Source organism: Schistocerca americana, unplaced genomic scaffold (genome assembly GCF_021461395.2).
Source record: "Schistocerca americana isolate TAMUIC-IGC-003095 unplaced genomic scaffold, iqSchAmer2.1 HiC_scaffold_13, whole genome shotgun sequence".
Lineage (NCBI taxonomy): Eukaryota > Metazoa > Arthropoda > Insecta > Orthoptera > Acrididae > Schistocerca > Schistocerca americana.
Window position 1 is genome coordinate 15,582,944 of NW_025725371.1, and position 72,089 is coordinate 15,655,032.

A 72,089-nucleotide genomic window follows, 5' to 3' on the forward strand; every position below is an offset into this window, starting at 1 on the left:
ACCATTCCTGTGACACTAGGTATAGATTCCGATGCTTCACTTCAGGTTTACTGTATCCCTCTGACTTTCTTATTGACGATGAAACACAGAAATTGCATCGGAATTAAATACAAAAGGCACAATGCCGACTTAAGTACAAGAAACCTGACCCTTCTTACTGTCTATGTTTTGAACCATTCCTGTGACACTAGTATAGATTCCGATGCTTCACTTCAGGTTCACTGTATCCCTCTGACCTTCTTATTGACGATGAAACACTGAAATTGCATCGGAAATTAATACAAAAGGCACAATGCCGACTTAAGTACAAGAAAACTGACTCTTCTTACTGTCTATGTTTTGAACCATTCCTGTGACACTAGATATAGATTCCGATGCTTCACATCAGGTTTACTGTATCCCTCTGACCTTCTTATTGATGATGAAACACGGAAAATTCATCGGAATTAAATACAAAAAGCACAATGCAGACTTAAGTACAAGAAAACTGACTCCTCTTACTGTCTATGTTTTGAGTAATTCCTGTGACACTAGTTATAGATTCCGATGCTTCACTTGTGGTTTACTGTATACCTCCGACCTTCTTATTGACAATGTAACACTGAAATTGCATCGGAATTAATTACAAAAGGCACAATGCCGACTTAAGTACAAGAAAACTGACTCTTTTTACTGTCTATGTTTGAACCATTCATGTGACACTTCTTATAGATTCCGATGCTTCACTTCAGGTTTACTGTATCCCGCTGACCTTCTTATTGTTGATGAAACACAGATATTGCATCGGAATTAAATACAAAAGCCACAATGCCGACTTAAGTACAAGAAAACTGACTCTTCTTCTTGTCTATGTTTTGAACCATTCCTGTGACACTAGTTATAGATTCCGATGCTTCACTTCAGGTTTACTGTATCCCTCTGACCTTCTTATTGACGATGAAATACAGTAATTGCATCTGAATTAAATACAAAAGGCACAATGACGACTTAAGTACAAGAAAACTGACTCTTCTTACTGTCTATGTTTTGGACCATTCATGTGACACTAGTTATTGCATCCGTTGCTTCGCTTCAGGTTTACTGTATCCATCAGACCTTCTTATTGACGATGAAACACAGAAATTGCATCGGAATTAAATGCAAAAGGCACAATGCCGACTTATGTACAAGAAAACTGACTCTTCTTACTGTCTATGTTTGAAACATTCATGTGACACTAGTTATAGATTCCGATGCTTCACTTCATGTTTTCTGTATCCCTCTTACCTTCTTAATAACGATGAAACACGGAAATTGCATCGGAATTTAATACAAAAGGCACAATGCCGACTTAAGTACAAGAAAACTGTCTCTTTTTACTGTCTATGTTTTGAACCATTCATGTGACACTAGTTATAGATTCCGATGCTTGACTCCAGGTTTACTGTATCCCACTGACCTTCTTGTTGACGATGAAACACAGATATTGCTTCGGAATTAAATACAAAAGGAACAATGCCGACTTAAGTACAAGAAAACCGACTCTTCTTATTGTCTATGTTTTGAACCTTTCCTGTGACGCTAGTTATAGATTCCGATGCTTCACTTGATGTTTACTGTATCCCTGTGACCTTCTTATTGACGAAGAAACACAGAAATGGCATCGGAGTTAAATACAAAGGGCACAATGGCGACTTAAGTACAAGGTAACTGACTCTTCTTACTGTCTATGTTTTGAACCATTCCTGTGACACTAGTTATAGATTCCGATGCTTCACTTCATGTTTACTGTATCCCTCTGACCTTCTTATTGACGACGTAACACAGAAATTGCATCGGAATTTAATACAAAAGGCACAATGCCGACTTAAGTACAAGAAAACTGTCTCTTGTTACTGTCTATGCTTTGAACCATTAATGTGACACTAGTTATAGATTCCGATGCTTGGCTCCAGGTTTACTGTATCCCACTGACCTTCTTATTGATGATGAAACACAGATATTGCGTCGGAATTAAATACAAAAGGCACAATGCCGACTTAAGTACAAGAAAACTGACTCTTCTTGCTGTCTATATTTTGAACCATTCCTGTGACACTAGGTATAGATTCCGATGCTTCACTTCAGGTTTACTGTATCCCACTGACCTTCTTATTGACGATGAAACACAGATATTGCATCGGAATTAAATACGAAAGGCACAATGCCGACTTAAGTACAAGACAACTGACTCTTCTTACAATCTATGTTTTGAACCATTTCTGTGACACTAGTTATAGATTCCGATGCTTCACTTCAGGTTTACTGTATCCCTCTGACCTTCTTATTGACGATGAAACACGGAAATTGCATCGGAATTAAATACAAAAGACACAATGCCGACTTAAGTACACGAAAACTGACTCTTCTTACTGTCTATGTTTTGAACCATTCCTGTGACACTAGGTATAGATTCAGATGCCTCACTTCAAGTTTAGTGTATCCCTATGACCTTCTTATTGACGATGAAACACAGAAATTGCATCGGAATTAAGTACAATAGGCACAATGCCGACTTAAGTACAAGAAACCTGACTCTACTTACTGTCTATGTTTTGGACCATTCATGTGACACTAGTTATTGCATCCGTTGCTTCGCTTCAGGTTTACTGTATCCATCAGACCTTCTTATTGACGATGAAACACAGAAATTGCATCGGAATTAAATGCAAAAGGCACAATGCCGACTTATGTACAAGAAAACTGACTCTTCTTACTGTCTATGTTTGAAACATTCATGTGACACTAGTTATAGATTCCGATGCTTCACTTCATGTTTTCTGTATCCCTCTTACCTTCTTAATAACGATGAAACACGGAAATTGCATCGGAATTTAATACAAAAGGCACAATGCCGACTTAAGTACAAGAAAACTGTCTCTTTTTACTGTCTATGTTTTGAACCATTCATGTGACACTAGTTATAGATTCCGATGCTTGACTCCAGGTTTACTGTATCCCACTGACCTTCTTGTTGACGATGAAACACAGATATTGCTTCGGAATTAAATACAAAAGGAACAATGCCGACTTAAGTACAAGAAAACCGACTCTTCTTATTGTCTATGTTTTGAACCTTTCCTGTGACGCTAGTTATAGATTCCGATGCTTCACTTGATGTTTACTGTATCCCTGTGACCTTCTTATTGACGAAGAAACACAGAAATGGCATCGGAGTTAAATACAAAGGGCACAATGGCGACTTAAGTACAAGGTAACTGACTCTTCTTACTGTCTATGTTTTGAACCATTCCTGTGACACTAGTTATAGATTCCGATGCTTCACTTCATGTTTACTGTATCCCTCTGACCTTCTTATTGACGACGTAACACAGAAATTGCATCGGAATTTAATACAAAAGGCACAATGCCGACTTAAGTACAAGAAAACTGTCTCTTGTTACTGTCTATGCTTTGAACCATTAATGTGACACTAGTTATAGATTCCGATGCTTGGCTCCAGGTTTACTGTATCCCACTGACCTTCTTATTGATGATGAAACACAGATATTGCGTCGGAATTAAATACAAAAGGCACAATGCCGACTTAAGTACAAGAAAACTGACTCTTCTTGCTGTCTATATTTTGAACCATTCCTGTGACACTAGGTATAGATTCCGATGCTTCACTTCAGGTTTACTGTATCCCACTGACCTTCTTATTGACGATGAAACACAGATATTGCATCGGAATTAAATACGAAAGGCACAATGCCGACTTAAGTACAAGACAACTGACTCTTCTTACAATCTATGTTTTGAACCATTTCTGTGACACTAGTTATAGATTCCGATGCTTCACTTCAGGTTTACTGTATCCCTCTGACCTTCTTATTGACGATGAAACACGGAAATTGCATCGGAATTAAATACAAAAGACACAATGCCGACTTAAGTACACGAAAACTGACTCTTCTTACTGTCTATGTTTTGAACCATTCCTGTGACACTAGGTATAGATTCAGATGCCTCACTTCAAGTTTAGTGTATCCCTATGACCTTCTTATTGACGATGAAACACAGAAATTGCATCGGAATTAAGTACAATAGGCACAATGCCGACTTAAGTACAAGAAACCTGACTCTACTTACTGTCTATGTTTTGAACCATTCCTGTGACACTAGTATAGATTCCGATGCTTCACTTCAGGTTCACTGTATCCCTCTGACTTTCTTATTGACGATGAAACACTGAAATTGCATCGGAATTAAATACAAAAGGCACAATGCCGACTTAAGTACAGGAAAACTGACTCTTCTTACTGTCTATGCTTTGAACCATTCCTGAGACACTAGTTATAGATTCTGATGCTTCACTTCTGGTTTGCTGTATCCCTCTGACCTTCTTATTGACGATGAAACACAAAAATTGCATCGGAATTAAATACAAAAGGCACAATGCCGACTTAAGTACAAGAAAACTGACTCTTCTTACTGTCTATGTTTTGAACCATTCATGTGACACTAGTTATAGATTCCGATGCTTTACTCCAGTTTTTGTGTATCCCTCTGACCTTCTTATTGACGATGATACACAGAAATTGCTTCGGAATTAAATAAAAAAGGCACAATGCCGACTTAAGTACAAGAAAACTGACTCTTCTTACTGTCTATGTTTTGAACCATTCCTGTGACACTAGATATAGATCGGGTTCTTCACATCAAGTTCACTGTATCCCTCAGACCTTCTTATTGATGATGAAACACAGAAAATGCATCGTAATTAAATACAAAAAGCACAATGCAGACTTAAGTACAAGAAAACTGACTCCTCTTACTGTCTATGTTTTGAGCCATTCCTGTGACACGAGTTACAGATTCCGATGCTTCACTTCAGGTTTACTGTATCCCTTTGACCTTCTTATTGACGATGAACACAGAAATTGCATCGGAATTAAATACAAAAGGCACAATGCCGACTTAAGTACAAGAAAACTGACTCTTCTTACTGTCTATGCCTTGAACCATTCCTGTGACACTAGGTATAGATTCCGATGCTTCACTTCAGGTTTACTGTATCCCTCCGACCTCCTTATAGACGATGAAACACTGAAATTGCATCGGAATTAATTACAAAAGGCACAATGCCGACTTAAGTACAAGAAAACTGTCTCATCTTACTGTCTATGTTTTGACCCATTCCTGTGACAATAGTTTTAGATTCCGATGCTTCACTTCAGGTTCACTGTATCCCTCTGACGTTCTTATTGACGATGAAACACTGATATTGCATTGGAATTAAATACAAAAGGCACAACGCAGACTTTAGTTTTTAGAAAACTGACTCATCTTACTGTCTATGTTTTGAACCATTCCTGTGACACTAGTTATAGATTCCGATGGTTCACATCGAGTTTACTGTATCCCTCTGACCCCCTTTTTGACGATGAAACACAGAAATTGCACCGGATTTAAATACAAAATGCACAATGCCGACTTAAGTACAAGAAAACAGACTCTTTTCACTGTCTATGTTTGGACCATTCCTGTGACACTAGTTATAGATTCCGATGCTTGACTCAAGGTTTACTGTATCCCACTGACCTTCTTATTGATGATGAAACACAGATATTGCGTCGGAATTAAATACAAAAGGCACAATGCCGACTTAAGTACAAGAAAACTGACTCTTCTTGCAGTCTATATTTTGAACCATTCCTGTGGCACTAGGTATAGATTCCGATGCTTCACTTCAGGTTTACTGTATCCCACTGACCTTCTTATTGACGATGAAACACAGATATTGCATCGGAATTAAATACGAAAGGCACAATGCCGACTTAAGTACAAGACAACTGACTCTTCTTACAATCTATGTTTTGAACCATTTCTGTGACACTAGTTATAGATTCCGATGCTTCACTTCAGGTTTACTGTATCCCTCTGACCTTCTTATTGACGATGAAACACGGAAATTGCATCGGAATTAAATACAAAAGACACAATGCCGACTTAAGAACACGAAAACTGACTCTTCTTACTGTCTACGTTTTGAACCATTCCTGTGACACTAGGTATAGATTCAGATGCCTCACTTCAAGTTTAGTGTATCCCTCTGACCTTCTTATTGACGATGAAACACAGAAATTGCATCGGAATTAAATACAAAAGGCACAATGCCGACTTAAGTACAAGAAACCTGACTCTTCTTACTGTCTATGTTTTGAACCATTCCTGTGACACTAGTATAGATTCCGATGCTTCACTTCAGGTTCACCGTATCCCTCGGACCTTCTTATTGACGATGAAACACTGAAATTGCATCGGAATTAAATACAAAAGGCACAATGCCGACTTAAGTACAGGAAAACTGACTCTTCTTACTGTCTATGCTTTGAACCATTCCTGTGACACTAGTTATAGATTCTGATGCTTCACTTCTGGTTTGCTGTATCCCTCTGACCTTCTTATTGACAATGAAACACAAAAATTGCATCGGAATTAAATACAAAAGGCACAATGCCGACTTAAGTACAAGAAAACTGACTCTTCTTGCTGTCTATATTTTGAACCATTCCTGTGACACTAGGTATAGATTCCGATGCTTCACTTCAGGTTTACTGTATCCCACTGACCTTCTTATTGACGATGAAACACAGATATTGCATCGGAATTAAATACAAAAGCCACAATGCCGACTTAAGTACAAGAAAACTGACTCTTCTTCTTGTCTATGTTTTGAACCATTCCTGTGACACTAGTTATAGATTCCGATGCTTCACTTCAGGTTTACTGTATCCCTCTGACCTTCTTATTGACGATGAAATACAGTAATTGCATCTGAATTAAATACAAAAGGCACAATGACGACTTAAGTACAAGAAAACTGACTCTTCTTACTGTCTATGTTTTGGACCATTCATGTGACACTAGTTATTGCATCCGTTGCTTCGCTTCAGGTTTACTGTATCCATCAGACCTTCTTATTGACGATGAAACACAGAAATTGCATCGGAATTAAATGCAAAAGGCACAATGCCGACTTATGTACAAGAAAACTGACTCTTCTTACTGTCTATGTTTGAAACATTCATGTGACACTAGTTATAGATTCCGATGCTTCACTTCATGTTTTCTGTATCCCTCTTACCTTCTTAATAACGATGAAACACGGAAATTGCATCGGAATTTAATACAAAAGGCACAATGCCGACTTAAGTACAAGAAAACTGTCTCTTTTTACTGTCTATGTTTTGAACCATTCATGTGACACTAGTTATAGATTCCGATGCTTGACTCCAGGTTTACTGTATCCCACTGACCTTCTTGTTGACGATGAAACACAGATATTGCTTCGGAATTAAATACAAAAGGAACAATGCCGACTTAAGTACAAGAAAACCGACACTTCTTATTGTCTATGTTTTGAACCTTTCCTGTGACGCTAGTTATAGATTCCGATGCTTCACTTGATGTTTACTGTATCCCTGTGACCTTCTTATTGACGAAGAAACACAGAAATGGCATCGGAGTTAAATACAAAGGGCACAATGGCGACTTAAGTACAAGGTAACTGACTCTTCTTACTGTCTATGTTTTGAACCATTCCTGTGACACTAGTTATAGATTCCGATGCTTCACTTCATGTTTACTGTATCCCTCTGACCTTCTTATTGACGACGTAACACAGAAATTGCATCGGAATTTAATACAAAAGGCACAATGCCGACTTAAGTACAAGAAAACTGTCTCTTGTTACTGTCTATGCTTTGAACCATTAATGTGACACTAGTTATAGATTCCGATGCTTGGCTCCAGGTTTACTGTATCCCACTGACCTTCTTATTGATGATGAAACACAGATATTGCGTCGGAATTAAATACAAAAGGCACAATGCCGACTTAAGTACAAGAAAACTGACTCTTCTTGCTGTCTATATTTTGAACCATTCCTGTGACACTAGGTATAGATTCCGATGCTTCACTTCAGGTTTACTGTATCCCACTGACCTTCTTATTGACGATGAAACACAGATATTGCATCGGAATTAAATACGAAAGGCACAATGCCGACTTAAGTACAAGACAACTGACTCTTCTTACAATCTATGTTTTGAACCATTTCTGTGACACTAGTTATAGATTCCGATGCTTCACTTCAGGTTTACTGTATCCCTCTGACCTTCTTATTGACGATGAAACACGGAAATTGCATCGGAATTAAATACAAAAGACACAATGCCGACTTAAGTACACGAAAACTGACTCTTCTTACTGTCTATGTTTTGAACCATTCCTGTGACACTAGGTATAGATTCAGATGCCTCACTTCAAGTTTAGTGTATCCCTATGACCTTCTTATTGACGATGAAACACAGAAATTGCATCGGAATTAAGTACAATAGGCACAATGCCGACTTAAGTACAAGAAACCTGACTCTACTTACTGTCTATGTTTTGAACCATTCCTGTGACACTAGTATAGATTCCGATGCTTCACTTCAGGTTCACTGTATCCCTCTGACTTTCTTATTGACGATGAAACACTGAAATTGCATCGGAATTAAATACAAAAGGCACAATGCCGACTTAAGTACAGGAAAACTGACTCTTCTTACTGTCTATGCTTTGAACCATTCCTGAGACACTAGTTATAGATTCTGATGCTTCACTTCTGGTTTGCTGTATCCCTCTGACCTTCTTATTGACGATGAAACACAAAAATTGCATCGGAATTAAATACAAAAGGCACAATGCCGACTTAAGTACAAGAAAACTGACTCTTCTTACTGTCTATGTTTTGAACCATTCATGTGACACTAGTTATAGATTCCGATGCTTTACTCCAGTTTTTGTGTATCCCTCTGACCTTCTTATTGACGATGATACACAGAAATTGCTTCGGAATTAAATAAAAAAGGCACAATGCCGACTTAAGTACAAGAAAACTGACTCTTCTTACTGTCTATGTTTTGAACCATTCCTGTGACACTAGATATAGATCGGGTTCTTCACATCAAGTTCACTGTATCCCTCAGACCTTCTTATTGATGATGAAACACAGAAAATGCATCGTAATTAAATACAAAAAGCACAATGCAGACTTAAGTACAAGAAAACTGACTCCTCTTACTGTCTATGTTTTGAGCCATTCCTGTGACACGAGTTACAGATTCCGATGCTTCACTTCAGGTTTACTGTATCCCTTTGACCTTCTTATTGACGATGAACACAGAAATTGCATCGGAATTAAATACAAAAGGCACAATGCCGACTTAAGTACAAGAAAACTGACTCTTCTTACTGTCTATGCCTTGAACCATTCCTGTGACACTAGGTATAGATTCCGATGCTTCACTTCAGGTTTACTGTATCCCTCCGACCTCCTTATAGACGATGAAACACTGAAATTGCATCGGAATTAATTACAAAAGGCACAATGCCGACTTAAGTACAAGAAAACTGTATCATCTTACTGTCTATGTTTTGACCCATTCCTGTGACAATAGTTTTAGATTCCGATGCTTCACTTCAGGTTCACTGTATCCCTCTGACGTTCTTATTGACGATGAAACACTGATATTGCATTGGAATTAAATACAAAAGGCACAACGCAGACTTTAGTTTTTAGAAAACTGACTCATCTTACTGTCTATGTTTTGAACCATTCCTGTGACACTAGTTATAGATTCCGATGGTTCACATCGAGTTTACTGTATCCCTCTGACCCCCTTTTTGACGATGAAACACAGAAATTGCACCGGATTTAAATACAAAATGCACAATGCCGACTTAAGTACAAGAAAACAGACTCTTTTCACTGTCTATGTTTGGACCATTCCTGTGACACTAGTTATAGATTCCGATGCTTGACTCAAGGTTTACTGTATCCCACTGACCTTCTTATTGATGATGAAACACAGATATTGCGTCGGAATTAAATACAAAAGGCACAATGCCGACTTAAGTACAAGAAAACTGACTCTTCTTGCAGTCTATATTTTGAACCATTCCTGTGGCACTAGGTATAGATTCCGATGCTTCACTTCAGGTTTACTGTATCCACTGACCTTCTTATTGACGATGAAACACAGATATTGCATCGGAATTAAATTCGAAAGGCACAATGCCGACTTAAGTACAAGACAACTGACTCTTCTTACAATCTATGTTTTGAACCATTTCTGTGTCACTAGTTATAGATTCCGATGCTTCACTTCAGGTTTACTGTATCCCTCTGACCTTCTTATTGACGATGAAACACGGAAATTGCATCGGAATTAAATACAAAAGACACAATGCCGACTTAAGAACACGAAAACTGACTCTTCTTACTGTCTATGTTTTGAACCATTCCTGTGACACTAGGTATAGATTCAGATGCCTCACTTTAAGTTTAGTGTATCCTCTGACCTTCTTATTGACGATGAAACACAGAAATTGCATCGGAATTAAATACAAAAGGCACATGCCGACTTAAGTACAAGAAACCTGACTCTTCTTACTGTCTATGTTTTGAACCATTCCTGTGACACTAGTATAGATTCCGATGCTTCACTTCAGGTTCACTGTATCCCTCGGACCTTCTTATTGACGATGAAACACTGAAATTGCATCGCAATTAAATACAAAAGGCACAATGCCGACTTAAGTACAGGAAAACTGACTCTTCTTACTGTCTATGCTTTGAACCATTCCTGTGACACTAGTTATAGATTCTGATGCTTCACTTCTGGTTTGCTGTATCCCTCTGACCTTCTTATTGACGATGAAACACAAAAATTGCATCGGAATTAAATACAAAAGGCACAATGCCGACTTAAGTACAAGAAAACTGACTCTTCTTACTGTCTATGTTTATGAACCATTCATGTGACACTAGTTATAGATTCCGATGCTTTACTCCAGTTTTTGTGTATCCCTCTGACCTTCTTATTGACGATGATACACAGAAATTGCTTCGGAATTAAATAAAAAAGGCACAATGCCGACTTAAGTACAAGAAAACTGACTCTTCTTACTGTCTATGTTTTGAACCATTCCTGTGACACTAGATATAGATCGGGTTCTTCACATCAGGTTCACTGTATCCCTCAGACCTTCTCATTGATGATGAAACACAGAAAATGCATCGTAATTAAATACAAAAAGCACAATGCAGACTTAAGTACAAGAAAACTGACTCCTCTTACTGTCTATGTTTTGAGCTATTCCTGTGACACGAGTTACAGATTCCGATGCTTCACTTCAGGTTTACTGTATCCCTTTGACCTTCTTATTGACGATGAACACAGAAATTGCATCGGAATTAAATACAAAAGGCACAATGCCGACTTAAGTACAAGAAAACTGACTCTTCTTACTGTCTATGCCTTGAACCATTCCTGTGACACTAGGTATAGATTCCGATGCTTCACTTCAGGTTTACTGTATCCCTCCAACCTCCTTATAGACGATGAAACACTGAAATTGCATCGGAATTAATTACAAAAGGCACAATGCCGACTTAAGTACAAGAAAACTGTCTCATCTTACTGTCTATGTTTTGACCCATTCCTGTGACAATAGTTTTAGATTCCGATGCTTCACTTCAGGTTCACTGTATCCCTCTGACGTTCTTATTGACGATGAAACACAGAAATTGCATTGGAATTAAATACAAAAGGCACAACGCCGACTTTAGTTTTTAGAAAACTGACTCATCTTACTGTCTATGTTTTGAACCATTCCTGTGACACTAGTTATAGATTCCGATGGTTCACATCAGGTTTACTGTATCACTCTGACCCCCTTTTTGACGATGAAGCACAGAAATTGCACCGGATTTAAATACAAAAATGCACAATGCCGACTTAAGTACAAGAAAACAGACTCTTTTCACTGTCTATGTTTGGACCATTCCTGTGACACTAGTTATAGATTCCGATGCTTCACTTCAGGTTTACTGTATCCCTTTGACCTTCTTATTGTTGATGAATAACAGAAATTGCATCGGAATTAAATACAAAGGGCACAATGCAGACTTAAGTACAAGAAAACTGACTCTTCTTACTGTCTATGTTTTGAACCATTCCTGTGACACTAGTTATAGATTCCGATGCTTCACTTCAGGTTTACTGTATCCCTCTGACCTTCTTGTTGACGATGAAACACAGAAATTGCATCGGAATTAAATACAAAAGGCACAATGCCGACTTAAGTACAAGAAAACTGACTCTTCTTACTGTCTATGATTGAACCATTCCTGTGACACTAGTTATAGATTCCGAGGCTTCACTTCAGGTTTACTGCATCCGCCTGACCTACTTATTGACGATGAAACACAGAAAAGGCATCGGAATTAAATACAAAAGGCACAATGCCGACTGAAGTACAAGAAAACTGACTCCTCTTATTGTCTATGTTTTGAACCATTCCTGTTACACTACTTATAGATTCCGACGCTTCACTTCAGGTTCACTGTATCCCTCTGACCCTCTTATTGACGATGAAACACTGAAATTGCATCGGAATTAATTACAAAAGGCACAATGCCGACTTAAGTACAATAAAACTGACTCTTCTTACTGTCTATGCTTCGAACCATTCCTGTGACACTTGTTATAGATTCCGATGATTCACTTAAGGTTCACTGTATCCCTCTGACCTTCTTATTGACGCTGAAACACGGAAATTGCATCGGAATTAAATACAAAAGGCACAACGCCGACTTAAGTACAAGAAAACTGACTCTTCTTACTGTCTGTGTTTTGAACCATTCCTGTGACACTAGGTACAGATTCCGATGCTTCACTTCAGGTTTACTGTATCCCTCTGACCTTCTTATTGACGATGAAACACAGAAATTGCATTGGAATTTAATACAAAAGGCACAATGCCGACTTAAGTACAAGAAACCTGACTCTTCTTACTGTCTATGTTTTGAACCATCCCTGTGACACTAGTATAGATTCCGATGCTTCACTTCAGGTTCACTGTATCCCTCTGAACTTCTTATTGACGATGAAACACTTAAATTGCATCGGAAATTAATACAAAAGGCACAATGCCGACTTAAGTACAAGAAAACTGACTCTTCTTACTGTCTATGTTTTGGACCATTCCTGTGACACTAGATATAGATTCCGATGCTTCACATCAGGTTTACTGTATCCCTCCGACCTTCTTATTGACGATGAAACACTGAAATTGCATCGGAATTAAATACAAAAGGTACAATGCCGACTTAAGTACAAGAAAACTAACTCTTTTTACTGTCTATGTTTGAACCATTCATTTGACACTTCCTATAGATTCCGATGCTTCACTTCAGGTTTACTGTATCCCGCTGACCTTCTTATTGTTGATGAAACACATAAATTGCATCGGAATTAAATACAAAAGCCACAATGCCGACTTAAGTACAAGAAAACTTACTCTTCTTCTTGTCTATGTTTTGAACCATTCCTGTGACACTAGTTACAGATTCCGATGCTTCACTTCAGGTTTACTTTATCCTTCTGACCTTCTTAATGACGATGAAACACAGTAATTGCATCTGTATTAAGTACAAAAGGCACAATGACGACTTAAGTAAAAGAAAACTGACTCTTCTTACTGTCTATGTTTTGGACCATTCATGTGACACTAGTTATTGCATCCGTTGCTTCGCTTCAGGTTTACTGTATCCATCAGACCTTCTTATTGACGATGAAACACAGAAATTGCATCGGAATTAAATACAAAAGGCACAATGCCGACTTATGTAGAAGAAAACAGACTCTTCTTACTGTCTATGTTTGAAACATTCATGTGACACTAGTTATAGATTCCGATGCTTCACTTCAGGTTTACTGTATCCCTTTGACCTTCTTATTGTTGATGAAACACAGAAATTGCACCGTAATTAAATACAAAGTGCATAATGCCGACTTAAGTACAAGAGAACTGACTCTTCTTACTGTCTATGTTTTGAACCATTCCTGTGACACTAGTTATAGATTCCGATGCTTCACTTCAGGTTTACTGTATCCCTCTGACCTTCTTATTGACGATGAAACACTGAAAATGCATCGGAATGAAATACAAAAGGCACAATGCCGACTTAAGTACAAGAAAACTGACTCTTCTTACTGTCTATGATTAAACCATTCCTGTGACACTAGTTATAGATTCCGATGCTTAACTTCAGGTTTACTGCATCCCTCTGACCTTCTTATTGACGACGAAACACAGAAATTGCATCGGAATTTAATACAAAAGGCACAATGCCGACTTAAGTACAAGAAAATTGTCTCTTCTTACATCTATGTTTTGAACCATTCATGTGACACTAGTTATAGATTCCGATACTTGACTCCAAGTTACTGTATCCCACTGACCTTCTTATTGACGATGAAACACAGATATTGCTTCGGAATTAAATACAAAAGGCACAATGCCGACTTAAGTACAAGAAAACCGACTCTTCTTATTGTCTATGTTTTGAACCTTTCCTGTGACGCTAGTTATAGATTCCGATGCATCACTTGATGTTTACTGTATCTCTCTGACCTTCTTATTGACGATGAAACACAGAAATGGCATCGGAGTTATATACAAAGGGCACATTGGCGACTTAAGTACAAGGTAACTGACTCTTCTTACTGTCTATGTTTTGAACCATTCCTGTGACACTAGGTATAGATTCCGATGCTTCACTTCAGGTTTACTGTATCCCTCTGACCTTCTAATTGACGATGAAACACAGAAATTGCATCGGAATTAAATACACAAGGCACAATGCCGACTTAAGTACAAGAAAACTGACTCTTCTTACTGTCTATGTTTTGAACCATTCCTGTGACACTAGGTATAGATTCCGATGCTTCACTTCATGTTTACTGTATCCCTCTGACCTTCTTATTGACGACGTAACACAGAATTTGCATCGGAATTTAATACAAAAGGCACAATGCCGACATAAGTACAAGAAAACTGTCTCTTCTTACTGTCTATGCTTTGAACCATTCATGTGACAGTAGTTATAGATTGCGATGCTTGACTCCAGGTTTACTGTATCCCACTGACCTTCTTATTGACGATGAAACACAGATATTGCGTCGGAATTAAATACAAAATGCACAATGCCGACTTAAGTACAAGAAAACTGACTCTTCTTACTGTCTATATTTTGAACCATTCCTGTGACACTAGGAATAGATTCCGATGCTTCACTTCAGGGTTACTGAATCCCACTGACCTTCTTGTTGACGATGAAACACAGAAATTGCATCGGAATTAAATACGAAAGGCACAATGCCGACTTAAGTACAAGATAACTGACTCTTCTTACAATCTATGGTCTGAACCATTTCTGTGACACTAGTTATAGATTCCGATGCTTCACGTCAGGTTTACTGTATCCCTCTGACCTTCTTATTGACGATGAAATACGGAAATTGCATCGAAATTAAATACAAAAGACACAATGCCGACTTAAGTACACAAAAACTGACTCTTCTTACTGTCTATGTTTTGAACCATTCCTGTGACACTAGGTATAGATTCAGATGCTTCACTTCGAGTTTACTGTATCCCTCTGACCTTCTTATTGACGATGAAACCCAGAAATTGCATCGGAATTAAATACAAAAGGCACTATGCCGACTTAAGTACAAGAAACCTGACTCTTCTTACTGTCTATGTTTTGAACCATTCCTGTGACACTAGTATAGATTCCGATGCTTCACTTCAGGTTCACTGTATCCCTCTGACCTTCTTGTTGACGATGAAACACTGAAATTGCATCGGAATTTAATACAAAAGGCACAATGCCGACTTAAGTACAAGAAAACTGACTCTTCTTACTGTCTATGCTTTGAACCATTCCAGTGACACTAGTTATAGATTCTGATGCTTCACTTCTGGTTTGCTGTATCCCTCTGACCTTCTTATTGACGATGAAACACAAAAATTGCATCGGAATTAAATACAAAAGGCACAACGCCGACTTAAGTACAAGAAAACTGACTCTTCTTACTGTCTATGTTTTGAACCATTCCTGTGACACTAGGTATAGATTCCGATGCTTCACTTCAGGTTTACTGTATCCCACTGACCTTCTTATTGTTGATGCAACACAGAAATTGCATCGGAATTAAATACAAAGGGCACAATGCCGACTTAAGTACAAGAAAACTGACTCTTCCTACTGTCTATGTTTTGAACCATTCCTGTGACACTAGTTATAGATTCCATTGCTTCACTTCAGGTTTACTGTATCCCTCTGACCTTCTTATTGACGATGAAACACAGATATTGCATCGGAATTTAATACAAGAGGCACAATGCCGGCTTAAGTACAAGAAAACTGACTCTTCTTACTGTCTATGTTTTGAACCATTCCTGTGTGACTAGATATAGATTCCGATACTTCACATCAGGTTTACTGTATCCCTCTGACCTTCTTATTGATGATGAAACACAGAAAATGCATCGGAATTAAATAAAAAAAGCTCAATGCAGACTTAAGTACAAGAAAACTGACTCCTCTTACTGTCTATGTTTTGAGCCATTCCTGTGACACGAGTTATAGATTCCGATGCTTCACTTCAGGTTTACTGTATCCCTCTGACCTTCTTATTGACGACGTAACACAGAAATTGCATCGGAATTTAATACAAAAGGCACAATGCCGACATAAGTACAAGAAAACTGTCTCTTCTTACTGTCTATGCTTTGAACCATTCCTGTGACACTAGGTATTGATTCCGATGCTTCACTTCATGTTTACTGTATCCCTCTGACCTTCTTATTGACGACGTAACACAGAAATTGCATCGGAATTTAATACAAAAGGCACAATGCCGACATAAGTACAAGAAAACTGTCTCTTCTTACTGTCTATGCTTTGAACCATTCATGTGACAGTAGTTATAGATTGCGATGCTTGAATCCAGGTTTACTGTATCCCACTGACCTTCTTATTGACGATGAAACACAGATATTGCGTCGGAATTAAATACAAAATGCACAATGCCGACTTAAGTACAAGAAAACTGACTCTTCTTACTGTCTATATTTTGAACCATTCCTGTGACACTAGGTATAGATTCCGATGCTTCACGTCAGGTTTACTGTATCCCTCTGACCTTCTTATTGACGATGAAATACGGAAATTGCATCGAAATTAAATACAAAAGACACAATGCCGACTTAAGTACACGAAAACTGACTCTTCTTACTGTCTATGATTTGAACCATTCCTGTGACACTAGGTATAGATTCAGATGCTTCACTTCGAGTTTACTGTATCCCTCTGACCTTCTTATTGACGATGAAACACAGAAATTGCATCGGAATTAAATACGAAAGGCACAATGCCGACTTAAGTACAAGATAACTGACTCTTCTTACAATCTATGGTTTGAACCATTTCTGTGACACTAGTTATAGATTCCGATGCTTCACGTCAGGTTTACTGTATCCCTCTGACCTTCTTATTGACGATGAAATACGGAAATTGCATCGAAATTAAATACAAAAGACACAATGCCGACTTAAGTACACGAAAACTGACTCTTCTTACTGTCTATGATTTGAACCATTCCTGTGACACTAGGTATAGATTCAGATGCTTCACTTCGAGTTTACTGTATCCCTCTGACCTTCTTATTGACGATGAAACACAGAAATTGCATCGGAATTAAATACAAAAGGCACTATGCCGACTTAAGTACAAGAAACCTGACACTTCTTACTGTCTATGTTTTGAACCATTCCTGTGACACTAGTATAGATTCCGATGCTTCACATCATTTTCACTGTATCCCTCTGACCTTCTTGTTGACGATGAAACACTGAAATTGCATCGGAATTTAATACAAAAGGCACAATGCCGACTTAAATACAAGAAAACTGACTCTTCTTACTGTCTATGCTTTGAACCATTCCAGTGACACTAGTTATAGATTCTGATGCTTCACTTCTGGTTTGCTGTATCCCTCTGACCTTCTTATTGACGATGAAACACAAAAATTGCATCGGAATTAAAAACAAAAGGCACAACGCCGACTTAAGTACAAGAAAACTGACTCTTCTTACTGTCTATGTTTTGAACCATTCCTGTGACACTAGGTATAGATTCCGATGCTTCACTTCAGGTTTACTGTATCCCACTGACCTTCTTATTGTTGATGAAACACAGAAATTGCATCGGAATTAAATACAAAGCGCACAATGCCGACTTAAGTACAAGAAAACTGACTCTTCCTACTGACTATGTTTTGAACCATTCCTGTGACACTAGTTATAGATTCCATTGCTTCACTTCAGGTTTACTGTATCCCTCTGACCTTCTTATTGACGATGAAACACAGAAATTGCATCGGAATTAAATACAAAAGGCACAATGCCGACTTAAGTACAAGAAAACTGACTCTTCTTACTGTCTATGCCTTGAACCATTCCTGTGACACTAGGTATAGATTCCGATGCTTCACTTCAGGTTTACTGTATCCCTCCGACCTTCTTATTGACGATGAAACACTGAAATGGCATCGGAATTAAATACAAAAGGCACAATGCCGACTTAAGTACAAGAAAACTGTCTCATCTTACTGTCTATGTTTTGAACCATTCCTGTGACACTAGTTATAGATTCCGATGCTTCACTTCAGGTTCACTGTATCCCTCTGGCGTTCTTATTGACGATGAAACACAGAAATTGCATTGGAATTAAATACAAAAGGCACAACGCCGACTTAAGTACAAGAAACCTGACTCTTCTTACTGTCTATGTTTTGAACCATTCCTGTGACACTAGTATAGATTCCGATGCTTCACTTCAGGTTCACTGTATCCCTCTGACCTTCTTGTTGACGATGAAACACTGAAATTGCATCGGAATTTAATACAAAAGGCACAATGCCGACTTAAGTACAAGAAAACTGACTCTTCTTACTGTCTATGCTTTGAACCATTCCAGTGACACTAGTTATAGATTCTGATGCTTCACTTCTGGTTTGCTGTATCCCTCTGACCTTCTTATTGACGATGAAACACAAAAATTGCATCGGAATTAAATACAAAAGGCACAACGCCGACTTAAGTACAAGAAAACTGACTCTTCTTACTGTCTATGTTTTGAACCATTCCTGTGACACTAGGTATAGATTCCGATGCTTCACTTCAGGTTTACTGTATCCCACTGACCTTCTTATTGTTGATGAAACACAGAAATTGCATCGGAATTAAATACAAAGGGCACAATGCCGACTTAAGTACAAGAAAACTGACTCTTCCTACTGTCTATGTTTTGAACCATTCCTGTGACACTAGTTATAGATTCCATTGCTTCACTTCAGGTTTACTGTATCCCTCTGACCTTCTTATTGACGATGAAACACAGATATTGCATCGGAATTTAATACAAGAGGCACAATGCCGGCTTAAGTACAAGAAAACTGACTCTTCTTACTGTCTATGTTTTGAACCATTCCTGTGTGACTAGATATAGATTCCGATACTTCACATCAGGTTTACTGTATCCCTCTGACCTTCTTATTGATGATGAAACACAGAAAATGCATCGGAATTAAATAAAAAAAGCTCAATGCAGACTTAAGTACAAGAAAACTGACTCCTCTTACTGTCTATGTTTTGAGCCATTCCTGTGACACGAGTTATAGATTCCGATGCTTCACTTCAGGTTTACTGTATCCCTCTGACCTTCTTATTGACGACGTAACACAGAAATTGCATCGGAATTTAATACAAAAGGCACAATGCCGACATAAGTACAAGAAAACTGTCTCTTCTTACTGTCTATGCTTTGAACCATTCCTGTGACACTAGGTATTGATTCCGATGCTTCACTTCATGTTTACTGTATCCCTCTGACCTTCTTATTGACGACGTAACACAGAAATTGCATCGGAATTTAATACAAAAGGCACAATGCCGACATAAGTACAAGAAAACTGTCTCTTCTTACTGTCTATGCTTTGAACCATTCATGTGACAGTAGTTATAGATTGCGATGCTTGACTCCAGGTTTACTGTATCCCACTGACCTTCTTATTGACGATGAAACGCAGATATTGCGTCGGAATTAAATACAAAATGCACAATGCCGACTTAAGTACAAGAAAACTGACTCTTCTTACTGTCTATATTTTGAACCATTCCTGTGACACTAGGTATAGATTCCGATGCTTCACTTCAGGGTTACTGAATCCCACTGACCTTCTTATTGACGATGAAACACAGAAATTGCATCGGAATTAAATACGAAAGGCACAATGCCGACTTAAGTACAAGATAACTGACTCTTCTTACAATCTATGGTTTGAACCATTTCTGTGACACTAGTTATAGATTCCGATGCTTCACGTCAGGTTTACTGTATCCCTCTGACCTTCTTATTGACGATGAAATACGGAAATTGCATCGAAATTAAATACAAAAGACACAATGCCGACTTAAGTACACGAAAACTGACTCTTCTTACTGTCTATGATTTGAACCATTTCTGTGACACTAGGTATAGATTCAGATGCTTCACTTCGAGTTTACTGTATCCCTCTGACCTTCTTACTGACGATGAAACACAGAAATTGCATCGGAATTAAATACAAAAGGCACTATGCCGACTTAAGTACAAGAAACCTGACACTTCTTACTGTCTATGTTTTGAACCATTCCTGTGACACTAGTATAGATTCCGATGCTTCACATCATTTTCACTGTATCCCTCTGACCTTCTTGTTGACGATGAAACACTGAAATTGCATCGGAATTTAATACAAAAGGCACAATGCCGACTTAAGTACAAGAAAACTGACTCTTCTTACTGTCTATGCTTTGAACCATTCCAGTGACACTAGTTATAGATTCTGATGCTTCACTTCTGGTTTGCTGTATCCCTCTGACCTTCTTATTGACGATGAAACACAAAAATTGCATCGGAATTAAAAACAAAAGGCACAACGCCGACTTAAGTACAAGAAAACTGACTCTTCTTACTGTCTATGTTTTGAACCATTCCTGTGACACTAGGTATAGATTCCGATGCTTCACTTCAGGTTTACTGTATCCCACTGACCTTCTTATTGTTGATGAAACACAGAAATTGCATCGGAATTAAATACAAAGCGCACAATGCCGACTTAAGTACAAGAAAACTGACTCTTCCTACTGACTATGTTTTGAACCATTCCTGTGACACTAGTTATAGATTCCATTGCTTCACTTCAGGTTTACTGTATCCCTCTGACCTTCTTATTGACGATGAAACACAGAAATTGCATCGGAATTAAATACAAAAGGCACAATGCCGACTTAAGTACAAGAAAACTGACTCTTCTTACTGTCTATGCCTTGAACCATTCCTGTGACACTAGGTATAGATTCCGATGCTTCACTTCAGGTTTACTGTATCCCTCCGACCTTCTTATTGACGATGAAACACTGAAATGGCATCGGAATTAAATACAAAAGGCACAATGCCGACTTAAGTACAAGAAAACTGTCTCATCTTACTGTCTATGTTTTGAACCATTCCTGTGACACTAGTTATAGATTCCGATGCTTCACTTCAGGTTCACTGTATCCCTCTGGCGTTCTTATTGACGATGAAACACAGAAATTGCATTGGAATTAAATACAAAAGGCACAACGCCGACTTTAGTTTTTAGAAAACTGACTCATCTTACTGTCTATGTTTTGAACCATTCCTGTGACACTAGTTATAGATTCCGATGGTTCACTTCAGGTTTACTGTATCCCTCTGACCCCCTTTTTGACGATGAAACACAGAAATTCCACCGGAATTACATACAAAATGCACAATGCCGACTTAAGTACAAGAAAAGTGACTCTTTTCACTGTCTATGTTTGAACCATTCCTGTGACGCTAGTTATAGATTCCGATGCTTCACTTCAGGTTTACTGTATTCCTTTGACCTTCTTATTATTGATGAAACACAGAAATTGCATCGGAATTAAATACAAAGGGCACAATGCCGACTTAAGTACATGAAGACTGATTCTTCTTACTGTCTATGTTTTGAACCATCCCTGTGACACTAGGTATAGATTCCGATGCTTCACTTCAGGTTTACTGTATCCCTCTGACCTTCTTATTGACGATGAAACACAGAAATTGCATCGGAATTAAATACAAAAGGCACAATGCCGACTTAAGTACAAGAAAACTGACTCTTCTTACTGTCTATGTTTTGAACCATTCCTGTGACACTAGGTATAGATTCCGATGCTTCACTTCATGTTTACTGTATCCCTCTGACCTTGTTATTGACGACGTAACACAGAAATTGCATCGGAATTTAATACAAAAGGCACAATGCCGACATAAGTACAAGAAAACTGTCTCTTCTTACTGTCTATGCTTTGAACCATTCATGTGACAGTAGTTATAGATTGCGATGCTTGACTCCAGGTTTACTGTATCCCACTGACCTTCTTATTGACGATGAAACACAGATATTGCGTCGGAATTAAAAACTAAATGCACAATGCCGACTTAAGTACAAGAAAACTGACTCTTCTTACTGTCTATATTTTGAACCATTCCTGTGACACTAGGTATAGATTCCGATGCTTCACTTCAGGGTTACTGAATCCCACTGACCTTCTTATTGACGATGAAACACAGAAATTGCATCGGAATTAAATACGAAAGGCACAATGCCGACTTAAGTACAAGATAACTGACTCTTCTTACAATCTATGGTTTGAACCATTTCTGTGACACTAGTTATAGATTCCGATGCTTCACGTCAGGTTTACTGTATCCCTCTGACCTTCTTATTGACGATGAAATACGGAAATTGCATCGAAATTAAATACAAAAGACACAATGCCGACTTAAGTACACGAAAACTGACTCTTCTTACTGTCTATGATTTGAACCATTCCTGTGACACTAGGTATAGATTCAGATGCTTCACTTCGAGTTTACTGTATCCCTCTGACCTTCTTATTGACGATGAAACACAGAAATTGCATCGGAATTAAATACAAAAGGCACTATGCCGACTTAAGTACAAGAAACCTGACTCTTCTTACTGTCTATGTTTTGAACCATTCCTGTGACACTAGTATAGATTCCGATGCTTCACTTCAGGTTCACTGTATCCCTCTGATCTTCTTGTTGACGATGAAACACTGAAATTGCATCGGAATTTAATACAAAAGGCACAATGCCGAATTAAGTACAAGAAAACTGACTCTTCTCACTGTCTATGCTTTGAACCATTCCAGTGACACTAGTTATAGATTCTGATGCTTCACTTCTGGTTTGCTGTATCCCTCTGACCTTCTTATTGACGATGAAACACAAAAATTGCATCGGAATTAAATACAAAAGGCACAACGCCGACTTAAGTACAAGAAAACTGACTCTTCTTACTGTCTATGTTTTGAACCATTCCTGTGACACTAGGTATAGATTCCGATGCTTCACTTCAGGTTTACTGAATCCCACTGACCTTCTTATTGTTGATGAAACACAGAAATTGCATCGGAATTAAATACAAAGGGCACAATGCCGACTTAAGTACAAGAAAACTGACTCTTCCTACTGTCTATGTTTTGAACCATTCCTGTGACACTAGTTATAGATTCCATTGCTTCACTTCAGGTTTACTGTATCCCTCTGACCTTCTTATTGACGATGAAACACAGATATTGCATCGGAATTTAATACAAGAGGCACAATGCCGGCTTAAGTACAAGAAAACTGACTCTTCTTACTGTCTATGTTTTTAACCATTCCTGTGTGACTAGATATAGATTCCGATACTTCACATCAGGTTTACTGTATCCCTCTGACCTTCTTAATGATGATGAAACACAGAAAATGCATCGGAATTAAATAAAAAAACTCAATGCAGACTTAAGTACAAGAAAACTGACTCCTCTTACTGTCTATGTTTTGAGCCATTCCTGTGACACGAGTTATAGATTCCGATGCTTCACTTCAGGTTTACTGTATCCCTCTGACCTTCTTATTGACGATGAACACAGAAATTGCATCGGAATTAAATACAAAAGGCACAATGCCGACTTAAGTACAAGAAAACTGACTCTTCTTACTGTCTATGCCTTGAACCATTCCTGTGACACTAGGTATAGATTCCGATGCTTCACTTCAGGTTTACTGTATCCCTCTGACCTTCTTATTGACGATGAAACACAGAAATTGCATCGGAATTAAATACAAAAGGCACAATGCCGACATAAGTACAAGAAACCTGACTCTTCTTACTGTCTATGTTTTGAACCATTCCTGTGACACTAGTATAGATTCCGATGCTTCACTTCAGGTTCACTGTATCCCTCTGACCTTCTTATTGACGATGAAACACTGAAATTGCATCGGAAATTAATACAAAAGGCACAATGCCGACTTAAGTACAAGAAATCTGACTCTTCTTACTGTCTATGTTTTGAACCATTCCTGTGACACTAGTTATAGATTCCGATGCTTCACATCAGGTTTACTGTATCCCTCTGACCTTCTTATTGATGATGAAACACAGAAAATTCATCGGAATTAAATACAAAAAGCACAATGCAGACTTAAGTACAAGAAAACTGACTCCTCTTACTGTCTATGTTTTGAGCAATTCCTGTGACACTAGTTATAGATTCCGATGCTTCACTTCTGGTTTACTGTATCCCTCCGACCTTCTTATTGACGATGAAACACTGAAATTGCATCGGAATTAAATACAAAAGGCACAATGCCGACTTAAGTACAAGAAAACTGTCTCTTTTTACTGTCTATGTTTGAACCATTCATGTGACACTTCTTATGGATTCCGATGCTTCCCTTCAGGTTTACTGTATCCCGCTCACCTTCGTATTGTTCGTGAAACACAGTAATTGCATCTGAATTAAATACAAAAGGCACAATGACGACTTAAGTACAAGAAACCTGACTCTTCTTACTCTCTATGTTTTGAACCATTCCTGTGACACTAGTATAGATTCCGATGCTTCACTTCAGGTTCACTGTATCCCTCTGACCTTCTTATTGACGATGAAACACTGAAATTGCATCGGAATTAAATACAAAACGCACAATGCCGACGTAAGTACAAGAAAATTGACTCTTCTTACTGTCTATGTTTTGAACCATTCCTGTGACACTAGATATAGATCCCGATGCTTCACATCAGGTTTACTGTATCCCTCTGACCTTCTTATTGATGATGAAACACAGAAAATTCATCGGAATTAAATACAAAAAGCACAATGCAGACTTAAGTACAAGAAAACTGACTCCTCTTACTGTCTATGTTTTGAGCCATTCCTGTGACACTAGTTATAGATTCCGATGCTTCACTTCAGGTTTACTGTTTCCCTCTGACCTTCGTATTGACGATGAACACAGAAATTGCATCGGAATTAAATACAAAAGGCACAATGCCGACTTAAGTAAAAGAAAACTGACTCTTCTTACTGTCTATGCCTTGAACCATTCCTGTGACACTAGTTATAGATTCCGATCCTTCACTTCAGGTTTACTGTATCCCTCCGACCTTCTTATTGACGATGAAACACTGAAATTGCATCGGAATTAAATACAAAAGGCACAATGCCGACTTAAGTACAAGAAAACTGAATCTTTTTACTCTCTATGTCTGAACCATTCCTGTGACACTAGTTATAGATTCCGATGCTTCACTTCAGGTTTACTGTATCCCTCTGACCTTCGTATTGTTGATGAAACACAGAAATTGCATCGGAATTAAATACAAAAGGCACAATGCCGACTTAAGTACAAGAAAACTGACTCTTCTTACTGTCTATGTTTTGAACGATTCCAGAGACACTAGTTATAGATTCCGATGTTTAAGTTCAGGTTTACTGTATCCCTCTGACCTTCTTATTGACGATGAAACACAGAAATTGCATCTGAATTAAATACAAAAGGCACAATGACGACTTAAGTACAACAAAACTGACTCTTTTTCCTGTCCATGTTTTGGACCATTCATGTGGCACTAGTTATTGCTTCAGATGCTTCACTTCAGGTTTACTGTATCCATCAGACCTTCTTACTGACGATGAAACACAGAAATTGCATCGGAGTTAAATACAAAGGGCACAATGGCGACTTAAGTACAAGGTAACTGACTCTTCTTACTATCTATGTTTTGAACCATTCCTGTGACACTAGTTATAGATTCCGATGCTTCACTTCAGGTTTACTGTATCCCTCTGACCTTCTTATTGACGATGAAACACAGAAATTGCATCGGAATGAAATACAAAAGGCACAATGCCGACTTAAGTACAAGAAAACTGACTCTTCTTACTGTCTATGATTGAACCATTCCTGTGACACTAGTTATAGATTCCGATGCTTCACTTCAGGTTTACTGCATCCCTCTGACCTTCCTATTGACGAAGAAACACAGAAATTGCATCGGATTTAAATACAAAAGGCACAATGCCGACTTAAGTACAAGAAAACTGACTCTTCTTATTGTCTATGATTTGAACCTTTCCTGTGACGCTAGTTATAGATTCCGATGCTTCACTTGAGGTTTTTGTATCCCTCTGACCTTCTTATTGACGATGAAACACAGAAATGGCATCGGAGTTAAATACAAAGGGCACAATGGCGACTTAAGTTCAAGGAAACTGACTCTTCTTACTGTCTATGTTTTGAACCATTCATGTGACACTAGTTATAGATTCCGATGCTTCACTTCATTTTTACTGTATCACACTGACCTTCTTATTGACGATGAAACACGGAAATTTCATCGGAATTAAATACAAAAGGCACAACGCCGACTTAAGTACAAGAAAACTGACTCTTCTTACTGTCTATGCTTTGAACCATTAATGTGACACTAGGTATAGATTCCGATGCTTCACTTCAGGTTTACTGTATCCCTCTGACCTTCTTATTGACGATGAAACACAGAAATTGCATCGGAATTAAATACAAAAGGCACAATGCCGACTTAAGTACAAGACACCTGACTCTTCTTACTCTCTATGTTTTGAACCATTCCTGTGACACTAGTATAGATTCCGATGCTTCACTTCAGGTTCACTGTATCCCTCTGACCTTCTTATTGACGATGAAACACTGAAATTGCATCGGAATTAAATACAAAACGCACAATGCCGACGTAAGTACAAGAGAATTGACTCTTCTTACTGTCTATGTTTTGAACCATTCCTGTGACACTAGATATAGATCCCGATGCTTCCCATCAGGTTTACTGTATCCCTCTGACCTTCTTATTGATGATGAAACACAGAAAATTCATCGGAATTAAATACAAAAAGCACAATGCAGACTTAAGTACAAGAAAACTGACTCCTCTTACTGTCTATGTTTTGAGCCATTCCTGTGACACTAGTTATAGATTCCGATGCTTCACTTCAGGTTTACTGTTTCCCTCTGACCTTCGTATTGACGATGAACACAGAAATTGCGTCGGAATTAGACACAAAAGGCACAATGCCGACTTAAGTACAAGAAAACTGACTCTTCTTACTGTTAATGATTTGAACCATTCCTGTGACACTAGTTATAGATTTCGATGCTTCACTTCAGGTTCACTGTATCCCTCTGACGTTCTTATTGACGATGAAACACAGAAATTGCATTGGAATTAAATACAAAAGGCACAACGCCGACTTTAGTACAAGAAAACTGACTCTTCTTACTGTCTATGTTTTGAACCATTCCTGTGACACTAGTTATAGATTCCTTTGCTTCACTTCAGGTTTACTGTATCCCTCTGACCTCCTTATTGACGATGAAACACAGAAATTGCATCGAAATTAAATACAAAAGGCACAATGCCGACTTAAGTACAAGAAAACTGAATCTTTTTACTGTCTATGTCTGAACCATTCCTGTGACACTAGTTATAGATTCCGATGCTTCACTTCAGGTTTACTGTATCCCTCTGACCTTCGTATTGTTGATGAAACACAGAAATTGCATCGGAATTAAATACAAAAGGCACAATGCCGACTTAAGTACAAGAAAACTGACTCTTCTTACTGTCTATGTTTTGAACGATTCCAGAGACACTAGTTATAGATTCCGATGTTTAACTTCAGGTTTACTGTATCCCTCTGACCTTCTTATTGACGATGAAACACAGAAATTGCATCTGAATTAAATACAAAAGGCACAATGACGACTTAAGTACAACGAAACTGACTCTTTTTCCTGTCCATGTTTTGGACCATTCATGTGGCACTAGTTATTGCTTCCGATGCTTCACTTCAGGTTTACTGTATCCATCAGACCTTCTTACTGACGATGAAACACAAAAATTGCATCGGAGTTAAATACAAAGGGCACAATGGCGACTTAAGTACAAGGTAACTGACTCTTCTTACTATCTATGTTTTGAACCATTCCTGTGACACTAGTTATAGATTCCGATGCTTCACTTCAGGTTTACTGTATCCCTCTGACCTTCTTATTGACGATGAAACACAGAAATTGCATCGGAATGAAATACAAAAGGCACAATGCCGACTTAAGTACAAGAAAACTGACTCTTCTTACTGTCTATGATTGAACCATTCCTGTGACACTAGTTATAGATTCCGATGCTTCACTTCAGGTTTACTGCATCCCTCTGACCTTCCTATTGACGAAGAAACACAGAAATTGCATTGGAATTAAATACAAAAGGCACAATGCCGACTTAAGTACAAGAAAACTGACTCTTCTTATTGTCTATGATTTGAACCTTTCCTGTGACGCTAGTTATAGATTCCGATGCTTCACTTGAGGTTTTTGTATCCCTCTGACCTTCTTATTGACGATGAAACACAGAAATGGCATCGGAGTTAAATACAAAGGGCACAATGGCGACTTAAGTTCAAGGAAACTGACTCTTCTTACTGTCTATGTTTTGAACCAATCATGTGACACTAGTTATAGATTCCGATGCTTCACTTCATTTTTACTGTATCACACTGACCTTCTTATTGACGATGAAACACGGAAATTCCATCGGAATTAAATACAAAAGGCACAACGCCGACTTAAGTACAAGAAAACTGACTCTTCTTACTGTCTATGCTTTGAACCATTAATGTGACACTAGGTATAGATTCCGATGCTTCACTTCAGGTTTACTGTATCCCTCTGACCTTCTTATTGACGATGAAACACAGAAATTGCATCGGAATTAAATACAAAAGGCACAATGCCGACTTAAGTACAAGAAACCTGACTCTTCTTACTCTCTATGTTTTGAACCATTCCTGTGACACTAGTATAGATTCCGATGCTTCACTTCAGGTTCACTGTATCCCTCTGACTTTCTTATTGACGATGAAACACTGAAATTGCATCGGAATTAAATACAAAACGCACAATGCCGACATAAGTACAAGAAAACTGACTCTTCTAACTGTCTATGTTTTTAACCATTCCTGTGTGACTAGATATAGATTCCGATACTTCACATCAGGTTTACTGTATCCCTCTGACCTTCTTATTGATGATGAAACACAGAAAATGCATCGGAATTAAATAAAAAAAGCTCAATGCAGACTTAAGTACAAGAAAACTGACTCCTCTTACTGTCTATGTTTTGAGCCATTCCTGTGACACGAGTTATAGATTCCGATGCTTCACTTCAGGTTTACTGTATCCCTCTGACCTTCTTATTGACGATGAACACAGATATTGCGTCGGAATTAAATACAAAGGGCACAATGGCGACTTAAGTACAAGGTAACTGTCTCATCTTACTGTCTATGTTTTGAACCATTCCTGTGACACTAGTTATAGATTCCGATGCTTCACTTCAGGTTCACTGTATCCCTCTGGCGTTCTTATTGACGATGAAACACAGAAATTGCATTGGAATTAAATACAAAAGGCACAACGCCGACTTTAGTTTTTAGAAAACTGACTCATCTTACTGTCTATGTTTTGAACCATTCCTGTGACACTAGTTATGGCTTCAGATGGTTCACTTCAGGTTTACTGTATCCCTCTGACCCCCTTTTTGACGATGAAACACAGAAATTGCACCGGAATTAAATACAAAATGCACAATGCCGACTTAAGTACAAGAAAAGTGACTCTTTTCACTGTCTATGTTTGAACCATTCCTGTGACACTAGTTATAGATTACGATGCTTCACTTCAGGTTTACTGTGTTCCTTTGACCTTCTTATTATTGATGAAACACAGAAATTGCATCGGAATTAAATACAAAGGGCACAATGCCGACTTAAGTACAAGAAAACTGACTCTTCTTACTGTCTATGCTTTGAACCATTCCTGTGACACTAGTTATAGATTCCGATGCTTCACTTCAGGTTTACTGTATCCCTCTGACCTTCTTATTATTGATGAAACACAGAAATTGCATCGGAATTAAATACAAATGCACAATGCCAACTTAAGTACAATAAAACTGACTCTTCTTACTGTCTATGATTCGAACCATTCCTGTGACACTAGTTATAGATTCCGATGATTCACTTCAGGTTCACTGTATCCCTCTGACCTTCTTATTGACGATGAAACACGGAAATTGCATCGGAATTAAATACAAAAGGCACAACGCCGACTTAAGTACATGAAAACTGAATCTTCTTACTGTCTATGTTTTGAACCATCCCTGTGACACTAGGTATAGATTCCGATGCTTCACTTCAGGTTTACTGTATCCCTCTGACCTTCTTATTGACGATGAAACACAGAAATTGCATCGGAATTAAATACAAAAGGCACAATGCCGACTTAAGTACAAGAAACCTGACTCTTCTTACTGTCTATGTTTTGAACCATTCCTGTGACACTAGTATAGATTCCGATGCTTCACTTCAGGTTCACTGTATCCCTCTGACCTTCTTATTGACGATGAAACACTGAAATTGCATCGGAAATTAATACAAAAGGCACAATGCCGACTTAAGTACAAGAAATCTGACTCTTCTTACTGTCTATGTTTTGAACCATTCCTGTGACACTAGTTATAGATTCCGATGCTTCACATCAGGTTTACTGTATCCCTCTGACCTTCTTATTGATGATGAAACACAGAAAATTCATCGGAATTAAATACAAAAAGCACAATGCAGACTTAAGTACAAGAAAACTGACTCCTCTTACTGTCTATGTTTTGAGCAATTCCTGTGACACTAGTTATAGATTCCGATGCTTCACTTCTGGTTTACTGTATCCCTCCGACCTTCTTATTGACGATGAAACACTGAAATTGCATCGGAATTAAATACAAAAGGCACAATGCCGACTTAAGTACAAGAAAACTGTCTCTTTTTACTGTCTATGTTTGAACCATTCATGTGACACTTCTTATGGATTCCGATGCTTCCCTTCAGGTTTACTGTATCCCGCTCACCTTCGTATTGTTCATGATACACAGTAATTGCATCTGAATTAAATACAAAAGGCACAATGACGACTTAAGTACAAGAAAACTGACTCTTTTTACTGTCTATGTTTTGGACCATTCATGTGACACTAGTTATTGCTTCCGATGCTTCGCTTCAGGTTTACTGTATCACACTGACCTTCTTATTGACGATGAAACACGGAAATTTCATCGGAATTAAATACAAAAGGCACAACGCCGACTTAAGTACAAGAAAACTGACTCTTCTTACTGTCTGTGCTTTGAACCATTAATGTGACACTAGGTATAGATTCCGATGCTTCACTTTAGGTTTACTGTATCCCTCTGACCTTCTTATTGACGATGAAACACAGAAATTGCATCGGAATTAAATACAAAAGGCACAATGCCGACTTAAGTACAAGAAACCTGACTCTTCTTACTCTCTATGTTTTGAACCATTCCTGTGACACTAGTATAGATTCCGATGCTTCACTTCAGGTTCACTGTATCCCTCTGACCTTCTTATTGACGATGAAACACTGAAATTGCATCGGAATTAAATACAAAACGCACAATGCCGACGTAAGTACAAGAAAATTGACTCTTCTTACTGTCTATGTTTTGAACCATTCCTGTGACACTAGATATAGATCCCGATGCTTCACATCAGGTTTACTGTATCCCTCTGACCTTCTTATTGATGATGAAACACAGAAAATTCATCGGAATTAAATACAAAAAGCACAATGCAGACTTAAGTACAAGAAAACTGACTCCTCTTACTGTCTATGTTTTGAGCCATTCCTGTGACACTAGTTATAGATTCCGATGCTTCACTTCAGGTTTACTGTTTCCCTCTGACCTTCGTATTGACGATGAACACAGAAATTGCATCGGAATTAAATACAAAAGGCACAATGCCGACTTAAGTAAAAGAAAACTGACTCTTCTTACTGTCTATGCCTTGAACCATTCCTGTGACACTAGTTATAGATTCCGATCCTTCACTTCAGGTTTACTGTATCCCTCCGACCTTCTTATTGACGATGAAACACTGAAATTGCATCGGAATTAAATACAAAAGGCACAATGCCGACTTAAGTACAAGAAAACTGAATCTTTTTACTGTCTATGTCTGAACCATTCCTGTGACACTAGTTATAGATTCCGATGCTTCACTTCAGGTTTACTGTATCCCTCTGACCTTCGTATTGTTGATGAAACACAGAAATTGCATCGGAATTAAATACAAAAGGCACAATGCCGACTTAAGTACAAGAAAACTGACTCTTCTTACTGTCTATGCTTTGAACGATTCCAGAGACACTAGTTATAGATTCCGATGTTTAACTTCAGGTTTACTGTATCCCTCTGACCTTCTTATTGACGATGAAACACAGAAATTGCATCTGAATTAAATACAAAAGGCACAATGACGACTTAAGTACAACAAAACTGACTCTTTTTCCTGTCCATGTTTTGGACCATTCATGTGGCACTAGTTATTGCTTCAGATGCTTCACTTCAGGTTTACTGTATCCATCAGACCTTCTTACTGACGATGAAACACAGAAATTGCATCGGAGTTAAATACAAAGGGCACAATGGCGACTTAAGTACAAGGTAACTGACTCTTCTTACTATCTATGTTTTGAACTATTCCTGTGACACTAGTTATAGATTCGGATGCTTCACTTCAGGTTTACTGTATCCCTCTGACCTTCTTATTGACGATGAAACACAGAAGTTGCATCGGAATGAAATACAAAAGGCACAATGCCGACTTAAGTACAAGAAAACTGACTCTTCTTACTGTTTATGATTGAACCATTCCTGTGACACTAGTTATAGATTCCGATGCTTCACTTCAGGTTTACTGCATCCCTCTGACCTTCCTATTGACGAAGAAACACAGAAATTGCATCGGATTTAAATACAAAAGGCACAATGCCGACTTAAGTACAAGAAAACTGACTCTTCTTATTGTCTATGATTTGAACCTTTCCTGTGACGCTAGTTATAGATTCCGATGCTTCACTTGAGGTTTTTGTATCCCTCTGACCTTGTTATTGACGATGAAACACAGAAATGGCATCGGAGTTAAATACAAAGGGCACAATGGCGACTTAAGTTCAAGGAAACTGACTCTTCTTACTGTCTACGTTTGAACCATTCATGTGACACTAGTTATAGATTCCGATGCTTCACTTCATTTTTACTGTATCACACTGACCTTCTTATTGACGATGAAACACGGAAATTTCATCGGAATTAAATACAAAAGGCACAACGCCGACTTAAGTACAAGAAAACTGACTCTTCTTACTGTCTATGCTTTGAACCATTAATGTGACACTAGGTATAGATTCCGATGCTTCACTTCAGGTTTACTGTATCCCTCTGACCTTCTTATTGACGATGAAACACAGAAATTGCATCGGAATTAAATACAAAAGGCACAATGCCGACTTAAGTACAAGAAACCTGACTCTTCTTACTCTCTATGTTTTGAACCATTCCTGTGACACTAGTATAGATTCCGATGCTTCACTTCAGGTTCACTGTACCCCTCTGACCTTCGTATTGACGATGAAACACTGAAATTGCATCGGAATTAAATACAAAACGCACAATGCCGACGTAAGTACAAGAAAATTGACTCTTCTTACTGTCTATGTTTTGAACCATTCCTGTGACACTAGATATAGATCCCGATGCTTCCCATCAGGTTTACTGTATCCCTCTGACCTTCTTATTGATGATGAAACACAGAAAATTCATCGGAATTAAATACAAAAAGCACAATGCAGACTTAAGTACAAGAAAACTGACTCCTCTTACTGTCTATGTTTTGAGCCATTCCTGTGACACTAGTTATAGATTCCGATGCTTCACTTCAGGTTTACTGTTTCCCTCTGACCTTCGTATTGACGATGAACACAGAAATTGCATCGGAATTAAATACAAAAGGCACAATGCCGACTTAAGTAAAAGAAAACTGACTCTTCTTACTGTCTATGCCTTGAACCATTCCTGTGACACTAGTTATAGATTCCGATCCTTCACTTCAGGTTTACTGTATCCCTCCGACCTTCTTATTGACGATGAAACACTGAAATTGCATCGGAATTAAATACAAAAGGCACAATGCCGACTTAAGTACAAGAAAACTGACTCTTCTTACTGTCTATGTTTTGAACCATTCCTGTGACAATAGTTACAGATTCCGATGCTTCACTTCAGATTCACTGTATCCCTCTGACCTTCTTATTGACGATGAAACACAGAAATTGCATCGGAATTAGATACAAAAGGCACAATGCCGACTTAAGTACAAGAAAACTGACTCTTCTTACTGTTAATGATTTGAACCATTCCTGTGACACTAGTTATAGATTTCGATGCTTCACTTCAGGTTCACTGTATCCCTCTGACGTTCTTATTGACGATGAAACACAGAAATTGCATTGGAATTAAATACAAAAGGCACAACGCCGACTTTAGTACAAGAAAACTGACTCTTCTTACTGTCTATGTTTTGAACCATTCCTGTGACACTAGTTATAGATTCCGATGCTTCACTTCAGGTTTACTGTATCCCTCTGACCTCCTTATTGACGATGAAACACAGAAATTGCATCGAAATTAAATACAAAAGGCACAATGCCGACTTAAGTACAAGAAAACTGAATCTTTTTACTGTCTATGTCTGAACCATTCCTGTGACACTAGTTATAGATTCCGATGCTTCACTTCAGGTTTACTGTATCCCTCTGACCTTCGTATTGTTGATGAAACACAGAAATTGCATCGGAATTAAATACAAAAGGCACAATGCCGACTTAAGTACAAGAAAACTGACTCTTCTTACTTTCTATGTTTTGAACGATTCCAGAGACACTAGTTATAGATTCCGATGTTTAACTTCAGGTTTACTGTATCCCTCTGACCTTCTTATTGACGATGAAACACAGAAATTGCATCTGAATTAAATACAAAAGGCACAATGACGACTTAAGTACAACAAAACTGACTCTTTTTCCTGTCCATGTTTTGGACCATTCATGTGGCACTAGTTATTGCTTCCGATGCTTCACTTCAGGTTTACTGTATCCATCAGACCTTCTTACTGACGATGAAACACAAAAATTGCATCGGAGTTAAATACAAAGGGCACAATGGCGACTTAAGTACAAGGTAACTGACTCTTCTTACTATCTATGTTTTGAACCATTCCTGTGACACTAGTTATAGATTCCGATGCTTCACTTCAGGTTTACTGTATCCCTCTGACCTTCTTATTGACGATGAAACACAGAAATTGCATCGGAATGAAATACAAAAGGCACAATGCCGACTTAAGTACAAGAAAACTGACTCTTCTTACTGTCTATGATTGAACCATTCCTGTGACACTAGTTATAGATTCCGATGCTTCACTTCAGGTTTACTGCATCCCTCTGACCTTCCTATTGACGAAGAAACACAGAAATTGCATTGGAATTAAATACAAAAGGCACAATGCCGACTTAAGTACAAGAAATCTGACTCTTCTTATTGTCTATGATTTGAACCTTTCCTGTGACGCTAGTTATAGATTCCGATGCTTCACTTGAGGTTTTTGTATCCCTCTGACCTTCTTATTGACGATGAAACACAGAAATGGCATCGGAGTTAAATACAAAGGGTACAATGGCGACTTAAGTTCAAGGAAACTGACTCTTCTTACTGTCTATGTTTTGAACCATTCATGTGACACTAGTTATAGATTCCGATGCTTCACTTCATTTTTACTGTATCACACTGACCTTCTTATTGACGATGAAACACGGAAATTTCATCGGAATTAAATACAAAAGGCACAACGCCGACTTAAGTACAAGAAAACTGACTCTTCTTACTGTCTATGCTTTGAACCATTAATGTGACACTAGGTATAGATTCCGATGCTTCACTTCAGGTTTACTGTATCCCTCTGACCTTCTTATTGACGATGAAACACAGAAATTGCATCGGAATTAAATACAAAAGGCACAATGCCGACTTAAGTACAAGAAACCTGACTCTTCTTACTCTCTATGTTTTGAACCATTCCTGTGACACTAGTATAGATTCCGATGCTTCACTTCAGGTTCACTGTATCCCTCTGACCTTCTTATTGACGATGAAACACTGAAATTGCATCGGAATTAAATACAAAACGCACAATGCCGACATAAGTACAAGAAAATTGACTCTTCTTACTGTCTATGTTTTGAACCATTCCTGTGACACTAGATATAGATCCCGATGCTTCACATCAGGTTTACTGTATCCCTCTGACCTTCTTATTGATGATGAAACACAGAAAATTCATCGGAATTAAATACAAAAAGCACAATGCAGACTTAAGTACAAGAAAACTGACTCCTCTTACTGTCTATGTTTTGAGCCATTCCTGTGACACTAGTTATAGATTCCGATGCTTCACTTCAGGTTTACTGTTTCCCTCTGACCTTCTTATTGACGATGAACACAGAAATTGCATCGGAATTAAATACAAAAGGCACAATGCCGACTTAAGTAAAAGAAAACTGATTCTTCTTACTGTCTATGCCTTGAACCATTCCTGTGACACTAGTTATAGATTCCGATCCTTCACTTCAGGTTTACTGTATCCCTCCGACCTTCTTATTGACGATGAAACACTGAAATTGCATCGGAATTAAATACAAAAGGCACAATGCCGACTTAAGTACAAGAAAACTGACTCTTCTTACTCTCTATGTTTTGAACCATTCCTGTGACACTAGTTACAGATTCCGATGCTTCACTTCAGATTCACTGTATCCCTCTGACCTTCTTATTGACGATGAAACACAGAAATTGCATCGGAATTAGATACAAAAGGCACAATGCCGACTTAAGTACAAGAAAACTGACTCTTCTTACTGTCTATGATTTCAACCATTCCTGTGACACTAGTTATATATTTCGATGCTTAACTTCAGGTTCACTGTATCCCTCTGAAGTTCTTATTGACGATGAAACACAGAAATTGCATTGGAATTAAATACAAAAGGCACAACGCCGACTTTAGTACAAGGAAACTGACTCTTTTTACTGTCTATGTTTTGAACCATTCCTGTGACACTAGTTATAGATTCCGATGCTTCACTTCAGGTTTACTGTATCCCTCTGACCTCCTTATTGACGATGAAACACAGAAATTGCATCGAAATTAAATACAAAAGGCACAATGCCGACCTAAGTACAAGAAAACTGAATCTTTTTACTGTCTATGTCTGAACCATTCCTGTGACACTAGTTATAGATTCCGATGCATCACTTCAGGTTTACTGTATCCCTCTGACCTTCTTATTGTTGATGAAACACAGAAATTGCATCGGAATTAAATACAAAAGGCACAATGCCGACTTAAGTACAAGAAAACTGACTCTTCTTACTGTCTATGTTTTGAACCATTCCTGAGACACTAGTTATAGATTCCGATGCTTAACTTCAGGTTTACTGTATCCCTCTGACCTCCTTATTGACGATGAAACACAGAAATTGCATCTGAATTAAATACAAAAGGCACAATGACGACTTAAGTACAACAAAACTGACTCTTTTTCCTGTCCATGTTTTGGACCATTCATGTGGCACTAGTTATTGCTTCCGATGCTTCACTTCAGGTTTACTGTATCCATCAGACCTTCTTACTGACGATGAAACACAGAAATTGCATCGGAATTTAATACAAAATGCACAATGCCGACCTATGTACAAGAAAACTGACTCTTCTTACTGTCTATGTATGAACCATTCATGAGACACCAGTTATAGATTCCGATGCTTCACTTCAGATTTACTGTTTCCCTGTGAGCTACTCATTGACGATGAAACACAGAAATTGCATCGGAATTAGATACAAAAAGCACAATGCCGACTTAAGCACAAGAAACCTGACTCTTCTTACTGTCTATGATTGAACCATTCCTGTGACACTAGTTATAGATTCCGATGCTTCACGTCAGTATTACTGCATCCCTCTCCCCTTCTTATTGACGATGAAACACAGAAAAGGCATCGGAATTAAATACAAAAGGCACAATGCCGACTTAAGTACAAGAAAACTGACTCTTCTTATTGTCTATGTTTTGAACCTTTCCTGTGACGCTAGTTATAGATTCCGATGCTTCACTTCAGGTTTACTGTATCCCTCTGACCTTCTTATTGACGATGAAACACAGAAATTGCATCTGAATTAAATACAAAAGGCACAATGACGACTTAAGTACAACAAAACTGACACTTTTTCCTGTCCATGTTTTGGACCATTCATGTGGCACTAGTTATTGCTTCCGATGCTTCACTTCAGGTTTACTGTATCCATCAGACCTTCTTACTGACGATGAAACACAGAAATTGCATCGGAATTTAATACAAAATGCACAATGCCGACCTATGTACAAGAAAACTGACTATTCTTACTGTCTATGATTGAACCATTCCTGTGACACTAGTTATAGATTCCGATGCATCACTTCAGGTTTACTGCATCCCTCTGACCTTCTTATTGACGATGAAACACAGAAATTGCATCGGAATTAAATACAAAAGGCACAATGCCGACTTAAGTACAAGAAACCTGACTCTTCTTATGCTCTATGTTTTGAACCATTCCTGTGACACTAGTATAGATTCCGATGCTTCACTTCAGGTTCACTGTATCCCTCTGACCTTCTTATTGACGATGAAACACTGAAATTGCATCGGAATTAAATACAAAACGCACAATGCCGACATAAGTACAAGAAAATTGACTCTTCTTACTGTCTATGATTTGACCCATTCCTGTGACACTAGATATAGATCTCGATGCTTCACATCAGGTTTACTGTATCCCTCTGACCTTCTTATTGATGATGAAACACAGAAAATTCATCGGAATTAAATACAAAAAGCACAATGCAGACTTAAGTACAAGAAAACTGACTCCTCTTACTGTCTATGTTTTGAGCCATTCCTGTGACACTAGTTATAGATTCCGATGCTTCACTTCAGGTTTACTGTTTCCCTCTGACCTTCTTATTGACGATGAACACAGAAATTGCATCGGAATTAAATACAAAAGGCACAATGCCGACTTAAGTAAAAGGAAACTGACTCTTCTTACTGTCTATGCCTTGAACCATTCCTGTGACACTAGTTATAGATTCCGATCCTTCACTTCAGGATACTGTATCCCTCCGACCTTCTTATTGACGATGAAACACTGAAATTGCATCGGAATTAAATACAAAAGGCACAATGACGACTTAAGTACAAGAAAACTGACTCTTCTTACTGTCTATGTTTTGAACCATTCCTGTGGCACTAGTTACAGATTCAAATGCTTCACTTCTGATTCACTGTATCCCTCTGACCTTCTTATTGACGATGAAACACAGAAATTGCATCGGAATTAGATACAAAAGGCACAATGCCGACTGAAGTACAAGAAAACTGACTCTTCTTACTGTCTATGATTTGAACCATTCCTGTGACACTAGTTATAGATTTCGATGCTTCACTTCAGGTTCACTGAATCCCTCTGACGTTCTTATTGACGATGAAACACAGAAATTGCATTGGAATTAAATACAAAAGGCACAACGCCGACTTTAGTACAAGAAAACTGACTCTTCTTACTGTCTATGTTTGAACCACTCCTGTGGCACTAGATATAGATTCCGATGCTTCACTTCAGGTTTACTGTATCCCTCTGACCTCCTTATGGACGATGAAACACAGAAATTGCATCGAAATTAAATACAAAAGGCACAATGCCGACTTAAGTACAAGAAAACTGAATCTTTTTACTGTCTATGTCTGAACCATTCCTGTGACACTAGTTATAGATTCCGATGCTTCACTTCAGGTTTACTGTATCCCTCTGACCTTCTTATTGACGATGAAACACGGAAATTGCATCGGAATTAAATACAAAAGACACAATGCCGACTTAAGTACACGAAAACTGACTCTTCTTACTGTCTATGTTTTGAACCATTCCTGTGACACTAGGTATAGATTCAGATGCTTCACTTCAAGTTTACTGTATCCCTCTGACCTACTTATTGACGATGAAACACAGAAATTGCATCGGAATTAGATACAAAAAGCACAATGCCGACTTAAGTACAAGAAACCTGACTCTTCTTACTGTCTATGTTTTGAACCATTCCTGTGACACTAGTATAGATTCCGATGCTTCACTTCAGGTTCACTGTATCCCTCTGACCTTCTTGTTGACGATGAAACATTGAAATTGCATCGGAATTAAATACAAAAGGCACAATGCCGACTTAAGTACAAGAAAACTGACTCTTCTTACTGTCTATGCTTTGAACCATTCCTGTGACACTAGTTATAGATTCTGATGCTTCACTTCTGGTTTGCTGTATCCCTCTGACCTTCTTATTGACGATGAAACACAAAAATTGAATCGGAGTGAAATACAAAAGGCACAACGCCGACTTAAGCACAAGAAAACTGACTCTTCTTACTGTCTATGCCTTGAACCATTCCTGTGACACTAGGTATAGATTCCGATGCTTCACTTCAGGTTTACTGTATCCCTCCGACCTTCTTGTTGACGATGAAACACTGAAATTGCATCGGAATTAAATACAAAAGGCACAATGCCGACTTAAGTACAAGAAAACTGTCTTATCTTACTGTCTATGTTTTGAACCATTCCTGTGACACTAGTTATAGATTCCGATGCTTCACTTCAGGTTCACTGTATCCCTCTGGCGTTCTTATTGACGATGAAACACAGAAATTGCATTGGAATTTAATACAAATTCACAACGCCGACTTTTGTTTTTAGAAAACTGACTCATCTTACTGTCTATGTTTTGAACCATTCCTGTGACACTAGTTATAGATTCCGATGGTTCACTTCAGGTTTACTGTATCCCTCTGACCCCTTTTTTGACGATGAAACACAGAAATTGCACCGGAATTAAATACAAAAGGCACAATGCCGACTTAAGTACAAGAAAAGTGACTCTTTTCACAGTCTATGTTTGAACCATTCCTGTGACACTAGTTATAGATTCCGATGCTTCACTTCAGGTTTACTGTATCCCTTTGACCATCTTATTGTTGATGAAACACAGAAACTGCATCGGAATTAAATACAAAGGGCACAATGCCGACTTAAGTACAAGAAAACTGACTCTTCTTACTGTCTATGTTTTGAACCATTCCTGTGACACTAGTTATAGATTCCGATGCTTCACTTCAGGTTCACTGTATCCCTCTGACCTTCTCATTGACGATGAAACACAGAAATTGCATCGGAATTAAATGCAAAAGGCACAATGCCGACTTAAGTACAAGAAACCTGACTCTTCTTACTGTCTATGATTGAACCATTCCTGTGACACTTGTTATAGATTCCGAGGCTTCACTTCAGGTTTACTGCATCCGTCTGACCTTCTTATTGACGATGAAACACAGAAAAGGCATCGGAATTAAATACAAAAGGCACAATGCCGACTTAAGTACAAGAAAACTTCTTATTGTCTATGTTTTGAACCATTCCTGTGACACTAGTATAGATTCCGATGCTTCACTTCAGGTTCACTGTATCCCTCTGACCTTCTTATTGACGATGAAACACTGAATTTGCATCGGAAATTAATACAAAAGGCACAATGCCGACTTAAGTACAAGAAAACTGACTCTTCTTACTGTCTATGATTTGAACCATTCCTGTGACACTAGATATAGATTCCGATGCTTCTCATCAGGTTTACTGTATCCCTCTGACCTTCTTATTGATGATGAAACACAGAAAATTCATCGGAATTAAATACAAAAAGCACAATGCAGACTTAAGTACAAGAAAACTGACTCCTCTTACTGTCTATGTTTTGAGCAATTCCTGTGACACTAGTTATAGATTCCGATGCTTCACTTCTGGTTTACTGTATCCCTCCGACCTTCTTATTGACGATGAAACACTGAAATTGCATCGGAATTAAATACAAAAGGCACAATGCCGATTTAAGTACAAGAAAACTGACTCTTTTTACTGTCTATGTTTGAACCATTCATGTGACACTTCTTATAGATTCCGATGCTTCACTTCAGGTTTACTGTATCCCGCTGACCTTCGTATTGTTGATGAAACACAGATATTGCATCGGAATTAAATACAAAAGCCACAATGCCGACTTAAGTACAAGAAAAATGACTCTTCTTTTTGTCTATGTTTTGAACCATTCCTGTGACACTAGTTATAGATTCCGATGCTTCACTTCAGGTTTACTGTATCCATCAGACCTTCTTATTGACGATGAAACACAGAAATTGCATCGGAATTAAATACAAAAGGAACAATGCCGACTTATGTACAGGAAAACGGACTCTTCTTACTGTCTATGTTTTAAACATTCATGTGACACTAGTTATAGATTCCGATGCTTCACTTCAGGTTTACTGTATCCCTCAGACCTTCTTATTGACGATGAAACACAGAAATTGCATCGGAATGAAATACAAAAGGCACAATGCCGACTTAAGTACAAGAAAACTGACTCTTCTTACTGTCTATGATTGAACCATTCCTGTGACACTAGTTATAGATTCCGATGCATCACTTCAGGTTTACTGCATCCCTCTGACCTTCTTATTGACGATGAAACACAGAAATTGCATCGGATTTAAATACAAAAGGCACAATGCCGACTTAAGTACAAGAAAACTGACTCTTCTTATTGTCTATGATTTGAACCTTTCCTGTGACGCTAGTTATAGATTCCGATGCTTCACTTCAGGTTTTTGTATCCCTCTGACCTTCTTATTTACGATGAAACAGAGAAATGGCATCGGAGTTAAATACAAAGGGCACAATGGCGACTTGAGTTCAAGGAAACTGACGCATCTTACTGTCTATGTTTTGAAACATTCATGTGACACTAGTTATAGATTCCGATGCTTCACTTCATTTTGACTGTATCGCACTGACCTTCTTATTGACGATGAAACACGGAAATTTCATCGGAATTAAATACAAAAGGCACAACGCCGACTTAAGTACAAGAAAACTAACTCTTCTTACTGTCTATGCTTTGAACCATTCCTGTGACACTAGGTATAGATTCCGATGCTTCACTTCAGGTTTACTGTATCCCTCTGACCTTCTTATTGACGATGAAACACAGAAATTGCATCGGAATTAAATACAAAAGGCACAATGCCGACTTAAGTACAAGAAACCTGACTCTTCTTACTCTCTATGTTTTGAACCATTCCTGTGACACTAGTATAGATTCCGATGCTTCACTTCAGGTTCACTGTATCCCTCTGACCTTCTTATTGACGATGAAACACTGAAATTGCATCGGAATTAAATACAAAACGCACAATGCCGACATAAGTACAAGAAAATTGACTCTTCTTACTGTCTATGTTTGAACCATTCCTGTGACACTAGATATAGATCCCGATGCTTCACATCAGGTTTACTGTAACCCTCTGACCTTCTTATTGATGATGAAACACAGAAAATTCATCGGAATTAAATACAAAAAGCACAATGCAGACTTAAGTACAAGAAAACTGACTCCTCTTACTGTATATGTTTTGAGCCATTCCTGTGGCACTAGTTATAGATTCCGATGCTTCACTTCAGGTTTACTGTTTCCCTCTGACCTTCTTATTGACGATGAACACAGAAATTGCATCGGAATTAAATACAAAAGGCACGATGCCGACTTAAGTAAAAGAAAACTGACTCTTCTTACAGTATATGCCTTGAACCATTCCTGTGACACTAGTTATAGATTCCGATCCTTCACTTCAGGTTACTGTATCCCTCCGACCTTCTTATTGACGATGAAACACTGAAATTGCATCGGAATTAAATACAAAAGGCACAATGCCGACTTAAGTACAAGAAAACTGACTCTTCTTACTGTCTATGTTTTGAACCATTCCTGTGACACTAGTTACAGATTCCGATGCTTCACTTCAGATTCACTGTATCCCTCTGACCTTCTTATTGACGATGAAACACAGAAATTGCATCGGAATTAGATACAAAAGGCACAATGCCGACATAAGTACAAGAAAACTGATTCTTCTTACTGTCTATGATTTGAACCATACCTGTGACACTAGTTATAGATTTCGATGCTTCACTTCAGGTTCACTGTATCCCTCTGACGTTCTTATTGACGATGAAACACAGAAATTGCATTGGAATTAAATACAAAAGGCACAACGCCGACTTTAGTACAAGAAAACTGACTCTTCTTACTGTCTATGCTTGAACCGTTCCTGTGACACTAGTTATAGATTCCGATGCTTTACTTCAGGTTTACTGAATCCCTCTGACCTCCTTATTGACGATGAAACACAGAAATTGCATCGAAATTAAATACAAAAGGCACAATGCCGACTTAAGTACAAGAAAACTGAATCTTTTTACTGTCTATGTCTGAACGATTCCTGTGACACTAGTTATAGATTCCGATGCTTCACTTCAGGTTTACTGTATCCCTCTGACCTTCTTATTGTTGATGAAACACAGAAATTGCATCGGAATTAAATACAAAAGGCACAATGCCGACTTAAGTACAAGAAACCTGACTCTTCTTACTGTCTGTGATTGAGCCATTCCTGTGACACTAGTTATAGATTCCGATGCTTCACTTCAGTAATACTGCTTCCCTCTGCCCTTCTTATTGACGATGAAACACAGAAAAGGCATCGGAATTAAATACAAAAGGCACAATGCCGACTTAAGTACAAGTAAACTGACTCTTCTTATTGTCTATGTTTTGAACCTTTCCTGTGACGCTAGTTATAGATTCCGATGCTTCACTTGAGGTTTACTGTATCCCTCTGACCTTCTTATTGACGATGAAACACAGAAATTGCATTGGCATTAAATAGATAAGGCACAATGCCGACTTAAGTACAAGAAAACTAACTCTTTTTACTGTCAATGTTTTGAACCATTCCTGTGACACTAGTTATAGATTCCGATGCTTCACCTCAGGTTTACTGTATCCCTCTGACCTTCTTATTGACGATGAAACACAGAAATTGCAACGGAATTAAATACAAAAGGCACAATGCCGACTTAAGTACAAGAAAACTGACTCTTCTTACTGTCTATGTTTTGAACCATTCCTGTGACACTAGTTATAGATTCCGATGCTTCACTTCAGGTTTACTGTATCCCTCTTACCTTCTTGTTGACAATGAAACACAGAAATTGCATCGGAATTAAATAGAAAAGTCACAATGCCGACTGAAGTACAAGAAAACTGACTCTTCTTACTGTCAATGGTTTGAACCATTTCTGTGACACTAGTTATAGATTCCGATGCTTCATTTCAGGTTTACTGTATCCCTCTGACCTACTTATTGACGATGAAACACAGAAATTGCATCGGAATTAAATAGATAAGGCACAATGCCGACTTAAGTACAAGAAAACTAACTCTTTTTACTGTGAATGATTTGAACCATTCCTGTGACACTAGTTATAGATTCCGATGCTTCACCTCATGTTTACTGTATCCCTCTGACCTCCTTATTGACGATGAAACACAGAAATTAAAGGGAATTAAATACAAAAGCCACAATGCCGACTTAAGTACAAGAAAACTGACTCTTCTTACTGTCTATGTTTTGAACCGTTCCTGTGACACTAGTTATAGATTCCGATGCTTCCTTTCAGGTTTACTGTATCCCTCTTACCTTCTTGTTGACAATGAAACACAGAAATTGCATCGGAATTAAATACAAAAGGCACAATGCCGACTTATGTACAAGAAAACTGACTCTTCTTACTGTCTAAGTTTGAACCATTCCTGTGACACTAGTTATAGATTCCGTTGCTTCACTTCAGCTTTACTGTATCCCTCTGACCTTCTTATTGACGATGAAACACAGAAATTGCATCGGAATAAAATACAAAAGGCACAATGCCGACTTAAGTACAAGAAAACTGACTCTTTTTACTGTCTATGTTTTGAACCATTCCTGTGACACTAGTTATAGATTCCGATGCTTCACTTCAGGTTTACTGTATCCCTCTGACCTTCTTATTGTTGATGAAACACAGAAATTGCATCGGAGTTAAATTCAAAAGGCACAACGCCTACTTAAGTACAGGATAACTGACTCTTCTTACAGTCTATGTTTTGAACCATTCATGTGACACTAGTTATAGTTTCCAATGCTTCACTTCAGGTTTACTGTATCACACTGACCTTCTTATTGACGATGAACACAGAAATTGCATCGGAATTAAATACAAAAGGCACAATGCCGACTTAAGTAAAAGAAAACTGACTCTTCTTACTGTCTATGCCTTGACCCATTCCTGTGACACTAGTTATAGATTCCGATCCTTCACTTCAGGTTTACTGTATCCCTCCGACCTTCTTATTGACGATGAAACACTGAAATTGCGTCGGAGTTAAATACAAAAGGCACTATGCCGACTTAAGTACAATAAAACTGACTCTTCTTACTGTTTATGTTTTGAACCATTCCTGTGACACTAGTTACAGATTTCGATGCTTCACTTCAGATTCACTGTATCCCTCTGACCTTCTTATTGACGATGAAACACAGAAATTGCATCGGAATTAAATACAAAAGGCACATAGCCGACATAAGTACAAGAAAACTGACTCTTCTTACTGTCTCTGATTTGAACCATTCCTGTGACACTAGTTATAGATTTCGATGCTTCACTTCAGGTTTACTGTATCCATCAGACCTTCTTACTGACAATGAAGCACAGAAATTGCATCGGAATTTAATACAAAATGCACAATGCCGACTTATGTACAAGAAAACTGACTCTTCTTACTGTCTATGTTTGAACCATTCATGTGACACTAGTTGTAGATTCCGATGTTTCACTTCAGATTTACTGTATCCCTGTGACCTACTCATTGACGATGAAACACAGAAATTGCATCGGAATTAAATACAAAGGGCACAATGGCGACTTAAGTACAAGGAAACTGACTTCTTACAGTCTATGTTTTGAACCATTCCTGTGACACTAGGTATAGATTCCGATGCTTCACTTCAGGTTTACTGTATCCCTCTGACCTTCTTATTAACGATGAAACACAGAAATTGCGTCGGAATTAAATAGAAAAGGCACAATGCCGACTTAAGTACAAGAAAACTAACTCTTTTTACTGTCAATGTTTTGAACCATTCCTGTGACACTAGTTATAGATTCCGATGCTTCACCTCAGGTTTACTGTATCCCTCTGACCTTCGTATTGACGATGAAACACAGAAATTGCATCGGAATTAAATACAAAAGGCACAATGCCGACTTAAGTACAAGAAGACTGACTCTTTATACTGTCTATGTTTTGAACCATTCCTGTGACACTAGTTATAGATTCCGATGCTTCACTTCAGGTTTACTGTATCCCTCTCACCTTCTTGTTGACGATGAAACACAGAAATTGCATCGGAATTAAATACAAAAGGCACAATGCCGACATATGTACAAGAAAACTGACTCTTCTTACTGTCTAAGTTTGAACCATTCCTGTGACACTAGTTATAGATTCCGTTGCTTCACTTCAGCTTTACTGTATCCCTCTGACCTTCTTATTGACGATGAAACACAGAAATTGCATCGGAATAAAATACAAAAGGCACAATGCCGACTTAAGTACAAGAAAACTGACTCTTCTTTTTGTCTATGTTTTGAACCATTCCTGTGACACTAGTTATAGATTCCGATGCTTCACTTCAGGTTTACTGTATCCATCAGACCATCTTATTGGCGATGAAACACAGAAATTGCATCGGAATTAAATACAAAAGGCACGATGCCGACTTATGTACAAGAAAACTGACGCTTCTTACTGTCTATGTTTGAAACATTCATGTGACACTAGTTATAGATTCCGATGCTTCACTTCAGGTTTACTGTATCCCTCTGACCTTCTTATTGACGATGAAACACAGAAATTGCATCGGAATGAAATGCAAAAGGCACAATGCCGACTTAAGTACAAGAAAACTGACTCTTCTTACTATTTTTGATTGAACCATTCCTGTGACACTAGTTACAGATTCCGATGCTTCACTTCAGATTCACTGTATCCCTCTGACCTTCTTATTGACGATGAAACACAGAAATTGCATCGGAATTAAATACAAAAGGCACAATGCCGACTTAAGTACAAGAAAACTGACTCTTCTTACTGTCTCTGATTTGAACCATTCCTGTGACACTAGTTATAGATTCCGATGCTTCACTTCAGGTTTACTGTATCCCTCCGACCTTCTTATTGACGATGAAACACTGAAATTGCGTCGGAATTAAATACAAAAGGCACAATGCCGACTTAAGTACAAGAAAACTGACTCTTCTTACTGTCGATGTTTTGAACCATTCCTGTGACACTAGTTACAGATTCCGATGCTTCACTTCAGATTCACTGTATCCCTCTGACCTTCTTATTGACGATGAAACACAGAAATTGCATCGGAATTAAATACAAAAGGCACAATGCCGACTTAAGTACAAGAAAACTGACTCTTCTTACTGTCTCTGATTTGAACCATTCCTGTGACACTAGTTATAGATTTCGATGCTTCACTTCAGGTTTACTGTATCCATCAGACCTTCTTACTGACCATGAAACACAGAAATTGCATCGGAATTTAATACAAAATGCACAATGAAGACTTATGTACAAGAAAACTGACTCTTCTTACTGTCTATGTTTGAACCATTCATGTGACACTAGTTATAGATTCCGATGTTTCACTTCAGATTTACTGTATCCCTGTGACATACTCATTGACGATGAAACACAGAAATTGCATCGGAATTAAATACAAAGGGCACAATGGCGACTTAAGTACAAGGAAACTGACTTCTTACAGTCTATGTGTTGAACCATTCCTGTGACACTAGGTATAGATTCCGATGCTTCACTTCAGGTTTACTGTATCCCTCTGACCTTCTTATTAACGATGAAACACAGAAATTGCATCGGAATTAAATAGAAAATTCACAATGCCGACTTAAGTACAAGAAAAATAACTCTTTTTACTGTCAATGTTTTGAACCATTCCTGTGACACTAGTTATAGATTCCGATGCTTCACCTCAGGTTTACTGTATCCCTCTGACCTTCTTATTGACGATGAAACACAGAAATTGCATCGGAATTAAATACAAAAGGCACAATGCCGACTTAAGTACAAGAAAACTGACTCTTCATACTGTCTATGTTTTGAACCATTCCTGTGACACTAGTTATAGATTCCGATGCTTCACTTCAGGTTTACTGTATCCCTCTCACCTTCTTGTTGACGATGATACACAGAAATTGCATCGGAATTAAATACAAAAGGCACAATGCCGACATATGTACAAGAAAACTGACTCTTCTTACTGTCTAAGTTTGAACCATTCCTGTGACACTAGTTATAGATTCCGTTGCTTCACATCAGCTTTACTGTATCCCTCTGACCTTCTTATTGACGATGAAACACAGAAATTGCATCGGAATATAATACAAAAGGCACAATGCCGACTTAAGTACAAGAAAACTGACTCTTCTTTTTGTCTATGTTTTGAACCATTCCTGTGACACTAGTTTTAGACTCCGATGCTTCACTTCAGGTTTACTGTATCCATCAGCCCTTCTTATTGACGATGAAACACAGAAATTGCATCGGAATTAAATACAAAAGGCACAATGCCGACTTATGTACAAGAAAACTGACTCTTCTTACTGTCTATGTTTGAAACATTCATGTGACACTAGTTATAGATTCCGATGCTTCACTTCAGGTTTACTGTATCCCTCTGACCTTCTTGTTGACGATGAAACACAGAAATTGCATCGGAATGAAATACAAAAGGCACAATGCCGACTTAAGTACGAGAAAACTGACTCTTCTTACTGTCTATGATTGAACCATTCCTGTGACACTAGTTATAGATTCCGATGCTTCACTTCAGGTTTACTGCATCCCTCTGACCTTCTTATTGACGATGAAACACAGAAATTGCATCGGATTTAAATACAAAAGGCACATTGCCGACTTAAGTACAAGAAAACTGACTCTTCTTATTGTCTATGATTTGAACCTTTCCTGTGACGCTTGTTATAGATTCCGATGCTTCACTTGAGGTTTTTGTATCCCTCTGACCTTATTGACGATGAAACACAGAAATGGCATCGGAGTTAAATACAAAGGGCACAATGGCGACTTAAGTTCAAGGAAACTGATTCTTCTTACTGTCTATGTTTTGAACCATTCATGTGACACTAGTTATAGATTCCGATGCTTCACTTCATTTTGACTGTATCACACTGACCTTCTTATTGACGATGAAACACGGAAATTTCATCGGAATTAAATACAAAAGGCACAACGCCGACTTAAGTACAAGAAAACTAACTCTTCTTACTGTCTATGCTTTGAACCATTCCTGTGACACTAGGTATAGATTCCGATGCTTCACTTCAGGTTTACTGTATCCCTCTGACCTTCTTATTGACGATGAAACACAGAAATTGCATCGGAATTAAATACAAAAGGCACAATGCCGACTTAAGTACAAGAAACCTGACTCTTCTTACTCTCTATGTTTTGAACCATTCCTGTGACACTAGTATAGATTCCGATGCTTCACTTCAGGTTCACTGTATCCCTCTGACCTTCTTATTGACGATGAAACACTGAAATTGCATCGGAATTAAATACAAAACGCACAATGCCGACATAAGTACAAGAAAATTGACTCTTCTTACTGTCTATGATTTGAACCGGTCCTGTGACACTAGATATAGATCCCGATGCTTCACATCAGGTTTACTGTATCCCTCTGACCTTCTTATTGATGATGAAACACAGAAAATTCATCGGAATTAAATACAAAAAGCACAATGCAGACTTAAGTACAAGAAAACTGACTCCTCTTACTGTCTATGTTTTGAGCCATTCCTGTGACACTAGTTATAGATTCCGATGCTTCACTTCAGGTTTACTGTTTCCCTCTGACCTTCTTATTGACGATGAACACAGAAATTGCATCGGAATTAAATACAAAAGGCACAATGCCGACTTAAGTAAAAGAAAACTGACTCTTCTTACTGTCTATGACTTGAACCATTCCTGTGACACTAGTTATAGATTCCGATCCTTCACTTCAGGTTACTGTATCCCTCCGACCTTCTTATTGACGATGAAACACTGAAATTGCATCGGAATTAAATACAAAAGGCACAATGCCGACTTAAGTACAAGAAAACTGACTCTTCTTACTGTCTATGTTTTGAACCATTCCTGTGACACTAGTTACAGATTCCGATGCTTCACTTCAGATTCACCGTATCCCTCTGACCTTCTTATTGACGATGAAACACAGAAATTGCATCAGAATTAGATATAAAAGGCACAATGCCGACTTAAGTACAAGAAAACTGACTCTTCTTACTGTCTATGATTTGAACCATTCCTGTGACACTAGTTACAGATTTCGATGCTTCACTTCAAGTTCACTGTATCCCTCTGACGTTCTTATTGACGATGAAACACAGAAATTGCATTGGAATTAAATACAAATGGCACAACGCCGACTTTAGTACAAGAAAACTGACTCTTCTTACTGTCTATGTTTGAACCATTCCTGTGACACTAGTTATAGATTCCGATGCTTCACTTCAGGTTTACTGTATCCCTCTGACCTCCTTATTGACGATGAAACACAGAAATTGCATCGAAATTAAACACAAAAGGCACAATTCCGACTTAAGTACAAGAAAACTGAATCTTTTTACTGTCTATGTCCGAACCATTCCTGTGACACTAGTTATAGATTCCGATGCGTCACTTCAGGTTTACTGTATCCCTCTGACCTTCTTATTGTTGATGAAACACAGAAATTGCATCGGAATTAAATACAAAAGGCACAATGCCGACTTAAGTACATGAAAACTGACTCTTCTTACTGTCTATGATTTGAACCATTCCTGAGACACTAGTTATAGATTCCGATGCTTAACTTCAGGTTTACTGTATCCCTCTGACCTTCTTATTGACGATGAAACACAGAAATTGCATCTGAATTAAATACAAAAGGCACAATGACGACTTAAGTACAACAAAACTGACTCTTTTTCCTGTCTATGTTTTGGACCATTCATGTGGCACTAGTTATTGCTTCCGATGCTTCACTTCAGGTTTACTGTATCCATCAGACCTTCTTACTGACGACGAAACACAGAAATTGCATCGGAATTTAATTCAAGATGCACAATGCCGACCTATGTACAAGAAAACTGACTCTTCTTACTGTCTATGTTTGAACCATTCATGTGACACTAGTTATAGATTCCGATGCCTCACTTCAGATTTACTGTATCCCTGTGAGCTACTCATTGACGATGAAACACAGAAATTGCAACGGAATTAAATACAAAAGGAACAATGCCGACTTAAGTACAAGAAACCTGACTCTTCTTACTGTCTATGATAAAACCATTCCCGTGACACTAGTTATAGATTCCGATGCTTCACTTCAGTATTACTGCATCCCTCTGCCCTTCTTATTGACGATGAAACACAGAAAAGGCATCGGAATTAAATACAAAAGGCACAATGCCGACTTAAGTACAAGAAAACTGACTCTTCTTATTGTCTATGTTTTGAACCTTTCCTGTGACGCTAGTTATAGATTCCGATGCTTCACTTGAGGTTTACTGTATCCCTCTGACCTTCTTATTGACGATGAAACACAGAAATTGCATCGGAATTAAATAGATAAGGCACAATGCCGACATAAGTACAAGAAAACTAACTCTTTTTACTGTCAATGTTTTGAACCATTCCTGTGACACTAGTTATAGATTCCGATGCTTCACCTCAGGTTTACTGTATCCCTCTGACCTTCTTATTGACGATGAAACACAGAAATTGCAACGGAATTAAATACAAAAGGCACAATGCCGACTTAAGTACAAGAAAACTGACTCTTCTTACTGTCTATGTTTTGAACCATTCCTGTGACACTAGTTATAGATTCCGATGCTTCACTTCAGGTTTACTGCATCCCTCTACCTTCTTGTTGACAATGAAACACAGAAATTGCATCGGAATTAAATACAAAAGGCACAATGCCGACTTATGTACAAGAAAACTGACTCTTCTTACTGTCTAAGTTTGAACCATTCCTGTGACACTAGTTATAGATTCCGTTGCTTCACTTCAGCTTTACTGTATCCCTCTGACCTTCTTATTGACGATGAAACACAGAAATTGCATCGGAATAAAATACAAAAGGCACAATGCCAACTTAAGTACAAGAAAACTGACTCTTCTTACTGTCTATGTTTTGAACCATTCCTGTGACACTAGTTATAGATTCGGATGCTTCACTTCAGGTTTACTGTATCCCTCTGACCTCTTATTGACGATGAAACACAGAAATGGCATCGGAGTTAAATACAAAGGGCACAATGGCGACTTAAGTACAAGGAAACTGACTTCTTACAGTCTATGTTTTGAACCATTCCTGTGACACTAGTTATAGATTCCGATGCTTCACTTCATTTTTAATTTATCCCTCTGACCTTCTTATTAACGATGAAACACAGAAATTGCATCGGAATTAAAGAGAAAAGTCACAATGCCGACTTAAGTACAAGAAAACTGACTCTTCTTACTGTCAATGGTTTGAACCATTCCTGTGACACTAGTTATAGATTCCGATGCTTCACTTCAGGTTTACTGTATCCCTCTGACCTTCTTATTGACGATGGAACACAGAAATTGCAACGGAATTAAATACAAAAAGCACAATGCCGACTTAAGTACAAGAAAACTGACTCTTCTTACTCTCTATGTTTTGAACCATTCCTGTGACACTAGTTATAGATTCCGATGCTTCACTTCAGGTTTACTGTATCCCTCTGACCTTCTTATTGACGATGAAACACAGAAATTGCAACGGAGTTAAATACAAAAGGCACAACGCCGACTTAAGTACAGGATAACTGACTCTTCTTACAGTCTATGTTTTGAACCATTGCTGTGACACTAGTTTTAGTTTACAATGCTTCATTAAGGTTTACTGTATCACACTGACCTTCTTATTGACGATTAACACAGAAATTGATTCGGAATTAAATACAAAAGGCACAATGCCGACTTAAGTAAAAGAAAACTGACTCTTCTTACTGTCTATGCCTTGACCCATTCCTGTGACACTAGTTATAGATTCCGATCCTTCACTTCAGGTTTACTGTATCCCTCCGACCTTCTTATTGACGATGAAACACTGAAATTGCGTCGGAATTAAATACAAAAGGCACAATGCCGACTTAAGTACAAGAAAACTGACTCTTCTTACTGTCTATGTTTTGAACCATTCCTGTGACACTAGTTACAAATTCCGATGCTTCACTTCAGATTCACTGTATCCCTCTGACCTTCTTATTGACGATGAAACACAGAAATTGCATCGGAATTAAATACAAAAGGCACAATGCCGACTTAAGTACAAGAAAACTGACTCTTCTTACTGTCTATGATTTGAACCATTCCTGTGACACTAGTTATAGATTTCGATGCTTCACTTCAGGTTTACTGTATCCCTCTCACCTTCTTATTAACGATGAAACACAGAAATTGCATCGTAATTAAATAGAAAAGGCACAATGCCGACTTAAGTACAAGAAAACTAACTCTTTTTAGTGTCAATGTTTTGAACCATTCCTGTGACACTAGTTATAGATTCCGATGCTTAACCTCAGGTTTACTGTATCCCTCTGACCTTCTTATTGACGATGAAACACAGAAATTGCATCGGAATTAAATACAAAAGGCACAATGCCGACTTTAGTACAAGAAAACTGACTCTTCATACTGTCTATGTTTTGAACCATTGCTGTGGCACTAGTTATAGATTCCGATGCGTCACTTCAGGTTTACTGTATCCCTCTCACCTTCTTGTTGACGATGAAACACAGAAAATGCATCGGAATTAAATACAAAAGGCACAATGCCGACATATGTACAAGAAAAGTGACTCTTCTTACTGTCTAAGTTTGAACCATTCCTGTGACACTAGTTATAGATTCCGTTGCTTCACTTCAGCTTTACTGTATCCCTCTCACCTTCTAATTGACGATGAAACACAGAAATTACATCGGAATAAAATACAAAAGGCACAATGCCGACTTAAGTACAAGAAAACTGACTCTTCTTACTGTCTATGTTTTGAACCATTCCTGTGACACTAGTTACAGTTTCCGATGCTTCACTTCAGGTTTACTGTATCCCTCTGACCTTCTTATTGACGATGAAACACAGATATTGCATCGGAATTAAATACAAATGGCACAATGACGACTTAAGTACAAGAGAACTGACTCTTCTTACTTTCTATGTTTTGAACCATTCCTGTGACTCTTGGTATACATTCCGATGCTTCACTTCAGGTTTACTGTATCCCTCTGACCATCTTATTGACGATGAAACAGAGAAATTTGCTCGGAGTTAAATACAAAAGGAACAATGCCGACTTAAGAACAAGAAACCTGACACTTCTTACTGTCTATATTTAAACCATTCCTGTGACACTAGTTATAGATTCCGATGCTTCACTTCAGATTCACTGTATCACTCTGACCTTCTTATTGACGATGAAACACTGAAATTGCATCGGAATTAAATACAAAAGGCACAATGCCGACTTAAGTACAAGAAAACTGACTCTTCTTACTGTCTACGTTTTGAACCATTCCTGTGACACTAGTTATAGATTCCGATGCTTCACTTCAGGTTTACTGTATCCCTCTGACCTTCTTATTGACGATGAAACACAGAAATTGCATCGGAATTAAATACAAAAGGCACAACGCCGACTTAAGTACAAGAAAACAGACTCTTCTTACTGTCTATGTTTTGAACCATTCCTGTGACACTAGTTATAGATTCAGATGCTTCACTTCATGTTTACTGTATTCCTTTGACCTTCTTATTGAGGACGAAACACAGATATTTCATCGGAATTTAATACAAAAGGCACAATGCCGACTTAAGTTCAGGAAAACTGTCTCTTCTTACAGTATATGTTTTGAACCATTCATGTGACACTAGTTACAGATTCCGTTGCTTGACTCCAGGTTTACTGTATCCCTCTGACCTTCTTATTGACGATGGAACACAGATATTGCGTCGGAATTAAATACAAAAGGCACAATGCCGACTTAAGAACAAGAAAACTGACTCTTCTTACTGTCTATGTTTTGAACCATTCCTGTGACACTAGTTATAGATTACGATGCTTCACTTCAGATTTACTGTATCCCACTGACCCTCTTATTGACGGTGAAACACAGAAATTGCATCGGAATTAAATCCGAAAGGCACAATGCCGACCTAAGCACAAGAAAGCTGACTCTTCTTACAATCTATGGTTTGAACCATTTCTGTGACACTAGTTATAGATTCCGATGCTTCACTTCAGGTTTACTGTATCCCTCTGACCTTCTTATTGACGATGAAACACAGAAATTGCAACGGAATTAAATACAAAAGGCACAATGCCGACTTAAGTACAAGAAAACTGACTCTTCTTACTCTCTATGTTTTGAACCATTCCTGTGACACTAGTTATAGATTCCGATGCTTCACTTCAGGTTTACTGTATCCCTCTGACCTTCTTATTGACGATGAAACACAGAAATTGCATCGGAGTTAAATACAAAAGGCACAACGCCGACTTAAGTACAGTTAAACTGACTCTTCTTACAGTCTATGATTTGAACCATTCCTGTGACACTAGTTATAGTTTCCAATGCTTCACTTCAGGTTTACTGTATCACACTGACCTTCTTATTGACGATGAACACAGAAATTGCATCGGAATTAAATACAAAAGGCACAATGCCGACTTAAGTAAGAGAAAACTGACTCTTCTTACTGTCTATGCCTTGACCCATTCCTGTGACACTAGTTATAGATTCCGATCTTTCACTTCAGGTTTACTGTATCCCTCCGACCTTCTTATTGACGATGAAACACTGAAATTGCGTCGGAATTAAATACAAAAGGCACAATGCCGACTTAAGTACAAGAAAACTGACTCTTCTTACTGACTATGATTTGAACCATTCCTGTGACACTAGTTACAGATTCCGATGCTTCACTTCAGATTCTTTGTATCACTCTGACCTTCTTATTGACGATGAAATTCACAAAATTGCATCGGAATTAAATACAAAAGGCACAATGCCGACTTAAGTACAAGAAAACTGACTCTTCTTACTGTCTATGATTTGAACCATTCCTGTGACACTAGTTATAGAAGTCGATGCTTCACTTCAGGTTAACTGTATCCATCAGACCTTCTTACTGACCATGAAACACAGAAATTGCATCGGAATTTAATACAAAATGCACAATGCCGACTTATGTACAAGAAAACTGACCCTTCTTACTGTCTATGTTTGAACCATTCATGTGACACTAGTTATAGATTCCGATGCTTCACTTCAGATTTACTGTATCCCTGTGACCTACTCATTGACGATGAAACACAGAAATTGCATCGGAATTAAATACAAAGGGCACAATGGCGGCTTAAGTACAAGGAAACTGACTTCTTACAGTCTATGATTTGAACCATTCCTGTGACACTAGGTATAGTTTTCGATGCTTCACTTCAGGTTTACTGTATCCCTCTGACCTTCTTATTAACGATGAAACACAGACATTGCATCGGAATTAAATAGAAATCCACAATGCCGACTTAAGTACAAGAAAACTAACTCTTTTTACTGTCAATGTTTGAACCATTCCTGTGACACTAGTTATAGATTCCGATGCTTCACCTCAGGTTTACTGTATCCCTCTGACCTCCTTATTGACGATGAAACACAGAAATTGCATCGAAATTAAATACAAAAGGCACAATTCCGACTTAAGTACAAGAAAACTGAATCTTTTTACTGTCTATGTCTGAACCATTCCTGTGACACTAGTTATAGATTCCGATGCTTCACCTCAGGCTTACTGTATCCCTCTGACCTTCTTATTGACGATGAAACACAGAAATTGCAACGGAATTAAATACAAAAGGCACAATGCCGACTTAAGTACAAGAAAACTGACTCTCCTTACTGTCTATGTTTTGAACCATTCCTGTGACACTAGTTATAGATTCCGATGCTTCACTTCAGGTTTACTGTATCCCTCTTACCTTCTTGTTGACAATGAAACACAGAAATTGCATCGGAATTAAATACAAAAGGCTCAATGCCGACTTATGTACAACAAAAATGACTCTTCTTACTGTCTAAGTGTGAACCATTCCTGTGACACTAGTTATAGATTCCGTTGCTTCACTTCAGCTTTACTGTATCCCTCTGACCTTCTTATTGACGATGAAACACAGAAATTGCATCGGAATAAAATACAAAAGGCACAATGCCGACTTAAGTACAAGAAAACTGACTCTTCTTACTGTCTATGTTTTGAACCATTCCTGTGACACTAGTTATAGATTCCGATGCTTCATTTCAGGTTTACTGTATCCCTCTGACCTTCTTATTGACGATGAAACACAGAAATTGCATCGGAGTTAAATACAAAAGGCACAACGCCGACTTAAGTACAGGATAACTGACTCTTCTTACAGTCTATGTTTTAAACCAATCCTGTGACACTAGTTATAGTTTCCAATGCTTCATTCAGGATTACTGTATCACACTGACCTTCTATTTGACGATGAACACAGAAATTGAATCGGAATTAAATACAAAAGGCACAATGCCGACTTAAGTAAAAGAAAACTGGCTCTTCTTACTGTCTATGCCTTGACCCATTCCTGTGACACTAGTTATAGATTCCGATCCTTCACTTCAGGTTTACTGTATCCCTCCGACCTTCTTATTGACGATGAAACACTGAAATTGCGTCGGAATTAAATACAAAAGTCACAATGCCGACTTAAGTACAAGAAAACTGACTCTTCTTACTGTCTATGTTTTGAACCATTCCTGTGACACTAGTTACAGATTCCGATGCTTCACTTCAGATTCACTGTATCCCTCTGACCTTCTTATTGACGATGAAACACAGAAATTGCATCGGAATTAAATACAAAAGGCACAATGCCGACTTAAGTACAAGAAAACTGACTCTTCTTACTGTCTATGTTTTGAACCATTCCTGTGACACTTGTTATAGATTTCGATGCTTCACTTCAGGTTTACTGTATCCATCAGACCTTCTTACTGACCATGAAACACAGAAATTGCATCGGAATTTAATACAAAATGCACAATGCCGACTTATGTACAAGAAAACTGATTCTTCTTACTGTCTATGTTTGAACCATTCATGTGACACTAGTTATAGATTCCGATGTTTCACTTCAGATTTACTGTATCCCTGTGACCTACTCATTGACGATGAAACACAGAAATTGCATCGGAATTAAATACAAAGTGCACAATGGCGACTTAAGTACAAGAAAACTAACTCTTTTTAGTGTCAATGTTTTGAACCATTCCTGTGACACTAGTTATAGATTCCGATGCTTCACCACAGGTTTACTGTATCCCTCTGACCTTCTTATTGACGATGAAACACAGAAATTGCATCGGAATTAAATACAAAAGGCACAATGCCGACTTAAGTACAAGAAAACTGACTCTTCATACTGTCTATGTTTTGAACCATTCCTGTGACACTAGTTATAGGTTCCGATGCTTCACTTCAGGTTTACTGTATCCCTCTCACCTTCTTGTTGACGATGAAACACAGAAAATGCATCGGAATTAAATACAAAAGGCACAATGCCGACATATGTACAAGAAAACTGACTCTTCTTACTGTCTAAGTTTGAACCATTCCTGTGACACTAGTTATACATTCCGTTGCTTCACTTCAGCTTTACTGTATCCCTCTGACCTTCTAATTGACGATGAAACACAGAAATTACATCGGAATAAAATACAAAATGCACAATGCCGACTTAAGTACAAGAAAACTGACTCTTCTTACTGTCTATGTTTTGAACCATTCCTGTGACACTAGTTATAGATTCCGATGCTTCACGTCAGGTTTACTGTATGCCTCTGACCTTCTTATTGACGATGAAACACAGAAATTGCATCGGAGTTAAATACAAAAGGCACAACGCCGTCTTAAGTACAGGAAAACTGACTCTTCTTACAGTCTATGTTTTGAACCATTGCTGTGACACTAGTTACAGTTTCCGATGCTTCACTTCAGGTTTACTGTATCCCTCTGACCTTCTTGTTGACGATGAAACACAGATATTGCATCGGAATTAAATACAAATGGCACAATGACGACTTAAGTACAAGCGAACTGACTCTTCTTACTTTCTATGTTTTGAACCATTCCTGTGACTCTTGGTATACATTCCGATGCTTCACTTCAGGTTTACTGTATCCCTCTGACCATCTTATTGACGATGAAACAGAGAAATCAGCTCGGAGTTAAATACAAAAGGCACAATGCCGACTTAAGTACAAGAAACCTGACTCTTCTTACTGTCTATATTTAAACCATTCCTGTGACACTAGTTATAGATTCCGATGCTTCACTTCAGATTCACTGTATCACTCTGACCTTCTTATTGACGATGAAACACTGAAACTGCATCGGAATTAAATACAAAAGGCACAATGCCGACTTAAGTACAAGAAAACTGACTCTTCTTACTGTCTATGTTTTGAACCATTCCTGTGACACTAGTTATAGATTCCGATGCTTCACTTCAGGTTTACTGTATCCCTCTGACCTTCTTATTGACGATGAAACACAGAAATTGCATCGGAATTAAATACAAAAGGCACAACGCCGACTTAAGTACAAGAAAACAGACTCTTCTTACTGTCTATGTTTTGAACCATTCCTGTGACACTAGTTATAGATTCCGATGCTTCACTTCAGGTTTACTGTATCCCTCTGACCTTCTTATTGACGATGAAACACAGAAATTGCATCGGAATTAAATACAAAAGGCACAACGCCGACTTAAGTACAAGAAAACAGACTCTTCTTACTGTCTATGTATTGTACCATTCCTGTGACACTAGTTATAGATTCCGATGCTTCACTTCATGTTTACTGTATTCCTCTGACCTTCTTATTGACGACGAAACACAGATATTTCATCGGAATTTAATACAAAAGGCACAATGCCGTCTTAAGTTCAAGAAAACTGTCTCTTCTGACAGTCTATGTTTTGAACCATTCATGTGACACTAGTTATAGATTCCGTTGCTTGACTCCAAGTTTACTGTAGCCCTCTGACCTTCTTATTGACGATGGAACACAGATATTGCGTCGGAATTAAATACAAAAGGCACAATGCCGACTTAAGTACAAGAAAACTGACTCTTCTTACTGTCTATCTTTTGAACCATTCCTGTGACACTAGTTATAGATTCCGATGCTTCACTTCAGATTTACTGTATCCCACTGACCTTCTTATTGACGATGAAACACAGAAATTGCATCGGAATTAAATCCGAAAGGCACAATGCCGACCTAAGTACAAGAAAGCTGACTTTTCTTACAATCTATGCTCTGAACCATTACTGTGACACTAGTTATAGATTCCGATGCTTCACTTCAGGTTTACTGTATCCCTCTGACCTTCTTATTGACGATGAAACACAGAAATTGCAACGGAATTAAATACAAAAGGCACAATGCCGACTTAAGTACAAGAAAACTGACTCTTCTTACTGTCTATGTTTTGAACCATTCCTGTGACACTAGTTATGGGTTCCGATGCTTCACTTCAGGTTTACTGTATCTCTCTTACCTTCTTGTTGACAATGAAACACAGAAATTGCATCGGAATTAAATACAAAAGGCACAATGCCGACTTATGGACAAGAAAACTGACTCTTCTTACTGTTCAAGTTTGAACCATTCCTGTGACTTTAGTTATAGATTCCGTTGGTTCACTTCAGCTTTACTGTATCCCTCCGACCTTCTTATTGACGATGAAACACAGAAATTGCACCGGAATAAAATACAAAAGGCACAATGCCGACTTAAGTACAAAAAATATGACTCTTCTTACTGTCTATGTTTTGAACCATTCCTGTGACACTAATTATAGATTCCGATGCTTCACTTCAGGTTTGCTGTATCCCTCTGACCTTCTTATTGACGATGAAACACAGAAATTGCATCGGAGTTAAATACAAAAGGCACAATGCCGACTTAAGTACAAGAAAACTAACTCTTTTTACTGTTAATGTTTGAACCATTCCTGTGACACTAGTTATAGATTCCGATGCTTCACCTAAGGTTTACTGTATCCCTCTGACCTTCTTATTGACGATGAAACACAGAAATTGCATCGGAATTAAATACAAGAGGCACAATGCCGACTTAAGTACAAGAAAACTGTCTCTTCATACTGTCTATGTTTTGAACCATTCCTGTGACACTAGTTATAGATTCCGATGCTTCACTTCAGGTTTACTGTATCCCTCTCACCTTCTTGTTGACGATGAAACACAGAAATTGCATCGGAATTAAATACAAAAGGCACAATGCCGACATATGTACAAGAAAACTGACTCTTCTTACTGTCTAAGTTTGAACCATTCCTGTGACACTAGTTATAGATTCCGTTGCTTCACTTCAGCTTTACTGTATCCCTCTGACCTTCTTATTGACGATGAAACACAGAAATTGCATCGGAATAAAATACAAAAGGCACAATGCCGACTTAAGTACAAGAAAACTGACTCTTCTTACTGTCTATGTTTTGAACCATTCCTGTGACACTAGTTATAGATTCCGATGCTTCACGTCAGGTTTACTGTATGCCTCTGACCTTCTTATTGACGATGCAACACAGAAATTGTATCGGAGTTAAATACAAAAGGCACAACGCCGACTTTAGTACAGGAAAACTGACTCTTCTTACAGTCTATGTTTTGAACCATTCCTGTGACACTAGTTATAGTTTCCGATGCTTCACTTCAGGTTTACTGTATCCCTCTCACCTTCTTGTTGACGATGAAACACAGAAATTGCATCGGAATTAAATACAAAAGGCACAATGCCGACATATGTACAAGAAAACTGACTCTTCTTACTGTCTAAGTTTGAACCATTCCTGTGACACTAGTTATAGATTCCGTTGCTTCACTTCAGCTTTACTGTATCCCTCTGACCTTCTTATTGACGATGAAACACAGAAATTGCATCGGAATAAAATACAAAAGGCACAATGCCGACTTAAGTACAAGAAAACTGACTCTTCTTACTGTCTATGTTTTGAACCATTCCTGTGACACTAGTTATAGATTCCGATGCTTCACGTCAGGTTTACTGTATGCCTCTGACCATCTTATTGACGATGAAACAGAGAAATTTGCTCGGAGTTAAATACAAAAGGAACAATGCCGACTTAAGAACAAGAAACCTGACACTTCTTACTGTCTATATTTAAACCATTCCTGTGACACTAGTTATAGATTCCGATGCTTCACTTCAGATTCACTGTATCACTCTGACCTTCTTATTGACGATGAAACACTGAAATTGCATCGGAATTAAATACAAAAGGCACAATGCCGACTTAAGTACAAGAAAACTGACTCTTCTTACTGTCTACGTTTTGAACCATTCCTGTGACACTAGTTATAGATTCCGATGCTTCACTTCAGGTTTACTGTATCCCTCTGACCTTCTTATTGACGATGAAACACAGAAATTGCATCGGAATTAAATACAAAAGGCACAACGCCGACTTAAGTACAAGAAAACAGACTCTTCTTACTGTCTATGTTTTGAACCATTCCTGTGACACTAGTTATAGATTCAGATGCATCACTTCATGTTTACTGTATTCCTTTGACCTTCTTATTGAGGACGAAACACAGATATTTCATCGGAATTTAATACAAAAGGCACAATGCCGACTTAAGTTCAGGAAAACTGTCTCTTCTTACAGTATATGTTTTGAACCATTCATGTGACACTAGTTACAGATTCCGTTGCTTGACTCCAGGTTTACTGTATCCCTCTGACCTTCTTATTGACGATGGAACACAGATATTGCGTCGGAATTAAATACAAAAGGCACAATGCCGACTTAAGAACAAGAAAACTGACTCTTCTTACTGTCTATGTTTTGAACCATTCCTGTGACACTAGTTATAGATTACGATGCTTCACTTCAGATTTACTGTATCCCACTGACCCTCTTATTGACGGTGAAACACAGAAATTGCATCGGAATTAAATCCGAAAGGCACAATGCCGACCTAAGCACAAGAAAGCTGACTCTTCTTACAATCTATGGTTTGAACCATTTCTGTGACACTAGTTATAGATTCCGATGCTTCACTTCAGGTTTACTGTATCCCTCTGACCTTCTTATTGACGATGAAACACAGAAATTGCAACGGAATTAAATACAAAAGGCACAATGCCGACTTAAGTACAAGAAAACTGACTCTTCTTACTCTCTATGTTTTGAACCATTCCTGTGACACTAGTTATAGATTCCGATGCTTCACTTCAGGTTTACTGTATCCCTCTGACCTTCTTATTGACGATGAAACACAGAAATTGCATCGGAGTTAAATACAAAAGGCACAACGCCGACTTAAGTACAGTTAAACTGACTCTTCTTACAGTCTATGATTTGAACCATTCCTGTGACACTAGTTATAGTTTCCAATGCTTCACTTCAGGTTTACTGTATCACACTGACCTTCTTATTGACGATGAACACAGAAATTGCATCGGAATTAAATACAAAAGGCACAATGCCGACTTAAGTAAGAGAAAACTGACTCTTCTTACTGTCTATGCCTTGACCCATTCCTGTGACACTAGTTATAGATTCCGATCTTTCACTTCAGGTTTACTGTATCCCTCCGACCTTCTTATTGACGATGAAACACTGAAATTGCGTCGGAATTAAATACAAAAGGCACAATGCCGACTTAAGTACAAGAAAACTGACTCTTCTTACTGACTATGATTTGAACCATTCCTGTGACACTAGTTACAGATTCCGATGCTTCACTTCAGATTCTTTGTATCACTCTGACCTTCTTATTGACGATGAAATTCACAAAATTGCATCGGAATTAAATACAAAAGGCACAATGCCGACTTAAGTACAAGAAAACTGACTCTTCTTACTGTCTATGATTTGAACCATTCCTGTGACACTAGTTATAGAAGTCGATGCTTCACTTCAGGTTAACTGTATCCATCAGACCTTCTTACTGACCATGAAACACAGAAATTGCATCGGAATTTAATACAAAATGCACAATGCCGACTTATGTACAAGAAAACTGACCCTTCTTACTGTCTATGTTTGAACCATTCATGTGACACTAGTTATAGATTCCGATGCTTCACTTCAGATTTACTGTATCCCTGTGACCTACTCATTGACGATGAAACACAGAAATTGCATCGGAATTAAATACAAAGGGCACAATGGCGGCTTAAGTACAAGGAAACTGACTTCTTACAGTCTATGATTTGAACCATTCCTGTGACACTAGGTATAGTTTTCGATGCTTCACTTCAGGTTTACTGTATCCCTCTGACCTTCTTATTAACGATGAAACACAGACATTGCATCGGAATTAAATAGAAATCCACAATGCCGACTTAAGTACAAGAAAACTAACTCTTTTTACTGTCAATGTTTGAACCATTCCTGCGACACTAGTTATAGATTCCGATGCTTCACCTCAGGTTTACTGTATCCCTCTGACCTCCTTATTGACGATGAAACACAGAAATTGCATCGAAATTAAATACAAAAGGCACAATTCCGACTTAAGTACAAGAAAACTGAATCTTTTTACTGTCTATGTCTGAACCATTCCTGTGACACTAGTTATAGATTCCGATGCTTCACCTCAGGCTTACTGTATCCCTCTGACCTTCTTATTGACGATGAAACACAGAAATTGCAACGGAATTAAATACAAAAGGCACAATGCCGACTTAAGTACAAGAAAACTGACTCTCCTTACTGTCTATGTTTTGAACCATTCCTGTGACACTAGTTATAGATTCCGATGCTTCACTTCAGGTTTACTGTATCCCTCTTACCTTCTTGTTGACAATGAAACACAGAAATTGCATCGGAATTAAATACAAAAGGCTCAATGCCGACTTATGTACAACAAAAATGACTCTTCTTACTGTCTAAGTGTGAACCATTCCAGTGACACTAGTTATAGATTCCGTTGCTTCACTTCAGCTTTACTGTATCCCTCTGACCTTCTTATTGACGATGAAACACAGAAATTGCATCGGAATAAAATACAAAAGGCACAATGCCGACTTAAGTACAAGAAAACTGACTCTTCTTACTGTCTATGTTTTGAACCATTCCTGTGACACTAGTTATAGATTCCGATGCTTCATTTCAGGTTTACTGTATCCCTCTGACCTTCTTATTGACGATGAAACACAGAAATTGCATCGGAGTTAAATACAAAAGGCACAACGCCGACTTAAGTACAGGATAACTGACTCTTCTTACAGTCTATGTTTTAAACCAATCCTGTGACACTAGTTATAGTTTCCAATGCTTCATTCAGGATTACTGTATCACACTGACCTTCTATTTGACGATGAACACAGAAATTGAATCGGAATTAAATACAAAAGGCACAATGCCGACTTAAGTAAAAGAAAACTGACTCTTCTTACTGTCTATGCCTTGACCCATTCCTGTGACACTAGTTATAGATTCCGATCCTTCACTTCAGGTTTACTGTATCCCTCCGACCTTCTTATTGACGATGAAACACTGAAATTGCGTCGGAATTAAATACAAAAGTCACAATGCCGACTTAAGTACAAGAAAACTGACTCTTCTTACTGTCTATGTTTTGAACCATTCCTGTGACACTAGTTACAGATTCCGATGCTTCACTTCAGATTCACTGTATCCCTCTGACCTTCTTATTGACGATGAAACACAGAAATTGCATCGGAATTAAATACAAAAGGCACAATGCCGACTTAAGTACAAGAAAACTGACTCTTCTTACTGACTATGATTTGAACCATTCCTGTGACACTAGTTACAGATTCCGATGCTTCACTTCAGATTCTTTGTATCACTCTGACCTTCTTATTGACGATGAAATTCACAAAATTGCATCGGAATTAAATACAAAAGGCACAATGCCGACTTAAGTACAAGAAAACTGACTCTTCTTACTGTCTATGATTTGAACCATTCCTGTGACACTAGTTATAGAAGTCGATGCTTCACTTCAGGTTAACTGTATCCATCAGACCTTCTTACTGACCATGAAACACAGAAATTGCATCGGAATTTAATACAAAATGCACAATGCCGACTTATGTACAAGAAAACTGACCCTTCTTACTGTCTATGTTTGAACCATTCATGTGACACTAGTTATAGATTCCGATGCTTCACTTCAGATTTACTGTATCCCTGTGACCTACTCATTGACGATGAAACACAGAAATTGCATCGGAATTAAATACAAAGGGCACAATGGCGGCTTAAGTACAAGGAAACTGACTTCTTACAGTCTATGATTTGAACCATTCCTGTGACACTAGGTATAGTTTTCGATGCTTCACTTCAGGTTTACTGTATCCCTCTGACCTTCTTATTAACGATGAAACACAGACATTGCATCGGAATTAAATAGAAATCCACAATGCCGACTTAAGTACAAGAAAACTAACTCTTTTTACTGTCAATGTTTGAACCATTCCTGCGACACTAGTTATAGATTCCGATGCTTCACCTCAGGTTTACTGTATCCCTCTGACCTCCTTATTGACGATGAAACACAGAAATTGCATCGAAATTAAATACAAAAGGCACAATTCCGACTTAAGTACAAGAAAACTGAATCTTTTTACTGTCTATGTCTGAACCATTCCTGTGACACTAGTTATAGATTCCGATGCTTCACCTCAGGCTTACTGTATCCCTCTGACCTTCTTATTGACGATGAAACACAGAAATTGCAACGGAATTAAATACAAAAGGCACAATGCCGACTTAAGTACAAGAAAACTGACTCTCCTTACTGTCTATGTTTTGAACCATTCCTGTGACACTAGTTATAGATTCCGATGCTTCACTTCAGGTTTACTGTATCCCTCTTACCTTCTTGTTGACAATGAAACACAGAAATTGCATCGGAATTAAATACAAAAGGCTCAATGCCGACTTATGTACAACAAAAATGACTCTTCTTACTGTCTAAGTGTGAACCATTCCAGTGACACTAGTTATAGATTCCGTTGCTTCACTTCAGCTTTACTGTATCCCTCTGACCTTCTTATTGACGATGAAACACAGAAATTGCATCGGAATAAAATACAAAAGGCACAATGCCGACTTAAGTACAAGAAAACTGACTCTTCTTACTGTCTATGTTTTGAACCATTCCTGTGACACTAGTTATAGATTCCGATGCTTCATTTCAGGTTTACTGTATCCCTCTGACCTTCTTATTGACGATGAAACACAGAAATTGCATCGGAGTTAAATACAAAAGGCACAACGCCGACTTAAGTACAGGATAACTGACTCTTCTTACAGTCTATGTTTTAAACCAATCCTGTGACACTAGTTATAGTTTCCAATGCTTCATTCAGGATTACTGTATCACACTGACCTTCTATTTGACGATGAACACAGAAATTGAATCGGAATTAAATACAAAAGGCACAATGCCGACTTAAGTAAAAGAAAACTGACTCTTCTTACTGTCTATGCCTTGACCCATTCCTGTGACACTAGTTATAGATTCCGATCCTTCACTTCAGGTTTACTGTATCCCTCCGACCTTCTTATTGACGATGAAACACTGAAATTGCGTCGGAATTAAATACAAAAGTCACAATGCCGACTTAAGTACAAGAAAACTGACTCTTCTTACTGTCTATGTTTTGAACCATTCCTGTGACACTAGTTACAGATTCCGATGCTTCACTTCAGATTCACTGTATCCCTCTGACCTTCTTATTGACGATGAAACACAGAAATTGCATCGGAATTAAATACAAAAGGCACAATGCCGACTTAAGTACAAGAAAACTGACTCTTCTTACTGTCTATGTTTTGAACCATTCCTGTGACACTTGTTATAGATTTCGATGCTTCACTTCAGGTTTACTGTATCCATCAGACCTTCTTACTGACCATGAAACACAGAAATTGCATCGGAATTTAATACAAAATGCACAATGCCGACTTATGTACAAGAAAACTGATTCTTCTTACTGTCTATGTTTGAACCATTCATGTGACACTAGTTATAGATTCCGATGTTTCACTTCAGATTTACTGTATCCCTGTGACCTACTCATTGACGATGAAACACAGAAATTGCATCGGAATTAAATACAAAGTGCACAATGGCGACTTAAGTACAAGAAAACTAACTCTTTTTAGTGTCAATGTTTTGAACCATTCCTGTGACACTAGTTATAGATTCCGATGCTTCACCACAGGTTTACTGTATCCCTCTGACCTTCTTATTGACGATGAAACACAGAAATTGCATCGGAATTAAATACAAAAGGCACAATGCCGACTTAAGTACAAGAAAACTGACTCTTCATACTGTCTATGTTTTGAACCATTCCTGTGACACTAGTTATAGGTTCCGATGCTTCACTTCAGGTTTACTGTATCCCTCTCACCTTCTTGTTGACGATGAAACACAGAAAATGCATCGGAATTAAATACAAAAGGCACAATGCCGACATATGTACAAGAAAACTGACTCTTCTTACTGTCTAAGTTTGAACCATTCCTGTGACACTAGTTATACATTCCGTTGCTTCACTTCAGCTTTACTGTATCCCTCTGACCTTGTAATTGACGATGAAACACAGAAATTACATCGGAATAAAATACAAAATGCACAATGCCGACTTAAGTACAAGAAAACTGACTCTTCTTACTGTCTATGTTTTGAACCATTCCTGTGACACTAGTTATAGATTCCGATGCTTCACGTCAGGTTTACTGTATGCCTCTGACCTTCTTATTGACGATGAAACACAGAAATTGCATCGGAGTTAAATACAAAAGGCACAACGCCGTCTTAAGTACAGGAAAACTGACTCTTCTTACAGTCTATGTTTTGAACCATTGCTGTGACACTAGTTACAGTTTCCGATGCTTCACTTCAGGTTTACTGTATCCCTCTGACCTTCTTGTTGACGATGAAACACAGATATTGCATCGGAATTAAATACAAATGGCACAATGACGACTTAAGTACAAGCGAACTGACTCTTCTTACTTTCTATGTTTTGAACCATTCCTGTGACTCTTGGTATACATTCCGATGCTTCACTTCAGGTTCACTGTATCCCTCTGACCTTCTTATTGACGATGAAACACAGAAATTGCATCGGAGTTAAATACAAAAGGCACAATGCCGACTTAAGTACAAGAAAACTAACTCTTTTTACTGTTAATGTTTGAACCATTCCTGTGACACTAGTTATAGATTCCGATGCTTCACCTAAGGTTTACTGTATCCCTCTGACCTTCTTATTGACGATGAAACACAGAAATTGCATCGGAATTAAATACAAGAGGCACAATGCCGACTTAAGTACAAGAAAACTGTCTCTTCATACTGTCTATGTTTTGAACCATTCCTGTGACACTAGTTATAGATTCCGATGCTTCACTTCAGGTTTACTGTATCCCTCTCACCTTCTTGTTGACGATGAAACACAGAAATTGCATCGGAATTAAATACAAAAGGCACAATGCCGACATATGTACAAGAAAACTGACTCTTCTTACTGTCTAAGTTTGAACCATTCCTGTGACACTAGTTATAGATTCCGTTGCTTCACTTCAGCTTTACTGTATCCCTCTGACCTTCTTATTGACGATGAAACACAGAAATTGCATCGGAATAAAATACAAAAGGCACAATGCCGACTTAAGTACAAGAAAACTGACTCTTCTTACTGTCTATGTTTTGAACCATTCCTGTGACACTAGTTATAGATTCCGATGCTTCACGTCAGGTTTACTGTATGCCTCTGACCTTCTTATTGACGATGCAACACAGAAATTGTATCGGAGTTAAATACAAAAGGCACAACGCCGACTTTAGTACAGGAAAACTGACTCTTCTTACAGTCTATGTTTTGAACCATTCCTGTGACACAAGTTATAGTTTCCGATGCTTCACTTCAGGTTTACTGTATCCCTCTGACCTTCTTATTGGCGATGAAACACAGATATTGCATCGGAATTAAATACAAATGGCACAATGACGACTTAAGTACAAGAGAACTGACTCTTCTTACTTTCTATGTTTTGAACCATTCCTGTGACTCTAGGTATACATTCCGATGCTTCACTTCAGGTTTACTGTATCCCTCTGACCTTCTTATTGACGATGAAACACAGAAATTGCATCGGAATTAAATACAAAAGGCACAACGCCGACTTAAGTACAAGAAAACAGACTCTTCTTACTGTCTATGCTTTGAACCATTCCTGTGACACTAGTTATAGATTTCGATGCTTCACTTCATGTTTACTGTATCCCTCTGACCTTCTTATTGACGACGAAACACAGATATTGCATCGGAATTTAATACAAAAGGCACAATGCCGACTTAAGTTCAAGAAAACTGTCTCTTCTTACAGTCTATGTTTTGAACCATTCATGTG